General features: G+C 47.6%; 2 protein-coding genes across 2 annotated transcripts in view; one reads left to right on the forward strand and one right to left on the reverse strand.

Moving 5' to 3' along the window:
- Positions 1-16,130: 16,130 nt before the first annotated feature.
- LOC146335730 (uncharacterized) lies at positions 16,131-44,191 on the forward strand. Its single transcript, XM_084820552.1, has 6 exons — positions 16,131-16,289; positions 20,103-20,242; positions 25,199-25,294; positions 28,158-28,197; positions 39,658-39,804; positions 44,102-44,191. The coding sequence occupies exons 2-6, from the start codon at positions 20,217-20,219 to the stop codon at positions 44,156-44,158; spliced, it is 366 nt and encodes a 121-aa protein (XP_084676678.1). The 5' UTR covers positions 16,131-16,289; positions 20,103-20,216; the 3' UTR covers positions 44,159-44,191.
- Positions 44,192-69,993: 25,802 nt separating this feature from the next.
- The window catches only part of LOC146335731 (uncharacterized), a 12,187-nt gene continuing 10,091 nt past the window's right edge, over positions 69,994-72,089 (reverse strand). The window contains exon 3 of the mRNA XM_084821504.1: positions 69,994-70,406. Within this exon, the coding sequence (XP_084677630.1) occupies positions 70,036-70,406 (371 nt within the window). The 3' untranslated portion in view covers positions 69,994-70,035. The remainder of the gene's footprint in view (positions 70,407-72,089) is intronic.

The following is a 72,089-nucleotide window of genomic DNA, read 5'->3' on the forward strand; positions in this document are numbered from 1 at the left end:
GGATGGGAGACAAAACACTAAATGTAAATTATGTAAATTCTTACAACACCTCTTAAGTAATTATTTGAGCATTTTTCTGCATGATAGGGGGAGGAAGCATCCATCTGTGAGTGGACAGCAGAACAAAAGGCTCCTGACAATCCATGAAACACAGACGAAGTAGAGTTTACACATTCTATACATCCCTAGATAGGAATATTGGACCCTGAAGCGCCTCTGACAGTTGCAGTAGACAGCAATGGACCAGATAGACCAAAAACAGGCTTGTGCAATGTCGTGTTCCTGCCTATTACTCTTGAGGCCTTTCCCACAGCATGCAACACCTTCCCACACACACACAGTAACACTGCTACCAGGACCTTTACACTCAGATCTAACCCTTTACTCTGTCCTTGAGCTATGGGTAGGGATGTATGGACTGTGTAAAATCCACTCCGTCCATGTTTCATGGATTCTCGGGTGCCTCTTGTTCCGTCGCCTGCTCACAGACAGATGCGGATGATTTTTCTTTTCATCATGCAGAAAAATCTGCAAATCTTTACGTATTTACGTAAGCATTTACATAATTTACCTCAGTATGTAACATTTACTGTATTTCCCCCCATTCCATTCATTCTTTCCTCAGCAGAAACCTATAGGGGTGTACGAAACCCCACTTACCTTGCTCCGCTGGGGTCCGCAGTTGGGGGGAGGTGATCCGTTCCTCCCCCTGGAATCCTCGATGGAGGGGGAGGAGATCCGTTCCTCCCACCCAGAATCCTGCCCGGCCGACTCTGCTCCGCAGCTAGTCTGCAGAGCCGGCAGCCAGGCCAACCTGCAGTGGGGCCTCCAGCAGCTGCCGGCCTGCTACAGATGCAAATGGCATCCTGCGTAGGGGAGGCCATTTGCGTCCCTACGCTAGCCCGTGAGAGGCTACGTAAATACTTACATTGCCTATCATGGCTAAAGCAGGGACGCAAATGGCAGTGGCTATGGCGGCCGCCATTTACGTGGCTGCCTTTTGACATGATAGGCTATGTAAATACTTATGTAGCCTATCACGGCATTCCTGGGGAGGCGAATGGTGGTGGCCGCTGCTGCCACCATTCAGGGAGCACCCACCGGCGAACAGCACCAGGTAGGCTCTGTTTCCTGTGCGTTTTGCGGGGGGGCGGGGCTTCACTCCACCATGGATTCTGGGGGGCCGAATGCACTGGCATTCGGCCTCACTGGGATCCATGGCGGAATTCTCCGCCATCCCTAATTTTTCTACAAATTTATATGCATTAATTTGGGGAACGTAAAAAAATCGTCTGAAAGTCCATGGGCTCTGTGCAGCCTGAGGGGGTTGCTCCGCGGTGGATTTGACAGGTTGGATTCTTAGAAATCTGAGCTCATTTTAATCTATCTTCTTCAAATAATTGGAAGGTTGTCACAGAGAGGAAGGCCAGGATCTCTTCTTGATCATCCCAGAGTGCAGGACATGGAATAATAGGGATGTACGAAAGTCACTTACCTTTTCAAAGGGTGACATTTGCGGTGGGGGGAGGCGCTCTGTCCCTCCCCCCAAAATTCTCTCTGGGCAGCTCCACTCCACGGTGATTCCGAGGAGCTGCCGGCCAGGGCCACCCGCAGCTGGACATCTGGCCACTGGGCAACCTGCAGGGACGCAAATGGCAGCTGCCGTAGCCACCGCCATTTGCGTCCCTGTATTTTGCCGTGATAGGCTACATAAATATTTACATAGCCTATTATGGCAAAAGAGATGGGCAAAAATGGTGGCCACTAAATATTTACGTAGGCTATCATGGCCAAAAAAAAAAAAAAAATTTGCCATGATAGGCTACGTAAATACTTACGCAGCCTATCATGGCTTCCGCAAGGATGCAAATGGCGTCCCTGCATTAGCCGTGATAGGCTACGTTAAGTATTTATGTAGCCTATCACAGCTATAGTGAAGAAGCGAATGGCGGCTGCAGACATGGCCACCATTCGCAAAGCAGCACGAAAGGCAGCAGGTAGGTGTCCCGCTTCATGCGCCTTTTGCAGGGCTGGGGGCCTTTGTTCCACCACAGATTTTGGGGGGCGAATGCACTGGCATTCGGCCTCACTGAGATCCGTGGCGGAATTGTCTGACATCCCTATGGAATAACAGGCTCAAGCGACAGGAAGCCAGATTCCGGCTGAACATCAGGAAACACTTCCAACTGTTAGAGCAGTATGACAATGGAACCAATTCCCTAGGGAGGTGCTGGGCTCTCCCACACTGAGGCGTTCAAGACGAGGCTAGACAGCCATCTGTCTGGGATGCTCTGACTTGGATTCCTCCATTGAGCAGGGGGTTGGACTCGATGGTCTTGTAGGCTCCTTCCAACCCTACTATCCTATGATTCTATGAATTTGTCCAGCATCCCTAGCTACAAGGACACACTTGCTTCATTTTATAACCCGCATAATTCTCTTCATTACTTTACCCTTACGTGGCCAAGTGGAGAAGGCACAGGATTTTATAAAACAAAGAAATCTTTATTAATTGTAGCATGAAGATGTTCAACAGGAAATCAGTAACTTTTAAAGCTTCTATCTACGTATATCCTCGCAAGCACATAAATCCTAGTCACTCTCTCTAACTCTTCAGACTCTCTTCGCAATTGATCTCTTCACAGACCCAACACAAATCCCATCACTCCACCTCTCTCTCTGATCCATTCCCTAATTCCCTGTCCCACAAGCACAGCACCAGCATATATAGCACACATACTTCACCCTCCCCCCTTCACTCACTCAGCCTATCATCTCACATATGCAAATCCACCATTCCCCCTGTCACTCATTCCACTTTCACTCTAGGTATACTCGTCATAAAACACAGAATCATAACAGAAATACATATCTATAACTACATGATAGATGTATATGTGACATCACATACACCTCCTATGCTGGTATGTGTGTGTGTTTTAAATAGGGGGTTGAATATGGATGGGGGAGAAATTCATTCAATTCACATTTCAATAGGACCTTCCTTAATTTCACACTTCCAAACCAATATGTGAACCAGAATTCAGTTATCCTTCGAAATTTGCACTGTTACCAAGGGAGAGGGTCTTTTCAGTGGTGGCCACTCATTTATGGAAGGATCTCCCTGACAAAGCCACCTGGTGCCAACATTGTCGTCTTTCTGACAGGAGGGTAAAACTGCCCTCTTTTCGCAGGCATTTGGCAGCATATAATTAATCTTTTGATCCGGTCCTGGGTGGTCTCTGACTGATAGTTTTAAATTGTTTTAGATATATGTTGCTCTTGTGTGTGCTATCTGTTTATGTCCTTACTGAACGGTTTTATATTTTATATATTGTATTTAAATGGTTTTTAATTTTTGTGAATCGCCCAAAGAGCTTTGGCTATGGGGCAGTATAGAAATATGACATGAAATGAAATGAAATGAAATGTTGCAACTAGAGATGTACGAAAGTCACTTACCTTTTCGCAGCTTGGCTTCGCGGTAGGGGGGAGGCGCTTCGCTTTTCCCCCGAAGTTCAGGCGAAGGGGGAGAGGCTTCCCGACTCGCCCGGGCCAAAATTCAGGCCGGGGAGAAGTGCCCCGTCTCCCCGGCCGCAAAACAAAAAGTAAAAAAAAAAAAAAGACCCCGTGATAGGCTACGTGATGATTTACGTAGCCTATCATGGCTAGATTTCCAAAGTCAGCCGTGATAGGCTATGTAAATTGTCACGTAGCCTATCACGGGTAACTTTGGAAAAAAAAAAAGCACGTACGCAAATGGCGGCGGCCCATGGGCGCCGCCATTTGCGTTCCTTATTTTGGCATGTCTAGTCTACATAAAGATTTACATAGACTACGGTGAAAACAAGGGCATGCTAAATAAGGGCACGCTACGTAAGAAGGGCACGCTACGTAAAGATTCACCATAGCCGCTGCCGTTTGCGTCCCTGCAGTCAGCCGTGACAGGCTACATAAATCTTTATGTAGCCTATCACGGCTGATTAAAAAAACAAACAAACGTGCATACGCAAATGGCGGCGGCCATGGCCGCCGCCATTTGCGTTCCTTATTTTGGCACGTCTTAGTCTACGTAAACATTTACGTAGACTAAGACGGTGAAAATAAGGGGAACGCAAATAGAGTAGATGCTACGCTATTTGCGTTCCCCTTATTTTCGCCATCTTAGTCTACGTAAATGTTTACGTAGACTAAGATGTGCCAAAATAAGGGACGCAAATGGCGGCGGCCATGGCCGCCGCCATTTGCGTATGCGCGTTTGTTTGTTTTTTTAATCAGCCGTGATAGGCTACGTAAGGATTTATGTAGCCTATCATGGCTGACTGCAGGGACGCAAACGGCAGCGGCTATGGTTAATCGCTGCAGAGCACAGCCGGCCGGCCAGGATTCCGGGGGGGGGAGAAACGGAGCGCCTCCCCCCCCGGCGAGGATTCCGGGGGGAGGGACGGAACGCCTCCCCCCGCACCATCAGCATAATCCCCGAAAGGTAAGTATCTTTCGTACATCCCTACTTAGACGCTCGACACAGACGCAAAGAGCGACGAGCGATGGAGGGCGCGGAAAGGAGGCGTAGCACCCGTTTGGCACACAAGCAATGACCACCTCCCATGGACCCAAGGGAAAGAGGGAGGATCTCTCCCTAGCCCACAAGTTCTGGGTCTTCAAGTGACTCTCTTTCAAAGGAGGATCAACTGACTACTTGAAGCTTAGGCCACCCTGCTGTTCCTTGCTTTAGTTGCTGGTGATTAGCATCTGAAAGAGTCATTAAGTTGTAAAAGGATTAAAGCTTTGAAAAGAAATCCTTTCATCTGTGTCTTGAGTTGGCTATTGGAATCTACTGGGAGAGGCTACCAGAGCGCACCTGACAATGGCCATCTAGCCACTGACTAGTGGCCATAGGATTGCACCCTTATCCCTTTAGATGTGTTAGCATTTTACATTGTGATTTTATGGGGGTTTTATGGTTTGTACTAGGTTGTTACAAGTTTTGTGTCTTTAATCCTTTGGGTGAGTCACCTTGGAAGGTGGTAACCCTAAAGGCAACCTATACGTACTGAAATAAATTAAGGAAGAAATAAGAGTCAGACCTAAGGTGAGGAAGCTTCCTGACTTCCTAAACACTGGAGTGTTATGTAGGTTGAGCGCTGAATGACACCAAAATGGCTGCCTTGTTGCTTTAGCTTTCAATCATTGTGATGTGTAGGTGGAAAAGACAGGTGAAAAGCAAGCTTAACACTTAACAGAGACAAATAGGACCACAGAGGGCATTTTCTTGGGGCCAAATACAATCTTTGGCAAATAAATCTTGTGTCTCTATAGGGAACTGACTGCCTATATACATAAGCTTTGGTTTCTTTCCCTATCAGCTAAGAAGGCCCACCTGAGATTAAAGACAGAAGGAACCAGGTGGCAGAATCAATGACCCTCTGAACTTCCACTTTCAGTCTTCATGGACGAGTCCCTCTTCACCGGATGTGATTTTAAATAAACATGAAGGGACAGACAGTCCACTGATGTGGGTATCCAAGCAACACAGACTCACACACACAAGTCGATATTTGTTGCTGTGTAAAAACAAGTAGAAGTTGGAGCTGTTATGTATTTTTAATTTACATTTTTATTGATGTTTTCGTTTTGATGAAAAACAACATAAACAGAGCAAGAACGGCCACCTTCACAGGGAAAATCTACTCATGAAGAGGCAATATCACGAGCACAAATGAAGCACCCCAGAAACTTAAGAAATTATTGTTCAATGCCATAGATTTTTGATTACAGTCATAGCCCAGTTCTAAACTTGGCAGGGTTTATGTACATGGGTCTTGTATCAACAGCAACGTTGCTATTCACTTCGATGTTGGAGATCACTCCTTGCGCACAGTGCGGGTGAATGCATGGAACACAACTCGGACAAGGATATGAATAGGGTGTGTGCGGATGCTCAGGAAATTCTGTGCATCTGAATTTCTCCCTAGAATTCAGGGGCTCCGGAGTGGCACCAGTGTGTTTGCGACTCGCCATTCCCCCATTTTAACTTCCAGATTTGGCTCAGACATCTGGGCATGTGCAGTTTGATGCAGTTTCTGGACTACATCATCCCCCCCACCCTTGTAGGTCAGCTGATAAGCATGTGTTTGGTTTCTGTTTTGATCCAGGAAGTGCAAATTAGGTGTGTTAGCATTAGAATGCAAATTGAACTAATTTCTCTCCCATCCCAACTCAAACCATGTTTGTGAGGATGGGCAACGAGAGCTCTGTGTGTTCGCCATCCTGCTGTGTTAACAGTGATACTAGTCAAGATGCTAGGGGAGATTATTATTTTTTAAAAAAAGATCAGCAGTCAGCAGCACAGAGATGTGGAAATGCTGCTTAAACTGCCTATTCGTATGTTTTTAACTCTGGAACGACAATACTTCTGTCGCTTCTTTTTGTTCTAAGTGCCCAATTAAGCTCACTGTTTACACCTTGCTGCCGAAGTCCCAGCTCTCAGACGGCGAGTGCAAAAAGCCAGTAATGAGGCTTCAAGCTGAAAGGCAAGGGGAAAGGGAACATGTTATGAGAAACAGCGAGCAAATGTTCTTTGCACTGGGAGATGGGAGGAAGCAAGAGATTGAAAGGAATGTGATGCTGAAAGCTTTCTTTGGAATTCCAACATGGAAGGGGGATTTTCTGGCTTCAGGGCATCATTTTTTATGCATAAGATCATAAGAAGAGCCCTGCAGGATCAGACCAAGGGTCCATCTAGTCCAGCATTCTGTTCACACAGTGGCCAACCAGCTGCCCATGGGAAACCTACAAGCAGGGAATGAGCACAACAGCACCCTCATAGCCTATGATACATAGGCTCAGTGCCTCTGGTTCTGGAGGTAGTACATAGCCATTAAGACTAGTCACCATGGATAGCCTTCTCCTCCAGGAATTTGACTAACCCCCTTTTAAGGTGATCCAAATTGGTGGCCATCACTACGTCTTGTGGTAGCAAATTCCATAGTTTAACTCTGCGCTGTGTGAAGAAGCCCTTCCTTTTCTCTTTTCTGAATCTCCCACCAATCAGCTTCATGGGATGGCCTCTTTGGGTCCTGGAATTTTGAGAGAGGGAGAAAAATGTCTCCCTATCCACATTCTCCACCCCATGCATAATTTTGTAGACCTCAGTCATATCTCCCCTTACCCACCGTTTTTCAAATTTGAGCAATCTCCCCTATTGTTACCATCTCTCATAGGGGAGATGTTCCAGCCCCTTCATCATTTTAGTTGCCCTTTTCTGCACTTTTTCCAGCTCTACTGTATCTTTTTTTTTTTAGGTGTGGTGAGCAGAACTGTACACAGTATTCCAAGTGTGGCCATACCATACATTTGTATAGGGGCAGTATGATCTTGGCAGTTTTATGCTCAATTTTTTTCTTCTTATTATGCCTAACATGGAGTTTCTCTTCGTTACAGCGGCCACAGACTGGGTTGGCGTCTTCATTGAGCTGTCTACCACAGCCCCAAGATCTCTTTCCTGGTCAGTTACCATCAGCTCAGATCCCATCAGGCTATACTTAAGTTGGGATTTTTTCCCCAATGTGCATCACTTCGCACTTACATTGAACCACATTTGCCATTTAGATGCCCATTCCCCCAGTATGGAGAGATCCTTTTGGAACTCTTCACAATCCCTTTTTTGTTTTAACCACCCCAAATAATTTGGTGTCATTCACAAACGTTGCCACTTCACTGCTCACTCCTAATTCCAGATCATTTATAAACAGGTTGAAAAGCTTTGCTCCTAGTATAGATCCCTGTGGGACCCCACTACTTACTTCCCTCCAATGGAAGAATGTACCATTTCTTCCTACTCTCTGCTTTCTGTTCTTTAACCACTCACTGATCCATAAGAGGACATGTCCTCTTATTCCATGACTGCAAAGTTTGCTCAGGAGTCTTTGGTGAGGGGGACTTCATCAAAAGCCTTTTGGAAGTCGAGGTAAACAATATCTACTGGATCACCTCTGTCTACGTGTTTACTGATACTCTCCAAGAACTGTAAAAGATTGGTGAAACAGGACTTACCTTTGCGGAAGCCATGTTGATTCTTTTTCAGCAGGGATTATCCTTCTATATGATTACTAATTTTATTTTAAATAATGCCTTCAATGAATTTACCCAGAACAGATGTTAAGGTAAAGGGCCTGTAATTTCCAAGATCCCCCCGGATCTCTTTTTGTAAATCGGTGTTACAATGGCTATCTCTGGTATACAGGCTGATCTTAGGGACATGTTGCATATTTTTGTTAGAAGATCAGCAATTTCATATTTAAGTTCTTTGAGAACTCTAGGATGGATGCTCTCTGGGCCCAGTGATTTATTTGCTTTCAATTTATAACTAAGGTCGAGAACTTCATCTTTTGTCACCACTATTTTCTAGGGATGGCGGAGAATTTCTCCCCGAAACTTCGGGGGGCCGAGCGCCAACGTGTTCGGCCCCCCGAACAAGTTTCGGGGAGAAATTCTCCACCCCCCGCCCCCCGCATACCCCCCCGGGACGGGACTTACCTTTCCCGAATCTCCCTCCCGGCGGCCGGTCCTGGCGGCGGTTCGTCGGGTCTTCGTCAGGGGCGGGGGCGACAGCTGGTCTTTCGACCGGCTGCCGCTGCTGCCATTCCAATAAAAGTAAAAAAAAAAACACCCCCGTGATAGGCTACGTGATGATTAACGTAGACTATCACGGCTAGATCTGCAAAGTCAGCCGTGATAGGCTACGTAAATCGTCACATAGCCTATCACGGGTGACTTAAAAAAAAAAAAAGCGCGTACGGCTAATGGCGGCCCCCATAGGGAGCTGCCATTCCCGTTCCTTGTTTGGTCTCTGTAGTCTACGTAAAGATTACGTAGACTACGGCAAAAATAAGGGCAACGTTATTTGTGTTGCCCTTATTTTCGCCGTAGTCTATGTAAAGATTTACGTAGACTACAGCGACCAAATAAGGAACGCGAATGGCGGCTCCCTATGGGGGCCGCCATTTGCGTATGCGCTTTTTTTTTAAAAAAAAAATCACCCATGATAGGCTACGTGATAATTTACATAGCCTATCATGGCTGACTTTGCAGATCTAGCCGTGATAGGCTACATTAATCGTCACGTAGCCTATCACGGGGGCGGTTTTTTTTTTTTACTTTTTATTTCGCGGCCGGGCGAGGCGAGGCGCCTCCTCCCTGGCCTGAATTTCAGCCGGGCGAGGCAGGAAGCCTCCCCCCCTGGCCTGAACTTCGGGGGGAGAGCAGCGAAGCGCCTCCCCCCCACAGCGAAAAGCTGCGAGACCAGGTAAGTGGCTTTCGTGCACTCCTACTATTTGCCTCAGTTCTTCAGACTCCCTTCCTGAAAACATCCGTTCAGGCACATGTATCTGTCCTATATCTTCTGTAGTGAAGACAGATGAAACGAATCCATTCAGCTTCTCTGCAATCTCCTTGTCCTCCTTCAGTACTCCTTTAACTCCATTGTCACCCAATGGTCCAACTGCTTCCCTAGCTGGTTTTCTCCTTCTGATATATTCAAGGAATTCTGTATTGTTGCCCTTGATGTTGTTAGTAATATGCTCTTCAAAATGCTTTTTTTGCATCTCTTATTGTCTGCTTGCATTGCCTTTGTGCAAGCTTGTGCTCCCCTTTGTTTTCCTCACTTGGACAAGATATCCATTTTCTGAACGAAGCTCTCTTTTCTCTATCAGCTCCCTTAACACTGCTTGTTAACCATGCTGGCAACCTCTTGGACTTGGTGCTACCTTTCCTAACCTGTGGTATACATTTTAGCTGGGCTTCTATTATTGTGGCTTTGAGTAATCTCCAAGCATTCTGAAGGGATGTAATCTGCTTGACTCCCCCTTTCAACATCCTTTTCATCAGTCCCCTCATTTTACAGAAGTTTCCTCTTTTGAAGTCAAATGTGACTTTGTTGGTCTTCCTGGATAATTTTCCACTTACATATACATTAAATCCGATAGCACTGTGATCACTGGTTCTAATGGGTTCAACAGCATTTACATCTCATACTAGGTCCTGGGCAACACCACTTAGGATTAAATCCAAGGTTGCCTGCCCTCTGATGGGTTCCATGACCAACTGTTCTAAGGCACAATTGTTTAGGGAATCGAGAAATTAATATTATGGCTGGAACATGCATTTATTCAATCAATATGGAGGTAATTGAAGTCTCCCATTATTACAACACTTCCTTCTTTGGAGGCCTCCCTGATTTTGTTTTCCATCTCAAGGTCACTTTGAGCATTCAGTCTGGGGGATGATAGCATGTTCCTAGGACTAAATTAGTTTTGGATCCTGTTATTGTCACCCACCATGCTTCTGTGGAAGAGCCTACTCCTTTTACGTGTTCTAGTCCGCTCAGAACTATGCCCTCTTTGGCGTACAGGGCAACACCTCCCCCAGTATGCCTTTCCCTGTCCTTCCTATAGAGATTATACCCAGAGATGACTGTATTCCACTGGTTCTCTCCACTCCACCAGGTTTCTGTAATGCCCACTTTATCCAGATTTTCCTTCAAAAGCAAGCACTCCAACTCCCATTTTGGCTTAGAGGCTTCTAGTATTTGCATGAGAACTCCTATACGTGGTATCCCTCCCCAAATGCCTCTAGCATATGCATCTTTTGCTATGGAATGTTGCCCCCTTTGATTGGCTATTATGTCCTACCATGTGCTCCTGGCCTATTCCCTCCCTGTCGACATTTGGGCAATCAAAAACGTTTTCATCTTCATCGCTTTGGGATGATTTAACCTGAACAGGATGCTTCCCAGCTCCTGTCAGCTTTTGCCCAGGATTTAGTTTAAAAGCTGCTCTGCCATGCTTTTTATGTTTAGCATAGGGATGGGGGAGAATTTTTTGGGCCCACCCAGGCATGAAAAATGGCCCCTTGCTTCTCCAAAACTGAATTTAACCCTTGGGGTTGAAAGACGGGTGTCACCCCCACAGTATATGTATGATTTATATGAGCCACATCATGTATTTGGTATTCTTAAGAGGGGAAGAAAACTAGACTGGTTCGGCAGTGGCTGCGGCGGCCGGTCTTCCGACTGGCTGCCACTGCCGCCATTTCCAGTAAAAAAAAAAAAAAAAAAAACTAAAAAAAGTGATAGGCTACATAAAGATTTACGTAGCCTATCACGGCTAGATTTAAAAAAAAACACCGTAATAGGCTACGTAAATGTTTACGTAGCCTATCATGGCTGAGTAAAAAAAAAAAAAACCCACGTGTACGGTATTTGCGTTCTATGCTATTTGCGTTCCCCTTATTTTCACCGTAGTCTACGTAAATGTCTACATAGACTAGACGTGCCAAAATAAGGAACGCAAATGGCGGCGCCCATGGGCGCCGCCATTTGCGTACGCACAGGTTTTTTTTTTACTCAGCCGTGATAGGCTACGTAAACATTTACGTAGCCTATCACGGCTGACTGCAGGGACGCAAACGGCGGTGGCTATGGCCGCCGCCATTTGCATCCCGGCCGGCCAGGATTCAGGGGTGGAGGGATGGAGCGCCTCCCCCCCACCAGAATTTCAGGGGGAGGGACGGAGTGCCTCCCCCCCACCATGAACAAAATTTCATTCAAGGTAAGTGACTTTCGTACATCCCTATTCCTGACTGAAAAATCCCCATGGGAAGAATTGCCTCATAATTAGAGATATATGGACTGTGTGGAATCCACTCTGTCTGTGTTTCATGGATTGTGAGGTTCCTTTTGTTCCATTGTCTGCCCACAGATGGATGTATTTTTTTTTTTTGGTCATGTGGAAAAATATGCAAATAATTATGTAAGTATTTACTTAAGTATGTACATAATTTACACTCAGTACGTAATATTTAGCGTGTTGTCCCCCATTCCATTCAACATTTCCTCAGCAGAAACTTACATATTTTCCTATAAATTTATATGCATAAATTTTGGGAAAGTAAAATAAATCATCCGGGCATCCACAGACTCCACGCTGCCTGAGGGGGTCTCTCCGCAGTGGATTCTGCATGTTGGAATTTTGGAAATCTGAGCTCATTTTAGTCTCTAATTTCTCCAGCATCCCTACTCATGATGTCTTCCTCATGATGGCTTTAAATGAAGTGAAGGAAGCAGAGAAGCTATGGGCTGCCAGAGGGATTATTGTACAATGACAGACAGGACACTCATGCACACTCCTCAGCCACCTCATAAGTAAAGTCAGCACAGGAACCCCAAACCCAACCCATGAGAATTTCTCCAAAATTTCCCATCCTTTGAACTTCTGTTCAAAAGCAACTCCTTTCCTTCCAAATTGAATGAGAATGGTCCAAAAAAATGTGGAAGAAATTTTCAGCACAACAGTAGAAACACACACACACACACATAGAAATCCTGCCTCTGCCCATGATGCCATTTCTCCATATTGCAAGGTACTGAGATGTTCTTTAATCAGGGGGCTATGTGAGGTTGATTAGGTTTGATTGCATGTTCCACAGGTATTATCGATCCGACAGAGTGACTGATGCGCCTCGTCCTTGTCAGTGCCTCATCTTTGATGTAATTGCATGAATTATCTGCCAGGGCCTCACACAACTTGTCCTCAAATAAATTAACAATAATTTTAACCGAGAGGAGGGGGAGGACACCACCCAGGCACACAGAGAGAAATACAATGCCATTTGACAGAGCTTGAATTATTTCTAAGAGGTTCTGCACATCCTCCTTGGAAATGCAGGAAGTGTGTAACCATAAATCAGGGCACTGAGACAGATGGAGACCTTTAAAGGTACAAGAGTAAACCATTCCTCCCTTTAACAAGCTTTCTCGAAGGCCAAGCTTTGCAAAAGCTACGTCATTCTCCTGGGTAGGAGTAGAGCCTTCAGCAAAACCCTTCCTTGGCCACTCTCCTAGGGTGGATTTTCAAAAAACAAAGATGTCCAGCCCAGCTACATCAGACTGAAGGCCCACCAAGTATAGCATCAGGTTTCTGAAATGCTTCTAGAAAGTTCACTAGCAGGGTCTGAAAGCAATAGCTTCCTGCTATTACCCCCAGCACCTAGCATTTGTGGCATATTGCCTCTGAATAAGGGGTTCCACTTAGCCATTATCACTGCTAATAGCCATTGGTAAATCACCTTGTCAAGGTTCTACTTATGACCTGGACCCCCTGAGCAACTCCTTAAGGATCTCTTGCCTCCTTAAGAGTCCCACCTTCCTTCTTTTTAACGTCCCTTTCCAAGTAACATGGGGTTTAGGCTATAGACATAGGTTGACTGACACTCTAGGCACAGGCTTTAACCACAACGGTGTACTAGTAGATTTAAAGCAAACAAATTACAACTCAAGGTATTTACACAGTAGAGCTGAGTGATACAAAAGCCACTAAAATAAAATAAATTTTGCAAAATGCAAGTTCCTTTACCCTAGCTGTCAGTAGACTTTTCTAGGCTGCTCCTTCCTGCTCACTGTTCAGACTCTGCTCTCACTTCAGGCTCTGGCTGTCTTCTTGACTCTTGCTCTGGCTACAGCCTGGTCTCTGTCTCTGTCTCTCTCTCTCTCTTACTGGATCTCTCCCTCTCTTTATATACCCTCCTCCCCCAAAACCAAAAGTACTGTTTCAACCCTGAAGAAATAAAACTGACACTCGACTGGAGAAATGGAACTACTACTCTCAGGGTTACCCCCTCCCAATAGAAAACTCCAGGCCTCTAAGCCTAACCCTTTTTCCCTTCGCTTCTGTAGGCCTCAAAGCTTCACATACTTCTACAGATAGACGTTTGTTACATTTGCATTTGTATGCAAAGTTACCAAATTCGTATTTCCTGAAACTATGCATGAAAATACCTATAATTTTTTACATGTGTACTTAAACACACACACACACACACACACACACACTGATGAAAACAAGACAGGAGGGGTGGGGTGGAAACATAATGTAGAAAAATGGGAACATGAGCAGAATCAAGCATGGTAGCTATTCTCACCTCTTGTGGCACTGAACTCCATGTATGTTATGCTACTTCAGCCTAGGGATGTACAAAAGTCACTTACCTTTGATGAAATTTGCTTCGCAGTGGGGGGAGGTGCCCCGTCCCTCCCCCCTGAAATTCTGGGCGGGGGGGAGGCACACATCCCTCCCGCCACAAATCCCGGCCAGCCAGGAACACAAATGGCGGCGGCCGTAGCTGCTGCCGTTTGTGTCCCTGCAGTCAGCCGTGATAGGCTACGTAAATGTTTACATAGGCTATCACGGCTGAGTGGGGGAAAAAAAACACCGCGCATACGCAAATGGCAGTGCCCATGGGCGCCGCAATTTGCGTTCCTTATTTTGGCACGTGTAGTCTATGTAAATATTTACGTAGACTATGGTGAAAATAAGGGGAACGCAAATAGTGTATTTGCGTTCCCCTTATTTTCGCCGTAGACTACATAAAAGTTTACATAGACTACACGTGCCAAAATAAGGAACGCAAATGGCGGCGCCCATGGGCGCCGCCATTTGTGTACGCGCGGTGTTTTTTTTCTTTCACTCAGCCATGATAGGCTACGTAAACATTTACGTAGCCTATCATGGTATTTTTTGAAAATCTAGCCATGATAGGCTACGTAAATCTTTACGTAGCCTATCCCGTTTGTTTGTTTGTTTTTACTGGAAATGGCAGCGGCGGCAGCGCCAGAGCCGCTGCCACCAGGGAGATTAGCCAAAGGTAAGTCCCATCCCGAGGGGGGCGGGGGGGGCAGACCGTTCCGCCACCGATTTCGGGGGGCCGAATGCACTGGCATTCGGCCTCCCTGAGATTCGTGGCGAAATTCTCTGACATCCCTACTTCAGCCATGTTCAGAAAAAAAGGGCTCATGCATTCTATCACTACCTGAGCAGGGCTAGTGATTTTGCTTAATATACACACCTTTTGCAAGCAATTACCCTAATTTTATTTATTTATTTATTTATTTATTTATTAAATTTATTAATCGCCCATCTGGCTGGTCACCCAGCCATTCTGGGTGATGTACAATAATAGAAACAGTTTAAAACAATACAATTCTACATTAAAAACATCATATTTCTAACGATACCCTACCCCACCCCAAATGCCTGCCTGAACAACCACGTTTTTAATGCATGGTGGAAGCTCATTAAAGAGGGGGCATGGAGGAGGTCCCTAGGGAGGGAGTTCCACAGAGTGGGGGCCACCACAGAGAAGGTCCTCTCCCTAGTCCTTGCCAGCCTATCTGTCCTGGCTGGTGGGACAGAGAGAAGGCCAACCAAGGCTGATCTTGCTGAGCGGCCTGTCTGGTGTTGCTGGAGGCACTCCTTGAGATAGGCTGGGCTGGAACTATATAGGGTTTTTAAGGTCAAAACCAAGACCTTGAATTTGGCCCGGAAAACAACTGGTAACCAGTCCAACTCCTTCAGCACCAGAGTGATGTGATCATGCCGGCGGCTGCCTTTAATCAGGCGAGTTGCCGTGTTCTGTACCAGCTACAGCTTCCAAACCTTCTTCAAGTGTAACCCTACGGAGAGCACATTACAGTAGTCTAAATGAGAGGAGACCAGGGCATGTACTACTGATGGCAGCAGATGGTCGGGAAGGTAGGGGCTCAGCCGCCCTGTCAGATGGAGTTGGTACAGTGCTGTCCAGCTCGCAGCTGACACCTGAGCCTCCATAGACAGCTGGGAGTCTAAAATGACCCCCAGGTGGCAGACCTGGTCTTTCAAGGGTGACCATACCTAGGGATGTATGAAAATTCCACCACGGATCTCGGGGAGGCCAAATGCCAGTGCATTCAGCCCCCTGAAATCGGTGGCGGAACGGCCTGCCCCCCTGCCCCCCCGGGACGATACTTACCTTGGGTGGACCTTCCTGGCGGCAGCGGTTCCAGCGGCGGCTCCAGCAGTGGTTTGGCAGCGGCTGCGGCGGCCAGTCTTCTGACCGGCTGCCACCGTCGCCATTTCCAATTTCAAAAAGAAAAACGTGATAGGCTACATAAAGATTTACGTAGCCTATCATGGCTAGGTTTAAAAAACAATCGTGATAGGCTACATAAATGTTTACGTAGCCTATCACGGTTGTTTTTTTAAACCTAGCCGTGATAGGCTGCGTAAATCTTTACGTGGCCTTAGCCTATTTTACGTGGCCTTAGCCTAAAAAAAACTGGAACAGAATCCCTGCGGAGCACTGCCGGCCGGCCAGTTTTCCAGGGGGGGAGGAACGGAGCACCTCCCCCCCCGGCGAGGATTCCAGGGGGAGGGACGGAATGCCTCCCCCGCAACCATAAACATAATCCAGGAAAGGTAAGTGTCATTTGTACATCCCTAACAATACCCCATTCAACACCAGGTCAACCTCCCCCAGCCTCCTCTTGTCTCCCACCAAAAGTACCTCGGTCTTGTCAGGGTTCTTCTTGTCAGAGAATTTCTCGCCGAAACTTCGGGGGGCCGAGTGCCAACGTATTCGGCCCCCCGAAGTAGTTTCGGGGAGAAATTCTCCGCACCCCCCCGCACCCCCCCCCGGGATGGGACTTACCTTTCCCGAATGTCGCTCCCAGTGGCAGGTCGCAGTGGCGGTTCGGCAGGGCTTCGACAGGGGCGGGGCCGGCAGCCGGTCTTTCGACCAGCTGCCGCCGCTGCCATTCCAAGAAAAGTAAAAAAAAAAAACGCCCCTGTGATAGGCTACTAGGGGTGGACGAAAGTCACTTACCTGTCGTCGAAGCTTGTTCGCAGTGGGGGGGAGGCGCTTTGCTGCTCCCCCCGTGAAGTTCAAGCCGGGGGGGGAGGCTTCCCGTCTCGCCCCGGCCGAAAGTCAGGCCGGGGAGGAGGCTTCCCGCCTCGCCCGGCCGCGAAGTCCAAAGTTAAAAAAAAAACAAAAACGCCCCTGTGATAGGCTACGTGACGATTAATGTAGCCTATCACGGCTAGATCTGCAAATCTAGCCGTGATAGGCTATGTTAATCGTCACGTAGCCTATCACGGGTGACTTAAAAAAAAAAAAGCGCGTACGCTAATGGCGGCCCCCATAGGTAGCCGCCATTCGCGTTCCTTATTTGGTCGCTGTAGTCTACGTAAAGACTTACGTAGACTACGGTGAAAATAAGGGCAACGCAAATAGTTATCTCCCCTTTTCCCTCCCACTTTTCTCATAGCTATGGAGAGATCTCTTCCTCCATCTTGCTTATCAATGGGACCTTCTCAAACTGGGGAGAGGTAACAAGTGGGGTGCCGCAGGGCTCAGTCCTGGGCCCAGTGCTCTTCAACATTTATGTTAATTAGGGAAGTACGAAAGTCACTTACCATTTCACGGATTCATTCGCGGTTGGGGGGAGGCACTCTGCCCCTCCCCCCAGAATCCTCGATGGGGGGAGGCACTCTGGTCGCCCCCTCTGGAATCCTGCATGGGCTACTCCGCTCTGCGGCAATTCCACACAGCCGCCGGCTGGCTCCGCCTGCGGCCGGACATCCGCGTTCTGTATCTTTCGCCGTTTTAGCCTACGTAAATATTTATGTAGGCTATTGCAGAAAAATAAAGGGGAATGCAAATGACATAGTGAGCGCTATTTGCTGTCTTAGTCTACGTAAATGTTTACATAGACTAAGATGTGCCAAAATAAGGAACGCAAACGGAACACGCATTGTTGTTGTTGTTTTTTAAGTCAGCTGTGATAGGCTACATAAACATTTACGTAGCCTATCACGGCTGACTGCAGGGACGCAAACGGCGGCGGAGCACAGCCGGCCGGCCTGGATTCCAGGGGGGGAATGGAGCACCTCCCCCCCCTGCGAGGATTCTGGGGGGAGGGACGGAACGCCTCCCCCCAACCATAAACATAATCCGCAGAAGGTAAGTGCCTTTCGTACATTCCTAGCCGATAGGGATGCGTACGCAAATGTGTGTCCGTGCGTATGCAAATGGCAGCGCCCATGGGCGCCACCATTTGCATTCCTGATTTTGGCACGTCTAATCTATGTAAACATTTATGTAGACTACGGCAAATATAAGGGGAATACAAATAGCGTAGACGCTATGCTATTTGCGTTCCCCTTATTTTTGCCGTAGTCTACATAAATGTTTACGTAGATTAGACGTGCCAAAATAAGGAACGCAAAAGGCGGCGCGTATGGGCGCCGCCATTTGCGTAAGCGCAGTTTTTTGGTTTTTGTTTTTAATCAGCTCTGATAGGCTACGTAAACATTTACATAGCCTATCACGGCTGTCTGCAGGGACGCAAACGGCGGCAGCTATGGCCACCGCCATTTGCGGCCGGCCGGCCAGGACTCGGGGGTGGAGGGATGGAGCGCCTCCCCCCCAGCCAGAATTTCAGGGGGGGGATGTAGCGCCTCCCCCCCACCACGAATCAAATTTAGTTCAAGGTAAGTGACAGCGACCAAATAAGGAACGCGAATGGCGGCTCCCTATAGGGCTTTTTTTTTTTAAGTCACCCGTGATAGGCTATGTGACGATTAACGTAGCCTATCACGGCTGACTTTGCAGATCTAGCCATGATAGGCTACGTTAATCGTCACGTAGCCTATCACGGGGGCGTTTTTTTTTTTTTAAAAAAAACTTTTTATTTCACGGCCGGGCGAGGCGAGGCGCCTCCTCCCTGGCCTGAATTTTGGCCGGGCGAGGTGGGAAGCCTCCCCCCTGGCCTGAATTTCAGCCGGGCGAGGCGGGAACCCTCCCCCCCCGGCCTGAACTTCGGGGGGAGCAGCGAAGCACCTCCCCCCCACCGCGACGCAAGCTGCGAGACCAGGTAAGTGGCTTTCATGCACTCCTAGAAAAAACTGAGACACACGGAAACTGGGCTGCAGATTGAGATGTACGAATCCCACTCACCTGTCCATTCTGGGGCATTGCGGTGGGGAGGTGGTGCTCCATCCCTCCCCTCAGAATCCTCCCTGCCTGGCTCCGCTCCGCGGCAACTCTGCAGAGCTGCTGGCCAGGGCTGGCCGTAGCAGGAATTCCAGTAGCAGGGCTGGGAAGAAACAAGAGCCATGCCTTAGACTTTAGAGAGCTGCTGCCCATCAGAATAGACAGTGGGCAAGATTAGGGATGGATGGACTCACCTCTGTCTGGGTGGGCTGGGGGCTCGATGAGCTGCCACCCGGAACCACTCGACAAGCCTCCGTGCCTGTCCTTCCCGCAACACTGCATGAGCCACCCCTGAGTGCTTGCAGCTGCCCATACTCTGTGCAAGTTGCCCCCCCATCCCATCATGGGTCAGCTACCATGGGGGCAGCAGCTTGACAGGAAGAGGACAACAAGGGCTTCTCTCTCATCATCCTCCTCCTGTCAAGACACTCCCTTCTCAGTAGCTGGTTTCGGAGCAGGAGAAAGAAAACCTGAAGGTCCAGCCATTGTGCGCAGGATTTAATTTAGGGAAAACAGCAAGTTGCCAGTTCCATGTATAATGATGACTCGTACAGTGTATGGGTGGGTGCAGGCGCTCGTGGATGGGACTGATAAGTCCTGGAGGCTCACACAGCTTGGCAGGCAGGGGCTTGGTGAGTCACATCCAGGGGCCTGAGGGGGGGGGTAGTCCATCGGACTCCACCCCCTACACGGGCACTTGCACCATCCATAGGCAAGATGTACCAATGTCCAAACCAGTGTAAAGCATTTCCATATGGACTAGGGATGTATGAGAAATTTGCTTCAGTTCGCTTTTGATCAGGATTTACCCAGTTTGCACCTTTTGGATGACAGTCTGCATACATGCCGGGGGGGGGGAGGCAGGGGTTCATACCTATGAAAAATGCACACTTTAATCAATGGGAGAAGAATGCATACCTTTTAAAGATGGGCACAACCGATGCATATATTTTTTGGGGAAAAATACTTGAAAGTATGCATGGGTTTCCATGTGAAAACAAAAATGAAGCTTGCAATCTGAGATGGACTCAAACCAGAATGAGCCTCGAGATGAAATTCAGAGACATTCAGTGAGCTCGGTTTTTACCATTTCACACAGCCTTAATAAGGACATGTCGACAGTAAAACTCAAGTCCAAGTTTAACACTATCACCACCGGGTCACTTACACCACGTCACGTCGTTTCGCGAAATGATGGGTTTTCAAACAATATATCTATCTATATATTATTTCCGTAGGGGCACCAGATGGATAATTGCAGCCCCTGAGTGCCTAATCTTCTCTCCGGGACACCAACAGGTTTCTGAGCCAACAAAACTTAATTGAACTTTCCATTCCAGCTGAGAAAGGTTATGGATCTGCTGAGTGCAAGCGGAAGGTAGGTTGGAAAGGTCAGAAGCACCATTCTTTTTTGTAATGGATTGACCAGAGGCATGTTTTTATCTTCCTCGTCACCGCTGGATTGTAAAACTTAATTAGCAAAGTAACTCTTCTCCCCCTGTCTGAAGGCATGTGTGTGCAATGATTACACATAGATCATGTTTTATGGACGTGTCATGTTTGCATCTGAGGCCAGCAGCTGGTGTGAGGGACTTCTCTCCTGCTTATTGCCATGACAAAGCTGTGCGAGGCCAAACGGATGAACGAGAGGTGTTGGTGCCAGAGATGGAAGAAGCTGATCTATCACCCAATGAAGCAAGTGAGGCTTCCTCTGCTTTATGTTCAGGCTGGCCTGCCTTGGCTTGCCCAACAATTTGTGGCTGAATCAGGGCCACAACAAGGGCAGCGGGAAATCTGGCATTCAAGAGCCTATGTGGTACAGCACAGGACCTGTACCCCGGAGGCCAAATCTGTCCCATCTAGGGACCAACTCTTTCTCTCTTGAATTCCCCAGATGGCAACAGGTCCTTTCCCTGGCCCCATGGCCTCTTCCCCAGCCTCCAGTCATCTGGGGACTTTTGTGCAAGTTTCTCCCCATTCTACAAGGTTGAAATTGCTCTCTTAAAACTTCGTTCTTGGCAGTAAGAGCTTTATGGACCAGGACTTGGGTTCCAGTCTCCACTCAGCCAGGAAGCTCACTGGGTGACTATGATCCAGTCACTGTTTCTCAGACGGGTGGATTACTTAGCCTGTTCTGGGTGGAGGCATCCTCGGGGGGGGGAGGCGATCCGTCCCTCCCCCTGGAATCCTCCCCAGCCGGCTCCACTCCACGGTGAGTCCATGGAGCTGCCAGCCAGGCCCACCTGCAGCCGGACTTGCGTCTTCTGCTGGGCTGTGGCAGCAAATGGTGTCTAGTGTAGCGGGCGCCATTTGCATCCCTGCATTAGCCGTGATAGGCTATGGATATGTTTACATAGCCTATCACGGCTCTTTCCGTGATAGGCTATGTAAATATATACATAGCCTATCACGGCTAATGCAGGGATGCAAATGGCGTAGTGGCCGCCATTTGCGTCCCTGCTCTTTGCCATGATAGGCTACGTAAATACTTACATAGCCTATGACGGCTAATCCAGGGAGGCAAATGGTGGCCACAGACTGGGGCAGCCATTCGCTGCTGCAGACCGGGGCAGAGGACGGACTGGACCAGCCAACACCAGGTAGGGTCCGTCCTGGGAAAATTTTGCAGGGTGGCAGGGGGGAGTGCTCCATTCCACCATGGACTCCAGGGGGCTGGATTCTAAAGAATCCGGCCTCATTGGAGTCCGTGGCGAAATTCTCTAACATCCCTATCTCAGACTCACCTACCTGAAAGAGCCATTTTGAGGATAAAATTGGTAGCCAGGACCAGGATGTACACTGCTTCGAGCTGTGATAAACATAAATTCTACAAATGCTCAACATACTTTGTCCTAGTGGGGGCTCAGAACCTAAGACAATCCCTGATGGATCAAACCAAAGAAAAGAACCATCTAATCCAGCAATCTGTTTTCAATTATGACCAATGTATCAAAATTTGTCTAAAAAACACAGCAAAAAAAGCTGCAAACTGTAATTGGTAGATGAATCAACTAAAGATTTAGTTGATTCATCTATCTGATGATTAATTAGGAAGAAAAATGTTATGTGAGGTTTATTTATATCCCACTTTATTTATTTATTGAAGCAATTTATACCCCAATCTTCAAAGAAATTGAAGGACAGTGTCATGCTCCTTTTGGAGGAATCCTCTTTGGAGGATGACCTAGAACTCCCAGAGCTGAACATCTCAGAGGAATAGCCTGCTTCCAGGATCCTGGGCCCTCAGCAGAGACAGCATCCAAACTGCCCCCTTAAGACACAGAGAATCCCCTTTCTGATTCAGATGTTGTCTACTCGGAGGGAGGGCAGGCACCTAAAAGCGCAGGCTGGATTGGCCACTAGGTGAAGAAGTGCCCTTCTCAGGAATAAGACTCCTCATGAGTGAAGGGTTACTCATGAGTAAGATAGGGGTGCACGAAACCCACTTACCTGGTCTCGCAGCTTTTCGCGGTGGAGGGGAGGCGCTTCACTGCTCTCCCCCCGAAGTTCAGGCCGGCGGGGGAGGCTTCCTGCCTCGCCCGGCCGAAATTCAGGCTGGGGGGGAGGCTTCCCGCCTCGCCCGGCCAAAATTCAGGCCGGGGAGGAGGCGCCTCACCTCGCCCGGCCGCGAACTAAAAAGTTAAAAAAAAAACGCCCCCGTGATAGGCTACGTGATGATTAACGTAGCCTATCACGGCTAGATCTGCAAAGTCAGCCATGATAGGCTACGTAAATCATCACGTAGCCTATCACGGGTGACTTAAAAAAAAAAAGCGCGTACGCTAATGGCGGCCCCCACAGGGAGCCGCCATTCACGTTCCTTATTTGGTTGCTGTAGTCTACGTAAAGATTTACGTAGACTACGGTGAAAATAAGGGCAACGCAAATAGCGTTGCCCTTATTTTCACCCTAGTCTACGTAATCTTTACGTAGACTACAGCGACCAAATAAGGAACGGGAATGGCGGCTCCCTATGGGGGCCACCATTATCCGTACGTGCTTTTTTTTTTTTTAAGTCACCCGTGATAGGCTACGTGACGATTTACGTAGCCTATCATGGCTGACTTTGCAAATCTAGCCATGATAGGCTACGTTAATCGTCACGTAGCCTATCACGGGGGCATTTTTTTTTTTTTAGTTTTATTGGAATGGCGGTGGCGGCAGCCGGTCGAAAGATCGGCTGCCGCCCCCGCCCCTGATGAAGACCCGACGAACCGCCGCCGGGACCCGCCGCCAGGAGGGACATTTGGGAAAGGTAAGTCCCGTCCCGGGGGGGGGTGCGGGGGGTGGGGGGGCGGAGAATTTCTCCCCAAAACTTGTTCAGGGGGCCAAACACGTTGGCGCTCGGCCCCCCCGAAGTTTCGGGGAGAAATTCTCCGCCAACCCTAGAGTAAGACTCTCCTTGTGAATAGGCCCTTCCCTCAGGTGACTATGGTGGCCAGCAGCTGTGCCTCGGTGGGGCTCTGAATGCCCAGCCTTTGAAACTTTCAGTCTCAGGCAGGGAGTTTCAGGCTCCTGTGTGTGGAAGCAGGGCTGCCTTTTGCTGGTGTCTAGCCTTGGTCTTAACACCATTTGGAGTAGGGCAAACAGTGGACATTTACATGTTTAACTAAACCGGTTTCCCCTTGTGTACAATTACGGATGCTGGAGAAATTTGAGATGGACTAAAATGAGCTCAGATTTCTTAGAATCTGACTGATGGAATCCACTGCAGAGCGACCCCCTCAGGCTTCACAGAGTCCGTGGACTGTTGGATGACTTTTTTTCTTTTCTTTTCCCCAAATGTGCGCATATAAATCGGTAGAAAAATACGTAAGTTTCTGCTGAGGAAATGTTGAATGGAATGGGGGACAAGACACTAAATGTTGCAGGCTGAGGTAAATTATGTAAATATTTATGTAAATATCTATGGTATTATTTATGTACTTCTTTCCGTATTTTTCCACATGATGAAAAAAGATAGTCACATCCGTCGGTGGGCGGAAGATGGAATGAAAGGAGGAGTCACCATCGTCCTCGCTGCCACCGCCGTCTCCACCTTCACTGTGGCTGCCTGTCAACACTGCCCAAAATGATGACTGCCTGCGACAAGAGCCAGTGCACGACCAGGGCTCAGGAGCTGGTGGCAGCTGGTGGCGGTGGTGATGACAGCAGGAGTGGCAGAGGGGTGGCGGAGGTGGCAATGGTGGTGGCAGCAATGACAACGGTGACTCCTCCTCATGATGGCTGCCAGCGCATGTCCCGAGGGCCCAGGTAGAGAGCTGTGGGTTTGTGCAGCACAGTGGGGGTGTTGGGAGGTGAAGTGGGATTCAGCCCTCTGAATCCTTCTTTGGTTCTGGGACAGAGGCAGATCCCTCCCCCCAAATCAGCCTGAAGCAAATTGGGCCTGGCTCGGAAGCCCTGAAGCGGCTTCCGAGTCAGTTCAGGGGGTCCATGCACAGCCCTAATTAAAACAAACCCAGGACGTTAAACTCTGGTTGGATCATAGAATCATAGAATAGTAGGGTTGGAAGGGGCCTACAAGGCCATCGAGTCCAACCCCCTGCTCAATGCAGTAATCCAAGTCAGAGCATCCTAGGGATGTATGTAAGTGACTTACCTTTTGCGAATTACATTGATGGTGTCGGGGGGGAGGCATTCCATCCCTCCCCCCAGAATCCTGGCCGGGGGGGGAGGCACTCTGTTCCTCCCCCTGGAATCCTCAAACAGCCGGCTGTGCTTTCCGGCAGCTCCGCGGAGCAGCTGGCCAGGCCCGGCCAGGCCAGAGCCGTCCGCAGCTGGATTTCTGGCCACGGAGGGCTCTGGGTAAAACAACAACAACAACAACCGTGCACGCAAATGGCGGCGGCTACAGCCGCTGCCATTTGCGTTCCTTCTTTTTGGCCATCTTAATCTACGTAAATATTTATGTAGTCTATGACGGCGAAAATAAAGGGGAACGCAAATAGCGTAGTGGGCGCTATTTGCGTCCCTATTTCATTCACCGTTTTAGCCTTTGTAAATCTTTACGTAGACTAAAACGGCAAATCAATAGGGGACGCAAATAGCGCCCGCTACAATATTTGCATTCCCCTTTATTTTCGCCGTCATAGTCTACGTAAATATTTACGTAGATTAAGATGGTAAAAATAAGGAACGCAAATGGCAGCGGCCGTAGCCGCCACCATTTGCGTACGCGTTTTTTTTTTTTAAACTCACCCCCAACCATGATAGGCTATGTAAATCTTTACGTAGCCTATCACATCTTTTCTTTCTTTTTTTTTAAACCTAGCCATGATAGGCTACGTAAATCTTTACGTAGCCTATCACGTCTTTTTTTTATTTTTCCCACAAGCCTGGAAATGGTCAGAAGACAGGCTGCCGAAGCTGCCACCAAAGCCGCTGCTGGAGCTGCTGCCGGAGCCGCCGCCGCCTGGAAGATCCACCCCAGGTAAGTCTCGTCCCAGCGGGCTTCCACGGGGGGTGGGGGGGTGGCAGGCCATTCCACCACAGATTTCAGGGGGCCGAATGCACTGGCATTTGGCCTCACCAAGATCCGTGGTGGAATTCTCTGACATCCCTAGAGCATCCCCGACAAGTGGCTGTCCAGCCTCGTCTTAAATGCCTCCAGTGTGGGAGAGCCCACCACTGCCCTAGGGAATGGGTTCCATGGTCATATTGCTCTAACAGTCAGGAGGTTTCTCCTGATGTTCAGCCGGAATCTGGCTTCCTGTAACTTGAGCCCATTCTTCCATGTCCTGCACTCTGGGATGATTGAGAAGAGATCCTGTCCTCCCTGTCTGTGACAACCTTCCAAGTACTTGAACAGTGCTATCCTATCTCCCCTCAGTCTTCTCTTCTCAAGGCTAAACATGCCCAGCTTGTTTCACTCTATCCTTGCATGTGAGGGAAAAGGAGAGCAGGAGGTGCAGCACGGCTTGTTCATGATCATCAAAACCAGGCTTTCCCAACCTGATGCCTTTCAGATGTTCTGGACTGCTGCTCCCATCCTCCATGAGCATTGGACATGCTGGCTGGTGGGAGTTGTAGTTCAAAGGGACTCATTAACAGATGTGTGCCCCAACTGGGTAAAGTGTGTTCGTACACAGTGTTTTTGTTTGTTTGTTATTGCATCCCAAACCTGGAAATATATGGGTTTATGACAATAAATTGCATCCATTTCTACGTACATTGGGTTCCAGGAGGACCCAATTAGGTATATTCACTAAAATAGTAGTAGTAGTAGTAGTAGTAGTAATAATAATAATAATAATAATAATAATAATAATAGTAATAATAACAACAACAGCAACAACAACAACAACAACACTAATAATAATAACGACAACTCAATACTGGAATTTTTTTACCCATGCTTAGCTGGCAGGGTTTGTTTGCAAGGCAGACACTGCTTTGCTATGCCTATTTGGAAGCACTTTCAGTGTCTCTGTGATGGACAGGATGAAAGGCACTGGAGACCAACATTGTGACTGCAAAGTGAAGATAAAGACATTGGAGACAAGGCACAGGCTGATGTGCAGCACATGAAAGAGCCCAAAAGTCAATCAAAGAGTGATTAATCCATGGCACTATTAACTTAACACCTCTGGCCTGCCAGATCCGTTTGGCCAACTGGAAAAGCAGCAGTCAGAGCAAAACAAGGAATCTTAACCTTTCGACTGCAGCAATAATCCCTACACCAAGCTCAGTTGATTCAGGTCACTGGAAGAGAGTTGGTTGAAAGAGCATGTTGCAAAGCAAAGACTGAGCTACAGGGACTGAGAAGCTAAAGATCACCCCCCTAGGGATAGTGGAGAATTTCTCCACGAATCTCCGGGAGGCCAAATGCCAACACATTCGGCCCCCCAAAATTGCTGGGGAAATTCTCCGCTACCCCCCCCCGCCCCCCAGGATGGGACTTACCTCCTTCGAATATCCTTCTTGGCGGCGGGTCCTGGCAGCGTTTCGGTGGCGTTTCGGCAGGGGCGGCGGCTGGTCTTCCGACCAGCTGCCACCGCCGCCATTACAAAGTAATGAAAAAAAAAACCAACACGTGACAGGCTACGTAACGATTTACGTAGCCTATCATGGTGTCAAGGGCTCCTTGGAGGGCTCTCTCAGTCTAATCCAGTAGCTAAGTCCAGACACAGACAAAGGGATTCCTTTCAAAGCTTTATTCTTCTTTTATAACTTAACAACTATACCGTTTGCAACTAGATCTGAGCAGCACAGTACCTATGCCCTAAGTTGGAACAGTTGGTCCCCGTTTGAAAGGGAATTACTGGCAGACCCCTGAACATAAAGACTAGGGAGAGTCCCTCCCCTTTTCCCTTGGAGCCTCTGGGCGCAGCCATTGTTTGCGCGCAAACCTGGCACTTCGCCTCCTTTCTGCGCCCTCCATCTGGCGCCGCTCTCTGCGTCTGCGTCGCGCATCCACCAAGTCTGCTATCTGTGCTTGGTCACTCCCTGGACTGCTAACTAAACTAGGAATGCTGGTGGGAGGAATCTCCGTCAGCTGTTGGTCCTGGGAAAGAGGAGCACGCTCCTCTCCCAGGAGCGACTGCTCTTCCTCAGAATCAGAACTACTCTGGGATTCTATGGGCTTAGTGTCCACCCTGACACACGGCTAGATTTCCAAAGTCAGCCGTGATAGGCTATGTAAATCATTACGTAGCCTATCACGGGTGATTTTGAAAAAAAAAAAGCGCGTACGCACATGGCGGCGCCCATGGGCGCCGCCATTTGCATTCCTTATTTGGGCCCGGGTAGTCTACATAAAGATTTACGTAGACTACGGCGAAAATAAGGACAACACTATTTGCGTTGCCCTTATTTTTGCTGTAGACTACGTAAATCTTTACGTAGACTACCCCTGCCCAAACAAGGAATGCAAATGGCGGTGCCCATGGGCGCCGCCATTTGCATACGCGCTTTTTGTTTTTTTTTCAAAGTCACCCGTGATAGGCTACGTAATGATTTATGTAGCCTATCACGGCTGACTTTGGAAATCTAGCCGTGATAGGCTACGTAAATCGTTACGTAGCCTATCACGTGTGTGTGTGTGTTTTGAAATTTACTTTTGTATTTCGCGGCCAGGGAGATGGGGCGTTCCTCCCCGGCCTGAATTTCGGAGGCGAGGAATGGGGCGCCTCCCCCCCTGCCTGAATTTTGGCCGGGCAGGGTGGGGCACCTCCCCCCTCGGCCTGAACTTCGGGGGGAGAACCGAAGCGCCTCCCCCCACCGCGAAGCAAGCTACAGGACCAGGTAAGGAACTTTCGTCCATCCTTACACCCTCTCGTCTCTTTTCATTCCAGCATGCATCTGTTTTATGGATGGGCTGAGGTTGCAGGAGAGGTGAGTTTTTTGGGTGCGGAAAACGAGATTTAGGGTATTCAAAATGTACTCTAAAAGATACCCCTACGCACTCACCCACCCACGAAAAAGCCATGTCCTCTCCATTGCCTTTGAACAGCCTCTTCTTTTGACAGCAGTAGATTTGGTATGATAGGGGAGCGGGGAGACAGAAACATCCTCTTCTGGCTGGTTAGGTAGTCTAGCTAATCAGGGATCCTGTAGCTAGCATGACTGACATCACGGTGCCACATAGCCAATCAAATTTGGCTATGGAAAATGGAACAAGAACACAAAGCTAAATCAGAGTGAGAGCAACACTTCCTGTTCAGACTCTGCAAGAAATAATATTCCCTCTAGGGCTGTGCAGGGACCCCCCCGATCTGGCTCGGAAGCCATTTCGTGGCTTCAGAGATGGGCCTGATTCAGCTCGGGCAGATTCGGGGGGGCCCTGACCTGACTTGGTCCTGAACCTAGGGATGTATGAAAGTCCCTTACCTTTTTGTGGATTCTGTTCATGGGGGGGAGGCGTTCCGTCCCTCCCTCTGGAATCCTCGATGGGGAGGGAGGCGATCCGGTCCTCCCCCCCCGAAATCCTCGATGGCCGGCTGTGCTCCGCGGCGGCTCCACGGAGCAGCCGGCCAGGCTCAGGCCAGGGCCATCCGCAGCCAGATTTCCGGCCGCGGAGGGCTCTGGGTAAAAAAAAAAAAATGCATATGCAAATGGCGGCGGTTACAGCCGCCGCCATTTGCGTTCCTTATTTTTCGCCTTCTTCGTCTACATAAATATTTACTTAGACTAAGATGGAGACAAGAAAGGGGAACGCAAATGGTGTACTGGGCGCTATTTGCATTCCCCTTTCTTGTCTTCGTCTTAGTCTACGTAAATATTTACATAGACTAAGACGGCAAAAAATAAGGAATGCAAATGGCAGCGGCTGTAGCCGCCGCCATTTGCGTATGCGTTTTTTTTTTCTTTTTTTACCCAGACATGGTAGGCTATGTAAGTCTTTATGTAGCCTATCTCGTCTATGGGGGAAAAAAAAGAAAAAAACACAGACTACAAATGGCGGTGGCAGCAGCCGGTCGGAAGACCAGCCGCTGCCGCCTAAGCCGCCGCTGGATCCGCCACCGCCTGAAACATCCAGCACAGGTAAGTCTCGTCCCGGGGGGGATCCACAGGGGGTGGGGGGGTGGCAGGCTGTTCCGCGATGGATTTCGGGGGGCAGAATGCACTGGCATTCGGCCTCACCAAGATCCATCGCGGAATTCTCTGACATCCCTACCTGAACCTGAAGTGGGATTCAGATGTTGAACGCCGCTTCAGGTCCCTACCTGACACCCCCACGCAAACCCCTTTACCTTGCATCCACCGGCATCCTCACTGCCTTCTACACCACTATCACCACCATCCTCGCCTCCACCACCATCCTCGCTGCCACCCTCACTGCCTTCTCTGCCGCCATCCTCACCACTGCCAACTCCTGAAGCCTGGACCCATGCAGCAATGATAACTTCAGGGAGTCGCCATTTTGAAAATGGCAACCTCCTGGAACTTCTGAAACACGCACACACACATACACTCCCATGCACATTTTCGTGTTTTAGCCTGTTGAGGGAAATGCAAATTTTTAGTCTAGTTTTATTTTTTTAATTGTTCATAATTTTTTGTACCACTGACTGTGCACAAAATCCCAGAAAGTAAAACAAACAAACAAAGGCACACACGTCTGCAAAATTCACATGACTTGGAACACACTGGTCCACTTCGGAATCCATGGGTAGGGAGGGGTGGGCTGCCCCCCATTAGGATTCTCAGGGTGTCTGCCCAGCCCCTGCCCCCAGACGCATGCACCTGGATCCGCCCTCGAGCTCCCCGCCACTCACCGAGCTGCCTGCATTCACCCACGCGGCCTCATCGAGTGCCACGATCACCATTTTTTGGAAAAAAATGGCGATCACAAAAATGCACATACTTCCACAAATGCAAAATGAGTCCGGGTGAGCACGGTGGCTGAAGTTTTTGCTTGCCTGTAATCTTGCATATATGGGCCGTTCATGGCCCAATTTTGCATATACATGAATATGTTCATTTTTGCAATCACCATTTTTTTTTTCAAAGAATGACCATCATGGAGCTCAACGAGGCTGCCCGGGGGAGTGCACATGGCTCAGTGAGTGGGAGCAGGGGGCAAGCATGGTCAGAGGCTTGGTGAGTGTGGCTAGGAGGTGTGTGTGGGGGGGTATTCCAACAGATTCCTGGATGGAATCGGGTGCCCGCGCCATCCCTATCCATGGGTTGGGTTCACAGAAATCTGATCTCAACTGAACCTGTTGCGGATTTCTCTGACATCCCTACTCAAAGCCCTTTGCCTGGATCAGGAGGAAGGAACCTCACTAACCCAAGGGACAAATCCAATTTCAGAGAAGGTCTTGGGGGCCTGATTCCAGTGGTGAGCAGGGCCCAAAGCACAAAAAATGCCAGCTGGTATTGTAGGGTAAAGCTCTTACTGCTAGTGAAAAACTCTTAGGAGAGGGATTTCAGACTTATAGAATGGCAGGGGGAATACACAAAAGCCAGGAAAACACCAATCAACCATCTGTGAAACTCCAGGGTGCTTTACCAGGACCCCAGGAGGGCCAAACTTGCTTCCCTGGCCTGAGGTTCCCCACCTCTGGAATATATCATTATTCTTGAGTTGGGATGGACAGACTCACCTCCATCTGGGTTGGCTGGGAGTTCAATGAGCTGCTGTCCCTGCTGGTGCACCCCAGACCTGCTTCTTGAGCCACCATGCTCACACGGACCCATGCACCGAGCAGCCACGTGCCCGAATGAGCGGGTCCAGCAGCCATGTGGCCTTTCAGCAAGTCGCCATTTTACCTAAACATGTTGACTCATTATTTCCCAATAACTTAATATTGCAGAAATGGCAGCCAATGGGGGAAGCCCCTGTCTTCCTCCTCCCACCCAGTTGCTGCTGTGGCAGCCAAGATGGGGGGAGGAGAAGGGAGTGCTGGAGCTTGCAAGGAGGGTAGAGCTCCTGCCTCCTGCCTGTACAGCCTTTACGGGCTCCTTCCTTGCAAGGAAGGAGCCTGTGAAGGCTGTACATGATGCTGGGAGAGGAGTTGAGCAACAGCCATGCTCTCTCCCCTCCTTCAAGGAGGGAGAGCACACAAGACTCCTTCCTTCTGCCTGCCCAACCTTCACAGGCTGCTTTCTTGCAAGGAAGGAGCCCATGAAGGATGTACAGGCAGTTGGGGCAGGAGTCAGTTGCTTACCATGCTCTCCTCACCCCTCCTTGCAAGGAAGGAGCCTGTGAAGGCTGTACAGGAGGCTGGTGTCAAGATTCCCTTCGCCCCCACTTTACTTCAATGCCCAAACATACAGAGACAAGAGGCTCCAGTCTACAGCTTTTAATCCATTACTTCACAGGGTCATACAGATGCAAATTCTCAGAGACTCTCCATTTACAAAGGAATGCCTTCAGGGGATTCAAATGGGATTTATGAGAGTTGCCCGCCATTTAAAGAGGGAGGCAGTCTTGCTAGCCTAACTTAAGGGGGGGGGAGGTTTCTCTCTTCTCGTGAGGCCTCTGAGCGCAGCTTTTCACACAAGGCCAATCAGGTAGACCATCTAAGTTCCACCCCTACCTCCTCTCTCTTTGCTCTGTGTCTACATCTGGTATCTATTAGGTCATCCTTCCCAAACCCTGCCTCCTCCTGTTCACTGCTTCTCATGGGGGTGGGGGTAAGGAGGGACCCTCATGCTCAGCCATCTGGATGTTTGTAACCTGAGAAGCAGGCCTACTCATATCTGGAATAGTCTGGGAAAACCCCTCCCCCATGTCTGATGGTTCTCCTTCAGAATCTGAACTGCTATCCCACTCCCTGAGCTCAGAAACATTCCTGACAGCTGGGACAGGAGTTGAGCACCAACCATGCTCTCTCCCCTCCTTCAAGGAGGGAGAACACATTGGTCTCTTTCCTCCTTCTTGTCCAGCCTGCACAGGCCCCTTCCTTGCAAAGAGCTGTGGCAGGAGTTGCCTGCCAACCGCACACTCACCCCTCCTTGCAAGAGACGCCTGCCTTCTGCCTGTCAAGCCTCCTTGCCTCCACTCTGGGTACCACAGTGGCAGTGGCGCTGCTGGTGCAGGAGGAGGACGACAGGGGCTTTTCTCTCTGGATGCCATTTCTGCAATATTAAATTTCTGGAAAATAATGACTAGCCATGTCTACATAAAAGGGCAACTCGCGGGGAGGCCATGCGGCTGTCAGCTGATCGCGGACAGGTCCAGTAAGTCCTGGCGGCTCATGGAGCTTGGTTAGCCGGAGCGGCAGCTCAGTGAGCCAAGTTCAAGGGGCCAAAGGGAAGGGGAGTCTATTGGACTCCACCCTCCGAGTTGAGTGCCCACAACATCCCTGTTCTCAACAACACACCTTTGTTCAGAAGCCAGTTCAGGACAACAGGCGACTGCAGAATTTTTAGCAATGTTGCAAATCCTGCTCTTTGGAGTTGCTTGAGATTTTCCCTGAGTTTTGGATAGGGAAGGCGCAAGCACCCGTTTTGTTCCGCAAATCTGTCGGACTGCTGGTGCCCAAATCCTCCAAACTGTTCCGGCCGAGCTCCCCCACCACCGCTTGCTGGTCCTTCAGGCTGTAGTGGACCCCTTCCTGTCCATGCTCGGTAAACAGCCTACAACTTACCCAGACCTGTTCGTCTCTGTCCCAATTGCCATGTTTTTAAAAAACATGGTAATCGGCAGCAAAATATGCAAAATAGTGCTTTGAAACTTGGGTACATGGTTGGTCCACAGCACTTTTTGCATGTAAGTCTGTGGAACAAGTTCACTGATGAGCTCCCCTTGGCACCAACATTATTATCTTTTTGGTGCCATGTTAAGCCCTATCTCTTTTCCCAGGCATTTGGCAGCACACAACGAGTTATAATCAGTCCTGGATGTATCCATAGTTATGGGTGATAGTCCAATTTGTTTTTAGTCATATGTTGTTTCTGTATATTGTCTGTGAGCTTTTATGTGTTTTTTTGTAAATGGCTTCTGAACTTTTTATATTGTATTTAATGTTTTAACTTGTGTAAACTGCCCAGAGAGCTTCGGCTATGGGGAGGTATAGAAAGGCAATAAAATAAATACATAAATACATAAGCACATTTTTCATGAAATTGCAAGCATCAATGGTCTTAGACCATTTCGTGTAAATTGCACCACTTATGGCTGCCATTTTGTGCAAAATGGTGATTTCTATAAAAGGCTTACCCATTATTCGACACAAAATGGTGGCTTGTGGAGAAGCGGGATGCTGAGAGCTCTCGCTAGATACCCGTGGACTGTCCAGTAGCTCAGGCACAAAAATAAGCACTTGTATGAATCTGTGTTTGGACACCCAGAAAAGATGGAAACCAGTTCCAGAAGGAAAGCGGCTGACACCAAATGTATTACTAATTTAATTTTTGTTCTTGGACAGTCTAATGCCCATAGCAGCATCAGGAACAAATGAAAGCTTCTAGCATGAGATTGTCGGGTGTGTGTGTTTTTTTACTTTTGCCTCTTGAAACAAGGAAATAGTTTGAGGCTATGTTTTAATTAAAATGAATATCTGTGCTATCGTAATGTTATTGCCAGTTAAGTGTAGCGAGGTGATTTAGCGTTCTATAACACAATTATGCGCCAGTAATGAAGCTCCGTAGAATTATCCTCAGAATTTAGAATGCAGAAGGGAGCCGTAGTTCTCATTTGTATCCATGTTACAGCCTTTTATTGTTGCAGTATTTTCTATTTTCCTCCAAGATTAACTCAATCGTATTTAAGTCTCTAGTTACATTACAGGGAAATCCAGTAAGGAAGGCTGCTGGAAATGTTCTCTTCCCTTTGCAAAGCGCTGAAATGTTATTTGCTAAACAGTAAAATGTAACTCCACCTCTGCTGTGGCTAATACCACCATTAATACTGATCACCCATCATAAAGAATAAAGGGCTGAGCCAAAATGCAAACAGCCCTCCCCCTTTTTGGCAGTTCTGTGTGCCTGGTGGAGGGTAAAAATTAGGACAACTGGATCCCTGTTAGAACACACATAAACCCTGGATTTTTTTTACCCATAAGGTGCCAGAGTGTGGATAGGAAGCATTGCCCTCACTCTGTTTTGGCTTCAAATGTCATCATCAAATAATGAAATGTCATTGGCTAGGTTGCATCATCATGATGAAGCCAAAGTGGAGTGAGGGCAATACTTCCTGCTCTTACTCTGGCCTTCTATGAGTAAAAAGTAAAATACAAATAAAATAGTAACAGCATGACTGCTGCTGCTACAGGGACCACAGACAGGTGGTGAATGGCAGGAAAAAAAGTTTGATTGTAAGATATTTCCCCCACACACCCGATTCTTTTGAGGAGAAAGAAAGAAAGAAAGAAAGAAAGAAAGAAAAGTAAAGTAAAGTAAAGTTCACCAGTGAACTTTCAGCTCAGCTCTTGAACACATAGAAAAGCATTTATCTGGGGGTGGGGTGGGTGTCAAGGGAAGAGACTACACATTCCTATGTTCTGGAGCACAGAGAAATACCCTTGTCCAGCTTTGGCATTTTCTAGGGCTGTGCACCTCTTCGGCCCAAGGCCCGAACCCGGAGTCGAAGCGGGCTGCTTTGGGTCACTTTGAGCCCTTTCCAAGGCAAAGCGGAGGGGGCACAAAGCAAGCTGGAATGGGTTGGGGGCTCTCTAAAGCACTCGTTGTGCTTTGGAGCTGCAGCACCCCTATCTAGAGGTGTACAAAACCCCACTTACCTTGCTCCGCTGGGGTCCACGGTGGGGGGAGGTGATCCAGTCCTCCCCTCAGAATCCTCGTTGGGGGGAGGTGATCCGTTCCTCCCCCCTGGAATCCTCCCTGGCCGGCTCTGCTCCATGGTGTGTCTGCGGAGCCGCCAGCAAGGCCAATCCGCAGGTGGGCTGCTGCGGACACAAATGGTGTCCTGCCGGGGGCGTCATTTGCGTCGCTGCTGTAGCCATGATAGGCTACGTAAATATTTACGTAGCCTTTCATGGCTACAGCAGTGATGTAAATGGCATTTGTTGTTGTTGTTGTTCAGTCGTTCAGTCATGTCCGACTCTTCGTGACCCCATGGACCATAGCACGCCAAGCCTTCCTGTCCTGCGCTCTCTCCCGGAGCGTGCTCAAGTTCATATTCATTGCATCGGTGATGCTATCTAGCCATCCCATCCTCTGCCATCCCCTTCTCCTTTTGCCTTCAGTCTTTCCCAGCATCAGGGTCTTTTCCAGAGAGTTTTCTCTTCGCATTAGGTGGCCACAATATTTGAGCTTCAGCTTCAGTATCTGTCCTTCCAATGAGCACTCAGGGTTGATTTCCTTTAGGATGGACTGATTTGACCTCCTTGCAGTCCAGGGGACTCGTAAGAGTCTTCTCCAGCACCACAGTTCGAAGGCATCAATTCTTCGGCGCTCAGCCTTCCTTATAGTCCAGCTCTCACAGCCATACATTACTACTGGGAAAACCATAGCTTTGATTAGACGGACCTTTGTCGGCAAGGTGATGTCTCTGCTTCTGACTATGCTGTCTAGGTTTGCCATAGCTTTCCTCCCAAGGAGCAAGCGTCTTTTAACTTCATGGCTACAGTCACCGTCTGCGGTGATCTTGGAGCCCAAGAAAATAAAATCTGTCACAGCTTCCATTTCTTCCCCTTCTATATGCCAGGAAATGCTGGGACCAGATGCCATGATCTTCATTTTTTTAATGTTGAGTTTCAAACCAGCTTTTGCACTCTCCTCTTTCACCCTCAACAAGATGCTCTTGAGATCCTCTTCGCTTTCTGCCATTAGGGTGGTATCGTCTGCATATCTGAGGTTGTTCATAATTCTCCCAGCAATCTTAATTCCGACCTGTGATTCATCCAACCCAGCGTTTCTCATGATGTACTGTGCATATAAGTTAAATAAGCAGGGTGACAATATGCATCCTTGTCGTACTCCTTTCCCAATTTGGAACCAATCGGTTGTTCCATGTCTGGTTCTTACTGTTGCTTCTTGATCCTCGTACAGGTTTCTCAGGAGACAGGTAAGGTGGTCTGGTATTCCCATCACTTTAAGAATTTGCCACAGTTTGTTGTGATCCACACAATCAAAGGCTTTAGCATAGTCAATGAAGCAGAAATAGACATTTTTCCGGAATTCTCTTGCTTTCTCCATGATCCAGCGAACGTTGGCAATTTGATCTCTAGTTCCTCTGCCTCTTCGAAACCCAGCTTGTACTTCTGGTAGTTCTCAGTTCGCATACTGCTGAAGCCTAGCTTGTAGGATTTTGAGCATCACCTTGCTGGCATGTGAAATGAGCGCAATTGTGCGGTAGTTTGAACACTCTTTGGCATTGCCCTTCTTTGGAATTGGAATGTAAACTGACCTTTTCCAGTCTTGCGGCCACTGTTGAGTGTTCCAAATTTATTGGCATATTGAATGCAGCACTTTAACAGCATCATCTTTTAGGATTTTCAATAGCTCAGCTGGAATACTGTCATCTCCACTAGCTTTGTTGTTACTAATGCTTCCTAAGGCCCACTTGACTTGACTCTCGAGGATGTCCGGCTCAAGTTCAGTGACCGCACTATCATGGCTATCCGGGACATTAAGATCTTTCCTGTATAGTTCTTCTGTGATACGTTCCATGGGGTTTTCTTGGCAAGAATACTGTAGTGGGTTGCCATTTCCCTCTCCAGGGGACCACATTTTGTCAGAACTCTCCACCATGACCTGTCTGTCTTGGGTGGCCCTGCACGGCATAGCTTATGGCTTCACTGAGTTACGCAAGCCCCTTTGCCACAACAAGGCAGTGATCCATGAAGGGGGTAAATGGCATAATGGATGCCATTTGTATCCCTGCTTTAGCCGTGATAGGCTACATAAATATTTACGTAGCCTATCATGGCTAAAGCGGGGACGCAAATGGCATCACCTACGGAGGATGCCATTCGCAGCCGCACATTGGAGCAGCGGCCAGGAGTGGCTGGATCTGGACCGCCGTAAGCAGGTAGGATCCAGTCCACAGGGACTTCGCGGGGTGGTGGGGAGGATTGCTCCGTTCTGCCATGGACCCCAGGGGGGTGGTTTCTAAAGAATCCGGCCTCACTAGAGTGCATGGCAGATTTCTCCGCCATCCCTACCCCTGGCCTAACCACGCTGATGCCTCCTGGTCCTTACCTGAGCCACCACCACCACCTCCACTGACACCTGCATCACCACCCCCATCATCACTGCCCCCACCTTCTCCTCCACCTCCATCATTGATGCCGCAGCTGCTAAGGCCCGGACGAGTGTCGACTCTTATCGCAGGGAGATGCCATTTTTCAAATGGCAACTTCCAGGAACTTCTAGGAAGTTGCCATTTTAAAAGTGTCGACTCCCTGCAATAAGAGTCAATGCACGTCCAGGCCTCAGGACCTGGCAGCAGCAATGGTGCAGGAGGTGGTGGTGAGGAGAAGGCAACAGTGGAGGCGGCAGCAGAGGTGGTGGAGAAGGTAGCAGTAACAGAGGAGGAGGCGATGGAGGCAAGGTAAAGAGGTGGGGTTTTGTGTGGGGGCATTGGGGGGGACCTGAAGCAGGGTTCGGCATCCAAATCCCACTTCAGATTCGGGGTCGAGTCAGGTCAGTGCCCTCCCGAGTCAGCCCGAGCTGAATTGGGCTTGCCTCCAAAGCCATGAAGCAGCTTCCGAGTCAGATCGGGTGGTCCCTGCCCAGCCCTAATATTTTCTTTGTCAAGGCTTGTGCAACAGCCCTGACAAAGGTCCCTGTTTTGATTTGACAAAGCGCCGCCACAGACCAGCCAGCCAGGGAAGTGAGTGTGCATTTAGCTGGCTCCACTGAAGCATGTGACCTCAAGGTCCCCTGTTCAATCCTTTTCATTTCCACATAGGGCTGGGAAAGTCCCCAGGCTGAAACCCCAGAGAGCCACAGCCAGTCAGTGCAGAGGAGCTGCCCTCAATGTGGTAGCTTCCAAATGTCTCAGACCACAACTCCCAGCATTCCTGATCATTGGCCATGCTGGATGGGGCTGGTGGGAGTTGTGGTCCCAAACATCTGGAGGCCACTGGGTTGGGGAAGACCTGGGCAGACAGTACTGAACTAGATGGACCAACTCTAACGACAGGACTATGTCTCAGAAAACATCTTATTTCCTGTGTTCGACTATTATCGTCATGGATGTGCACATCAGCAAAATGTGAGCTCACCAAAATTATCCGAATTCCATCTTGAAGCACATTCCAATGCAAGTCCATATCAGATTGTGAGCTTTCCTTTCCCCCCCCCTTTCACATGAAAATTTGTGAATATTTTCCTGTGCATTTTCCCAAATGTACACATCAATTCTGCACATGTTTGAAATGTACGCATTCTTCTCCCATTGATTCAAGCGAAGCTATGTGCCCATTTTTTCACACATTTTTTTCAAATGGACACATGCTGCCACACCTATCCTTTGGGGTCTGTAAATCATACTGCAAGCTTGGAAATGTTGGTGTTTGGTCCGGAAGGGGTGAACTTGGTAAATCCTGATTGAAAATGGACTGAAATGACTTTCTCTTAAATCCCTACTACCATGCCACAATACTGGCCATGCAAGACTGATATGTTCTACCTGGCAAGGCTCCTCAACCATGCATGCTCAGGTCAGGGAGTTGTTCACCTTGGCCTCTGGACTTTGAATAGTGAGACCTGAGTTACTGCTCTCCACTCTGGCATTTCAGCCTTTGCCTGGAAGCTAAATGGAATAGGGATGGCGGAGAATTCCGCCATGGATTTCAGTGAGTGCCAGTGCATTCGCTCCCCCGAAACCTGTGGCGGAACGGCCTTCCAGCCCCTGCCCCCCCACGGAATCCCACCTGGGATGAAGCTTACCTGGGGTGGGTGTTGCGGCAGCAGCGGCTCAGGCGGTGGCTGCGGCGGCTGCGGCGGCTGGTCTCTCAGCCAGCTGCTGTGGACTCAAATGGCAGCCACCACACCATTTGCGTAGCTGCCTTTGCCGTGATAGGCTACGTAAATACTTATGTAGCCTATCATGGCAAGCAAAAAAAAAAAAGTTTACGCCAATGGCGGCAGCTACAGCAGCCGCCATTTGCGTTCCCTTTGTTTGTTTGTTTGTTTTAGCCTACGTAAATATTTACATAAGCTATTACAATGAAAAAAGGGAATGCAAATAGTGTAGTGGGCGCTATTGGTGTTCCCCTTTTTTTTGCCATAATGGCTTACGTAAATATTTACGTAGGCTAAAACGGCGAAGGGGGGAAGGAACGCGAATAGTGCCCACTACACTATTTGCATTCCCCTTTTATTCGCCATAATAGCTTACATAAATATTTACGTAGGCTAAAACAGCAAAGAAAAGGGAACACAAATGGCAGCCACTGTAGCCGCCGCCATTTGCGTACGTGGTTGTTTTTTTTCCAGAAGGCTGCCCAGTGGCTGGATGTCTGGCTGTGGGTGGCCCGGCCGGCAGCTCCACAGAGTCTCCACGGAGTGGAGCCAGCTGGATTAGGATTTTGGAGGGAGGTGAGGAGCGCCTCCCCCCCACCGCGAAGCAAGCTACGGGACGAGGTAAGTCCCTTTCATCCATCCCTACAGAGGAGAACAATGAAGATTATCAGGGGACTGGAAACAAAGCCCTATGAAGAGAGACTGAAAGAACTGGGCATGTTTAGCCTTGAGAAAAGAAGACTGAGGGGGGATAGGATAGCACTCTTTACGGGAAAGGTTGTCATAGAGAGGAAGGACAAGATCTCTTCTTGATCATCCCAGAATACAGGACATAGAATAATGGGCTGAAGTGACAGGAAGCCAGATTCTGGCTGAACATCAGGAAACACTTCCTGAATGTTAGAGCTAGGGATGTACGAAAGTGACTTACCTTTCCGCGGATTATGTTGATGCTGGGGGGGATGCGTTCCGTCCATCCCCCCGGAATTCTGGCCAGGGGGGAGGCACTCTGTTTCCCCCCCCCAGAATCCTGGCTGGCCAGCTGTGCTCGGCAGCGATTCTGCAGAGCCACTGGCCGCCTCTGCCAGCAGCCGGACATCTGGCCGCTGGCTAGCAGGGATGCAAATGGCGGCGGCCGTAGCCGCCGCCGTTTGCGTCCCTGCAGTCAGCCGTGATAGGCTACGTAAATGTTTACGTAGCCTATCACAGGTGATTTAAAACAAAAACGTGTGTACGCTAACGGCAGCGGCCATGGCCGCCACCATTTCCGTTCCTTATTTTGGCATGTCTTAGTCTACGTAAACATTTACGTAGACTAAGACGGCGAAAATAAGGGGAACGCAAATAGCGTAGCATCTACGCTATTTGCCTTCCCCTTATTTTCGCCGTCTTAGTCTACGTAAATGTTTACGTAGACTAAGATGTGCCAAAATAAGGAACGCAAATTGAGGCGGCCATGGCCGCCGCCATTTGCGTACGCGCGTTTGTTCTTTTAAGTCAGCTGTGATAGGCTACATAAATCTTTATGTAACCTATCACGTTTTTTTGTTTTGTTTTGTTTTTTAACTGGAAATGGCGGCGGCAGTGGCCAGTCAGAAGACTGACCACCGCTGCCGCCGGAGCCGCCGCGCCGCTGGAGCCGCCGCCGGAGCTGCCACCATCAGGAAAATCCACCCAAGGTAAGTCCCATCCCATGGGGGGCAGGGGGGGCAGGGGGGGCGGGGGGGCAGGGGGGGCGGGGGGGCGGGCCGTTCCACCACTGATTTCGGGGGGCCGAATGCGCTGGCATTCGGCCTCCCCGAGGTCCATGGTGGAACTTTCATACATCCCTAGTTAGAGCAATACAACAATAGAACCAATTTCCATGGGAGGCGGTGGGCTCTCCCATACTGGAGGCATTCAAGACGAGGCTGAACAGCCATCTGTGAGGGATGCTCTGACTTGGATTCCTCCATTGAGAAGGCAGTTGGACTCAATGGTCTTAGAGGCCCCTTCCAACCCCACTATTCTATGAAAGCACTCAAGGCCCTGGGCCTGGATGGATGCCTCTGTCACTTTCTGTTGCTCCCACATCCCCCCCCCTTCAAAAACAGAACAAAGCTCAAGTTCTTTCCATTTCAAATATGGGGGGAAATGTGAATTTTGATTAGTTGTTATCAAAAATGAACTGATACGAAATTCTCGGACAGATTCATCCATCTCTGTTTCCCCTCTCTTATGCAAACCCATGTCCGCCTCTTTGGTGATCCAGTTCTGCTTTTTGGCAAAATGTAAATCGTCACCTTCTTCCTAGTGATCAACGCTTTAATCTGGACCTTTTGTATGAGTTCATCTGCATTCTTTATTGATTAGCTATTAACAACAACAACAACAACAACAGCAGCAGCAGCAGCAGCAACAACAACTAGACTGAGGGTCGGTTGACTTGAAGGGTTAACTTTTAGTTTATGCGCCAGTTTCTGAATTTCACATCAGTATCTTCATAGTCATTTCTGCATTTACTTTCTTCTTTGTACAGATTTTTTTTTTAAACAAACAACACAGAGGAAAACCTATTTGCTTCTGGCAGAGTTGCTGTGTAGGTGGAATTGTCACATATTAAATTTGCTTTCAGTCAATGGGAAAAAATAACCTCTAAAAATAATGAAAAGCAACTTTAGAAAAAACCTCCACGTTTGAAGCATTCTTTCTTAATAATAAAGCTTTAGCGTTGCAAATCAAGTTGACTTCTGCCTTGAACGAGAAGAGGAAAAAAGGGGCAATAAGTTTTTGAACTTCTTGAGGTAAATTGAAGGAGTGGGAAGAGGTGGTGGGGGGAGCCACAGCCAAATGAAAGTTATGATGTAGTAAAAAGGGATGAGCACTCCCATATTCTTCGCCCACTACCACAGAATCATAGAATCCTAGAAGAGTAGGGTTGGAAGGGGCCTACAAGGCCATCGAGTCCAACCACCTGCTCAATGCAGGAATCCAAGTCAGAGCATCCCTGACAGATGGCTGTCCAGCCTTGTCTTGAATGCCTCCAGTATGGGAGAGCCCACCACCATCCAAAGGAATTGGTTCCATTGTTGTCTTGCTCTAACAGTCAGGAATTTTTTTCCTGATGTTCAGCCAGAATCTGGCTTCCTGTCACTTGAGCCCATCATTCCGTGTCCTGCATCCTGGAGTGATCGAGAAGAGAGTTCCAGAAGTTACCAACTGAGTTCCAGAACTGTACTTCCTCTGAGCATAGGGCTTCCATTTATCTGCCATGGCTTTTGATAGAGCTGCCCCAGGGACACTGAAACCTAGCTAAGCCAGTGGCCATCAACACATCTTGTGGCTGTGAGAGTTCCATAACTGAATTGTGAATTGATGGAAGAAGTAATTTCTTTTGCCTGTCCTAAGTGACTGCCCATCAGTTGCATTGGGTGACTAATGCCCTATTCAGGTGTTCAGGAACTGTATAGGTTAAATACATGAGAAGGGGTAGTGTGCCAGTCCTGCCTTCTGCATCATCATTTCTCTCTCCCTCTCCATGGAGAGGGTGACTCTATGAAGGGGAGAGTTTCTTGTATCCAGGGAGGTGATTTTGGATGCTGATTTGTCCAGTGCTCCATGGATACAGTGGGCTCTCTCCTTCAGAAAGTTGTTTTCCACATGTAGAGGGTGACAGAAATGTGTGAGCAGGAGCAGGGCCTAGAATGCTCCTCCCCCTCACCTATTTAACCTCCAGAATTCCTAAATGTCTGAATAGGGCTTCAGAGTGCTAGTGTAAGGGGAGATAGGTAAATGTGTATCTATATCCACTTTTCCCACACAGTCCATAGTTTTATAAACTTCTCTCACAGGGGTACAAACTCTATCAGATGATACCAGTTGATTTCAGCTCCACCCAACACAGGCACTGGTCAGGGGTGATGGAAGTTGCATCCCAACAACATCTGGAGGGACACAGTTTTTCCACTCCTGCTTTATTGTGTGCTATATTAGTTGCCTTACCCCCTAACCCCCCCCCCCACACACACACACATAGCAACTCAACAGCTCTTAGTCATTCCTCATTGGGAAGGTGCTCTTAACCCTTGAATCTTTGGAGTTCTCCTTCTCAGAGCCAAGTTGAAATTTCTTGGAAGACTTTTTCTGAGAATGTGTCTGAGATTTTCTGTTCTTTTTTTCCCTCACCCCCCCTCTAGTAAAAGGAGGCTACTTTGCAGAATTTTCTCCAGATATTATCCACTATCCCCCCCCGGCAGTCCCCCCCACACACACACACACAAATGCACAGTGCCCTGTAACAATGCTAGATATGAGGCATCATGGCAGATGTAAAATGGCCAAATTGGCTCTCTCTCAGTCACCCCACAGTAATGTCAAGGGATTTTCACCAGCCACTGCTGCCCAGACATCAAGTTTCCACTGTTTCCACAATTTGCATGTCAGTTCTGCCATACACAGATAGATAGATAGATAGATAGATAGATAGATAGATAGATAGGATGGGGGGAAGGCTGGCTGGCTATGAAATGTACAGCTTTTAAACCTGCTTTGGGATCTCAGCAGAACAGGAGCTGATGGGGTTGGATTTTTATTCCTTTGTAAAAACGAGGCAGAAAATGAGAAACGACAATGTTATGATGCCTTGAAGCTTCCAGGCAAACAGCTTTCAAATATTTTTAATTTCTCCCGTTTAGCTTAATTTAAATTTTACTTAGAGGTAATTGGGATGAATTAATAGACTGACAATTATACAGAAATCTATCCATTAAATGTCTGGGAAATTGTGTAATATGGGAGCAATTTCACGGGTAGAAAACAACACAAATGTTGTTGTTGTTGCTGCTGTTGTTGTTGTTATTAATAATGATATTTGGTTAATAAATTAATGCTATTATTAATAGATTAATGAGATTTTATTCTTTCCTATCCATTATTTCAGAGCAAGCTACAGTCATTTTATGCTGCTGAACATCATAGTGGAAAGGTTGAGCCTTAATAAAGGGTGACTTCTGAAACAAGTGCACACTGGACATTGTCTGCTAGCTTTTTCATTGTGGCTAGTTGTATGTTTCCAGCTACTACGATCATGGATGAAATTGGGCAGGCCATAGTTCAGTGTCAGAGGACCTGCTTTGCATGCAAAAGGTCCCAAGTTCAATCCCTGGCATCTCCATGTAGGGCTCGGAAGAAATCCAGCCTGAAATCCTGGAAAGAAACTGCCAGTGGAGGATGGTGGCTCTGATTTCAGTTGGACTGTGAATCCATTCTGGGTTTCAGCCAGAACTCTAAAGGAGCTATCCAAGGTGGCTGGTTTTGACTGAAACCCAGAATTGATTCACAGTCCCACTGAAATCAGGGCCACCAGCCTTCCACCAGAGTCAGTGTCGATAATAGTGGGCTGGATGGAACCAATGCAGTCCCTCAGGATAAGACAGCTTTCTATGTTCCTGTATCCTGGGCTGAAAGACTGATGGGGATGGATGGATGCTGGGAACCAGCAGTCAGAGGTTGGTACTAACGAGGCCAGGGGTTGGTAGCCATAAATGAGGCCCAGAAGTCAACTTATAAGCTAGGATTCTGATTCTAGAGCCTGTTAAAGACCATTGTTGGCCAGACAATGTCTTAGCTTGCACAGGAAGCATTTCTAGTTCTTCCTGATGAAGGAAAGAAATGGGCAGACTGAGTGGGCGGAATCATTAAGGGTCCCAAGAAACCTTATATTGCCCCCAGCTATAGCCTTGCTGGCTCACTAAATGAGGTAGGAGTTCCCAGTTCCATTGGGTCCCAGTCCTGGTCTCTACAGATCCCAAAATGTGGGTTTTGTGTGACATGCAAAGATGCCAAATTCCTGTGAGTTTTAGTGGCTGTTGAGAAACAGTAGGGATGTACGAAAGTCACTTACCTTTTAGCAGCTTTGATTTGCAAGTGGGGAAGAGGCGCTCCGTCTCTCCCCCCGGAATCCTCCCTGGCCAGCTCTACTCCATGGCAGAGGGGATTATGCGGGGTGGCAGGGGGTGGGAGGCTGTTCTGCCACGGGTTTCGGGGGCCAAATGCCAGTGCATTCGGCCTCGCTGAAATCGGTGGCAGAATTCTCCGCCATCCCTAGTTCCATCACTTGTTAGCACTTTCTCCAGCACAAAAAGTCTCTTGCCTTCAAGCTTTTTGGCTAAGACTTTGAATACAGATAGCTTTTTATGCATTATTAACTTAATTGTCCCCAACATACATTCTGGAATTCTCATTAATATGTTCTTCATAAAAAAGAAAGAAAAAAAGGAAAGAAAGAACCACCTTTATCCTTGAGCAGTCAACCAACTTTTCAGCTTCATAAAAATGGACTACTCTTAATGAAACAAACCAATTCCTTCTAGATCATAAGGTAAATTTTTAGCCAGCAGTTTCCTGCTCAAATCAAGCACAATGCATTATTTGTTGATGGTGGGGTTTGTTAGCCTGCAAAGTGACTACTATTTTACATTCAAGACCATTCTCTGCTAGTGGAAATGTGTGCCAATTTTCCCTGTGCTCAGAATGTGTGGATGTAAGGAAGTACTTAAAGAAGCATTCAAATAATATTTTAGGATGTGGCATTAAAATGTTAGTTGCCCACCCACCCTCCTACCTACCCACGCATGCTATACAGTATTTTACATGTAAAGACAACAACTTTTATGATAATATAAGGATCTGCAGCAAGTCAGATAGTGAATATAAGTGGTAGGGATGTACGAAAGTGCAGAGCAGCTGGCCAGGCCCGGCCAGGCCAGAACCGTCCGCAGCCGGATTTCCAGCCGCGGAGGGCTCTGGGTAAAACAAACAAACAAAACCGCGTACACAAATGGTGGCGGCTACAGCTGCCGCCTTTTGCGTTCCTTCGTTCTGGCCCTCTTAATCTACGTATATATTTACGTAGACTATGATGGCGAAAATAAAGGGGAACGCAAATAGCGTAGCAGGCGCTATTTGCGTCCCTTTTTGATTCCCCGTTTTAGCCTACATAAATATTTACATAGATTAAGATGGTTAAAAGAAGGAATGCAAATGGCAGCGGACGTAGCCGCCACCATTTGCGTATGCGGGTTGTTGTTGTTGTTTTTTTACCCATCCAGCTGTGATAGACTACGTAAAGATTTAAGTAGCCTATCACGTCTTTTTTTTTTTTTTTTACACAAGGCAAGCCTGGAAATGGCGGCAGCAGCAGCCCGTCGGAAGAGCAGCTGCTGCCGAAGCCACCGCCGGAGCCACCGCCGGAGCCACTGCAACCCGGAAGATCCACCCCAGATGAGTCTCATCCCAGGGGGGATCTGCGGGAGGTGGGGGGGTGGCAGGCCGTTCCGCCACAGTTTTCGGGGGGCCGAATGCGCTGGCATTCGGCCTCACCGAGATCCGTGGCGGAATTCTCTGACATCCCTAATAAATGGTCCTGGGAGTAGTATGGAAAAAAGAGACATACGGGGGGGGGGGAAATGGCGGCCCTATCCTAATCTTCCACCCCTCTTCCACCACTCCCAACCTTCAGAGTTTCAACCCCTCACTTGCCCTCCACCCCTAAACACTGAAATTTATGCCGGTGGAATTTTCTGATCAGCTGTAACTAATGCATAGCTGAAGTGGAGGAAAATGCAGGGCAGAATTGTTCATTTCTTTCCATCCTATTTATGAATAAATGTTCACATCTTTTGGCAAGTTCTTACAAAAAACCAAGCTGAACAAATCTAAACGGAACAACATTCTCACTGTTGTTGTTTTTAATAAAATGAACATATCACAACAGAATTGGGGACTGAGCCATTGGATTATAAATATGCTAAGGGTTTATGATCTGCACTGGCTGCGAGTCCATTTCTAGGCCTTATTCAAAGTGCTGGTATTCACCTACAAAGTTCTAAATGGCTTGGGCCAAGTCACCTAAAGGATTATCTCCTCTCTTATTTGTCATTATATTTATATCCCACTCTTTTTCAACTTGCTAGGAATCCCAGGTGGCATACACAATCCTCCTCCTCTCCATTTCATCCTCACAACCACCCTGTGAGGTAGGTCAGGCTGAGAGTCAGTGATGGGCCCAAAGTCACCCAATGAGCTTCATGGCCGAGTGGAGAATAGAACCTGGATCTTCTGTAACCACTGCATGACACTGATTCTCTCTAAATAAACATATATACCTGAGCCAACCTTAAGGTCACCATCAGAGGCCTTCCTTTAGGTGCTCCCATCATATAAATGGAGGCAGGTGGTCTTTTCACTGGCAGCACCCCAGTTGTAGAATGCCCGCTCAAGAAAGGCTCAACTAGAGCCGAGGTTGTGGTATTTTTGGCATCAGCTGAAGACCTTTTTTTAAAAAAAAACTCCTTGGCTTTTCAGTCTTTTAGTCTTTAGTTGCTCTTGTTTATTTGTTGGTTTGTTTCTAATGTCTTCATTAGGGATGGCGGAGAAATCTGCCATGGACTCCAATGAGGCCAGATTCTTTAGAATCTCGCCCCACAGAGTCTGTGGCAGAATGGACTGCTCCCCACCACCACCCACAGGGTCTGTGGCAGAATGGACTATTCCCCACCACCACCTGCAAAGTCCAGTCGAGATGGACCCTACCTGGCACTGGCTGTTCAGGGTCCATCATCTTCAGTCCACAGCCATCTGCTGCCAGGCTCCGGACACAACTGGTGTCTGGTGTAGCAGATGCCATTTGCATCCCTGCCCTTGGCCATGATAGGCTACATAAATATTTACGTAGCCAATCACGAAAAGAGCAGGGATGCAAATGGTGGCTGCTATGCCATTTGCGTCCCTGCTCTTTGCCGTGATAGGCTACATAAATATTTACATAGCCTATCACGGACAAGGGCAGGGATGCAAATGGCATCTGCTATGCCGGACACCATTTGCGTGGCAGCGGATGGAAGTCTGGCTGAGGACGGGGCCTGGCCGGTGGCTCCGCAGACTCACCGTGGAGCGGAGCCGGCCAGGGAGGATTCCGGGGAGAGGGATGGATTGCCTCCCCCCCCCCCACAGTCCCCTTCAGCAGACTGGTAAGTGGATTTCATACACCTGTAGTATTCATATGTTTTGAGATCCTTGCACTCCTGTTGGCTTTTAGTTTGGTTTTTTCTCTTGTTTTATTCAGTTTGAATTGTTAATGTTTTTTTATATTATGTTTTATTATACTATTGTGTTTTATATTTTTCAATTCTATTTTCTGAGCCACCTAAATAGGGATGGCGGAGAATTTCTCCCCGAAACTTCGGGGGGCCGAGCGCCAACGTGTTTGGCCCCCCGAACAAGTTTCAGGGAGAAATCCTCCGAACCCCCCCACCCCCGCACCCCCCCCCGGGACGGGACTTACCTTCACCGAATGTCCCTCCCGGTGGCGGGTCCGGCCGGCAGTTCGGCGGGTGTTCGAGCGGGGCGGGAGCGGCAGCCGGTCTTTCGACCGGCTGCCGCCGCCGCCATTGCAATCAAAGAAAAAAAAATGCCCCCTGATAGGCTACGTGACGATTCATGTAGCCTATCACGGCTAGATTTGCAAAGTCAGCCGTGATAGGCTACGTCAATCGTCACGTAGCCTATCACGGGTGACTTAAAAAAAAAAAAAAGCGCGTACGGATAATGGCGGCCCCCATAGGGAGCCGCCATTCCCGTTCCTTATTTGGTCGCTGTAGTCTACGTAAATGTTTACGTAGACTACGGCAAAATAAGGGCAACGCTATTTGCGTTGCCCTTATTTTCGCCGTAGTCTACATAAACATTTATGTAGACTACAGCGACTAAATAAGGAACGCGAATGGCGGCTCCCTATGGGGGCCACCATTAGCGTACGCGCTTTTTTTTTTTTTTAAGTCACCCGTGATAGGCTACGTGACGATTGACGTAGCCTATCACGGCTGACTTTGCAGATCTAGCCGTGATAGGCTATGTGAATCGTCACGTAGCCTATCAGGGGGCGTTTTGTTTTTTTTAAAAAAAACTTTCGCGTTCGCGGCCAGGCAAGGCGGGAAACCTCCTCCCCGGCCTGAATTTCAGCCGGGGTGAGGCGGGAAGCCTACCCCCCAGCCTGAACTTCGCGGGGGGAGCAGCGAAGCGCCTCCCCCCCACCACGAACGTCCTTCGACGACAGGTAAGGGACTTTCATCCACCCCTACACCTAAACAGCTTCAGCTACTATGAAAAAGGAATAAATAAATGAATACATTGCCTAAGGGCTTAGGGCTCCAAGTAAATGTGTGATTGAGGTGAAATTTGAGCCAGGGAACTTCTAACCTCAGAACCTACACTCATAGCTACCACTTTACCTCAGCTCTCCTTGGATTTCATTTTCATAGAATTATAGAATTGGAAGGGGCCTTGGATATCACCTAGTCTAGACCCCTGCCTAGTGCAGGATGAAACTACAAACCCTGCTTAAATCCCCCAAGTAAAGGAGAGACCACCACCTCCTTTTCCAGGTACTTGTGGATGAGACTGGAGGACAGCCTGCAGGGGAAGAATCACAGGGGAACCTGCATGAGAGTGAGCAAGAGGCTAAAGGTCAGTCAAACAGAGGCGATGAAACCCAGGCCTACAAGAAGAAGAAGAGTGGTAGTAGTGGGAGACTCCTTGCTGCGTGGGATCGAGACCCAAGTATGTTGCGAAGACCCATGGACTCGCCAGGTATGTTCTCTCCCGGGAGGACAGATTAGAGATGTGACTGAAAGGTTGCCTACACTCATAAAGCCCACTGACAGGTATCCCTTTCTTCTCATCCATGTGGGAACAGATGATACTGCCAAGCGGAGCTACGAAGAGATCACGTCAGACTTTGAAGCTTTGGGAAGGAAACTCAAGAACTTTGGGGCCCAGATAGTTTTCTCATCCATCCTTCCAGTAGTTAGAAGAGGGATAGAAAGGGAACGAAAAATACTCCGGGTGAATGACTGGCTACGAAAGTGGTGCTGACGAGAGAGATTTGGATTCTGGGACCACGGGCTATACTTCCTGGAAGATGGGCTGTTGGCAAGGGATGGGTTGCACCTCACAAAGGAAGGGAAGAATGTGTTTGGCCACAGCATGAAGAACTTCGTCAGGAGGGCTTTAAACTGAATCCCACGGGGAAGAGAGATGTAATGTTGGGGGTAACAATGGACATAGGCGCATGCACTGCAGTGGAGAGAACAGCTCTGATAGCGCCCAATAATAGTCTTCAGACACATGTAGGAAGAAAGCCAGACTATGAAGCACATGGTCTTCGATGTCTATATACTAATGCCCACAGTATGGGAAACAAACAGAACGAACTTGAACTCTTAATACAAGAGGGAAATTATGACCTGATAGGTATAAATGAGACTTGGTGGGATGACTCTCATGAATGGAATACAGCAATTGAAGGATATAACTTGTTCAAAAAGAACAGGAGGAACAGAAAGGGAGGTGGGGTTGCACTGTATGTGAAAAATACATATCTCTGCACAGAAATACAGGAGGAGGAGCTTGGTAGCCCCATCGAGAGCATCTGGTTTGAAATAAATGGAGCAAAGAATAAAAGGAACCTGGTGGTCGGAGTCTACTACCGGCCACCCAATCAAGGAGAAGACAAGGATGAAACTTTTGAAAAGCAAATAGCCAATGTTTTAAGGAAGCATGATGTAGTAGTAATGGGGGACTTCAATTTCCCCGATATTTGTTGGGAGACAAATTCTGCAAAACATGGCCCCTCCAGGAAATTCCTGACTTGTGTGGCGGATAACTTCCTCCTACAGAAAGTAGAGGAAGGAACTAGAGGATCGGCTATCCTTGACTTGGTCCTAACCAACAGAGATGACTTAGTGGATAAAGTAGCAGTTACAGGAACTCTGGGGGAAAGCGACCATGTTATACTTGAGTTCTTGGTTCTAAGGGAAGCAAAAGCCGAGTGTAGTCAAATGCGTACCCTGGATTTTAGGAAAGCTGATTTTCATAAACTCAGAACAATGATCAGTAAGGTCCCATGGCAAGCGATGCTAGCGAGAAAAGGAGTCCAAGATGGATGGGAGCTTTTAAAAAAGGAAATTCTCAAGGCACAATCACAAGCAATTCCAACAAGAAAAAAAGGTGGAAGACAACAGAAGAAGCCAATGTGGCTTCACAAAAAGATTAGGGATGACCTGAAAACAAAAAAGGACACATATAGGAAGTGGAAAGAAGGCCAAGTAACAAAGGAAGAGTACAGGCAGATAGCACAGAATTGCAGGGATGGTGTCAGGAAGGCTAAAGCTGAGAATGAGCTGAGGTTAGCAAGGGATGTTAAAAACAACAAAAAGGCTTTCTTCAGCTACGTGCATAGTAAAAGGCAGAGGAAAGAAATGGTGGTTCAGCTATTAAATAAGGATGGCAAAATGATAACAGATGACAAAGAAAAGGCAGAGGTGCTCAATTCCTACTTTGGCTCAGTCTTCTCCCAAAAGAAGGTCTATGACCCCCCTGGCAAAGGCGAAGTACAGGCTGAAGGGGCAGGATTGCAGCTTGAGATCGACAGGCATATCTCAAGGAACTCATATCTCAGGCATATGGTCAAGGAACACCTCATTACTTTGAATGAGTTCAAATCTCCAGGGCCAGAAGAACTGCATCCTAGAGTCATAAAGGAGCTGGCAGAAGAACTCTCAGAACCGCTGTCTATTGTCTTTGAGAAATCATGGAGGACGGGGGAAGTGCCAGATGACTGGAGGAGGGCTAACGTTGTCCCTATCTTCAAAAAGGGTAAAAAGGAGGAACCTGGGAACTACAGACCAGTCAGTCTGACATCAATCCCTGGGAAAATTCTGGAGCAGATGATCAAGCAATCCATCTGGAAGCACCTTGACAATAATGCCGTGGTTACTTGAAGCCAACATGGATTTGTCAAAAGCAAGTCCTGCCAGACAAATCTGATCTCATTTTTTGATCAAGTAACCTCCCTTGTAGACCATGGGAATGCTGTACACATCATATACCTCGACTTCAGCAAAGCTTTCGACAAAGTGCCCCATGATATCCTGATGAGCAAACTAGCTCAAAGTGGGCTAGATGAAACAACAATCCGGTGGATCCACAGTTGGCTACAGAATCGGACTCAAAGAGTGCTTCTCAATGGACCTTCTCAAACTGGGGAGAGGTAACGAGTGGGGTACCGCAGGGCTCAGTCCTGGGCCCAGTGCTCTTCAACATTTTTATGAATGACTTGGAGGAGGAGGTGCAGGGAATGCTGATCAAATTTGCAGATGACACAACATTGGGCAGGATAGCTAATACTTTGGAAGACAGAAACAAAATTCAAAGTGATCTGGATAGACTGGAGCGCTGGGCAGAAAACAACAGAATGACATTTAATAGGGACAAATGCCAAGTTCTGCACCTAGGAAAAAGAAACCAAATGCACAATTACAAGATGGGGAATACGTGGCTCAACCACACTACAAGTGAGAAGGATCTTGGAATTGTTGTCGATCACAAGCTGAATATGAGCCAACAATGTGATGTGGCGGCAAATGCTATTTTGGGCTGCATTCATAGAAGCATCGCTTCCAAATCCCGGGAAGTACTAGTTCCCCTCTACTCAGCACTGGTTAGGCCTCATCTGGAGAACGGTGTCCAGTTCTGGGCACCACCCTTTAAGAAGGATGCAGACAAACTGGAGAGGGTTCAGAGGAGGGCAACAAAGATGATCAGGGGACTGGAAACAAAGCCCTATGAAGAGAGACTGAAAGAACTGGGCATGTTTAGCCTTGAGAAGAGAAGACTGAGGGGAGATATGATAGCACTCTTCAAGTACTTGAAAGGTTGTCACAGAGACAAAGGCCAGGATCTCTTCTTGATCATCCCAGAGTGCAGGACACGGAATAATGGGCTCAAGTTACAGGAAGCCAGATTCCAGCTGAACATCAGGACAAACTTCCTGACTGTAAGAGCAATATGACAATGGAACCAATTACCTGGGGAGGTGGTGGGCTCTCCCACACTGGAGGCCTTCAAGACGAAGCTGGACAGCCATTTGTCAGGGATGCTCTGACTTGGATTCCTGCATTGAGCAGGGGGTTGGACTCGATGGCCTTGTAGGCCCCTTCCAACCCTACTATTCTATGATTCTATGATTCTAAGTAGACTGTTCCATTGCCAAATGGCTCTTACTGATAAGATGTGTCTCCATACTTTAACCAAAATCTAATGGCTACCAATTTGGATCACTTTCAAAGGAGACTGGACAAGTTCATGGAGGATAGAGCTATCAATTGCTTTCTTATGCTTTCCTGCAACTTCTACTTACTGGTCTTATCCTTGCTCTCCAGAGCAGCACAGACTAAGTCTGTTCCATCACATTTTGTGTGGCCAGATCTGTGTTTGCCATTTTACATTCTGAAACCTGCTCCATTTCTTTTTTTTTTTTTAGTGTGTGTGTGTGTGTGTGTGTGTTTCAGTCTTCAGTAGCTTGCAGATACAGGGAAATATGTATGATGGGACCATTTTCCTCCTTGCGATTGGAATAAACAATATGGCTGGGTGGGTGCAATATTAATCAATATCTAATTTCATAGTTGGGCAACTGTTTTTAATGACTTCGTGTGCTTTTGATACATCGTTGCAAACAAAGAGCTTCGGATCATTCCCATAAGCACTTGTCAAGGAAAGGGCAAATTCATTTACTTGTCATCATGTAGAAGCCAAAAGGCTCATTAGGCTAATTAAGAAGAGGCTCATTGGGGCTTCTGCTCATTCAAAAGTGGCAGAATTTCCATCCTTCAAGGGTCATAATGGGAGTCTCCTATAGTTATTAGAGTTAGGAGACTCAAATGGGTTAGTAAAGAAATTCAACATATCTCTGCACCACATAGCATCCCTAATGCAAATCACAATTCATGAACATCCACTGGTCACAAAATAATTCCTGAGCTTCACATAGCACACCTTGTGGCCAACGAATGCCCATGAATTGTGGTTTGTATTAGTGACACAATGCAGTAGTGATAGGTGATCTTTCCCTGGTTCACTTCATGATTAGATCAGGGGTTTTTAAGGTTTCAACACCATTACCATGACACCACTTTCTGCAATGTGTCACTTACTTCAAGTTCTCACTCCTCTCAATGGGTCCCTCCCTTGTCTCAGTGGATCTGTCCTGTTTAAGCCAGGCAATGGGCTAAGGAGCTAACTCACAAGCTACAAGATCAATGCTGAGCAGTGAGGGTCTGATGAGGCCATAGAAGGCCTAATGTCTCTGTCTTGCTCTCTGGAGATGTTCAAGGGCAGGATCCTGGAGCATGCTTGGAACTTGCCTCCACCTCCTAAGTAGCCCCAGTGGATGGGAGGCCTCAAGTTGCTAGTAAGCACTGCATTGCCAGAACTGAGCTTAAGACAGTGTTAGCTGGAATAGATAGATAGATGATAGATAGATAGATAGATAGATAGATAGATAGATAGATAGATGATAGCTAGCTAGATGACAGATAGATAGATGACAGGCAGGCAGGCAGGCAGATGATAGATAGATAGATGGTAGATAGATGAGAGAGAGAGAGAGAGAGAGAGATGATAGATTGAAAGATAGATAGATAGATAGATAGATAGATAGATAGATAGATAGATGATAGCTAGCTAGATGACAGATAGATAGATGACAGGCAGGCAGGCAGGTAGATGATAGATAGATAGATGGTAGATAGATTAGAGAGAGAGAGAGAGAGAGAGAGAGAGAGAGAGATGATAGATAGATAGATAGATAGATAGATAGATAGATAGATAGATAGTCATGTGAAAAAGAAAGTATACCCTCTTTGAGTTCTATGGTTTTATGTATCAGGACATAATAAAAATCATCTGGTCCTTAGCAGATCTTAAAATTAGGTAAATACAACCTCAGGTGAACAACATCACCTGACATATTACACCGTGTCATTATTTATTTTACAGAAATAAAGCCAAAATGGAGAACCATGTGTGAAAAATGAGGTACACCCTTACTGCTTCCATAGGTATGAAGAGGCTAAGTAGCAGCCAGTTGCTGCTAATCAAATGCCCTTGATTAATTGATCATCAGCAAGTGTGACCACCCCATAAAAGCCGAAGTCTCAGGAGTTTGCTGGTCTCAAGCATTCAGGTGTGTGTTAACACAATGCCAAAGAGTAAAGACATCAGCAATGATCTTAGAGAAGCAATTGTTGCTGCCCATCAATCTGGGAAGGGTTAGAAGGCCATTTCCAAACAATTTAAAGTCTAGGGATGTCAGAGAATTCTGCCACGGATCTCGGTGAGGCTGAATGCCAGTGCATTCGGCCCCCCGAAATCTGTGGAGGAATGGCCTGCCCCCCCACCCCCCCGCGGATCCCCCCCAGGACGAGACTTACCTGGGGTGGATCTTCCGGGTGGCAGTGGCTCCGGCAGCGGCAGCGGCTGCAGAAGCTGGTCTTCCGACCAGCTGCCGCCACCGCCATTTGCAGTCTTGTCGCTTTGTGTGTGTTTTTTTTTACAAGTCGTGATAGGCTATGTAAAGATTTATGTAGCCTATCACATCTGGGTTTTTTTAAAAAAAACACAAACGCGTATGCAAATGGCGGCGGCTACAGCTGCCGCCATTTGCGTTCCTTATTTTTGGCCATCTTAGTCTACGTAAATATTTTTCATAGACTAAGATGGAGAAAATAAGGGGGAACGCAAATAGCATAGCGGACGCTATTTGCGTTCCCCCTTATTTTTGCCATCTTAGTCTATATAAATATTTACGTAGACTAAGATGGCCAAAAATAAGGAACGCAAATGGCGGCAGCCGTAGCCGCCGCCATTTGTGTACGCGCGTTTTTTGGGAGGGTTTTTTAAGCCAGACGAGATAGGCTACGTAAGTCTTTACATAGCCTATCACGGCTGACTACAGGGACACAAACGGCGGCGGCTACGGCCGCCGCCATTTGCGTCCCTGCTAGCCAGCAGCCGGCAGCTCTGTGGAATCCCTGTGGAGTGGAGCCGGCCAGCCAGGATTCTGGGGGGAGGGACAGAGTGCCTCCCCCGCCCAGCGGAACCCGGCGGAGCCAGGTAAGGGGACTTTTGTACATCCCTATTAAAGTCCATCATTCTACAGTGAGGAAGATTATTCATAAGTGGAAAACATTCAAGACAGTTGCCAATCTTCCCAGGAGTGGATGTCCCAGCAAATTCACCCCAAGGGCAGACCGTGCAATGCTCAGAGAAATTGCGAAACATCCAAGAGTTACATCTCAGACTCTACAGGCCTCAGTTAGCATGTTAAATGTTAAAGTTCATGGCAGTACAATTCAAAAAAGACTGAACAAGTATGGTTTGTTTGGAAGGGTTGCCAGGAGAAAGCCTCTTCTCTCTAAAAAGAACATGGCAGCATGGCTTAGGTTTGCAAAGTTGCATCTGAATAAATCACAAGACTTCTGGAACAATGTCCTTTGGACAGATGAGACCAAAGTGGAGATGTTTGGCCGTAATGGACAGTGCCACGTTTGGCGAAAACCAAACACAGCATATCAGCACAAGCATCTCATACCAACTGTCAAGCACGGTGGTGGAGGGGTGATGATTAGGGCTTGTTTTGCAGCCACAGGACCTGGGCACCTTGCAGTCATTGAGTCGACCATGACCTCCTCTGTATACCAAAGTATTCTAGAGTCAAATCTGAGGCCATCTGTCCAACAGCTAAAGCTTGGCCGAAATTGGGTCATGCAACAGGACAATGATCCCAAGCATACCAGCAAATCTACAACAGAATGGCTGAAAAAGAGAAGAATCAAGGTGTTGCAATGGCCCAGACAAAGTCCAGACCTCAACCCAATTGAAATGCTGTGGCAGGACCTTAGGAGAGCTGTGCATAAACAAATGCCTACAAACTTCAATGAACTGAAGCAATGTTGTAAAGAAGAGCGGGCCAAAATTCCTCCACAATGATGTGAGAGACTGATAAAGTCATACGATTACTTCAAGTTATTGCTGCTAAAGGTGGTTCTACACGCTATTGAATCATAAGGTGTATTTAGTTTTTCACTCATGGCTTCTCCATTTTGGCTTTATTTCTGTAAAATAAATAATGACACGGTGTAATATATCAGGTGCTGTTGTTCACCTGAGGTTGTATTTACCTAATTTTGAGACCTGCTAAGGACCAGGTGATTTTTATTATGTCCTGATAAGTAAAACCATAGAACTCAAAGAGGGGGTACTTCCTTTTTCACATGATGATAGATAGATAGATAGATAGATAGATAGATAGATAGATAGATAGATTGATAGATTGATAGATGATAGAGAGAGAGAGAGTTAGACAGATGATAGATAGATAGCCTCTCCAATGGCTTCATGTTGATGAGAATTGACACAGCAAGGGACCCTCCATCAGCTCTGCTAGGATTAGCTAGCATTTCACTGTTCCCCTGCCAGAAGTAACTCTATCATTGGCCATTCTGTTCAGCAACAACAAAAGGAGAGACAACAAGGTCCCCTCCATCTGCCCGGCTGGGAAGAACTGCCACTTGGCTCCTTTCCTATAAGAACTGCTTCCATGAGTAGCCATTCCACCTTTTGTAATTTCATTATGCAGCCAGTGTTGTGTACTGGCATGAGTGTTGGACTGGGAACCAGGAGATCCAGGCAGGTTCTAGTCCCCACTCAGCCATGGAAGCTCACTGGGTGACTTTGAGCCAGTCACAGAGTCTCCACCCAACCTACCCCACAGGGTTGTTGTTGTGAGGATAAAATGGAGGAGGAGGAAGATAATGTAAGCCACCTTGGGTTCCTTGCAAGAGGAAAAAAGGTGGGATATAAATGCAATAAATAAATAAATAAATAAATAAAGCTGTATGGAAGAGTTGTTCCTTGAATTTGCTTATTTTCCTCTTCATTCCCCATTTCTTTGTTCCTCTTTCCAATCTCATCTCTTAGATTATTATAAAAATCATTATTATAAAATATAAAAATCCTTGAGTGGTTTGGCAGAAAGGTAGTCTGCAACTGTGATAGATAAATAAATAAATAAATAGAATTAGGATTTTGTATACAGCCTGTGGACTAATGGGCTAACAGCCAGTACATGTTTACTCTGAAGTGAGTCACACTGAGTTCAAGGAGGATTACTTCTAAGTAGGTGTGAATAGAATTGCCACCCACACTTTTCTGGCAGATATGGTCATTGCAATATGCATTGCAGGTTAACAACCACTTAAGTTTAAAATAATAATTCTGTTCCCATCTAGTTGATGCCTTTCTTTATTTTTAAATTATTATTATAATTTCACACACACACACACACACTGAAGATTTAAAAAGATGGAAACACTTAATAAAGCATATCCCCTGACAAAATCAATATAGTAACATTTCACTAGATATGTTTTATCCAAACCTTCTATTTCAAAAGGCTAAGAATAAATTTCAATTGTCCATAAAGAGTTTCTAATTCACTTTCTTTCTCTAAATCATATTCAATGTGGTTTACCATCAGCAATGCAGTCTCCATCCTCTTCTTAACGAATCCCCAGAAGATAAAAATATCCCCTTTCTATTTAGAAAGATCAGTGACAGTGTCATAATACTACAAAACCATAAATATACAATTGCAATTAAACACACACACACACACACACACATACACACCAGCAGCAGCAACAGCTAACTGTTTTTGAACAACAACTGCAGATTGGAACAAATGAGTCCTCAAGGTTTTTTTTAAAGCCATCCATGATGAAGTCATATGTATGTCTCTAGGAAGGAGCTTCAAAGGTGTGGGAACACCACTGAGGAAGCCTGTGACATTCCTGCTCTGGGTCATTCTCCCTCCAGTTTCCACCCATTGAAACTGGGGGGAACCTCAGCTTAGGCCAGTTGTCCTCACCGAATCCCAAAGTGTCAGCTCTTTTAGTTTGTGTCAGGGAGACACCCAACAAGTCACCTGGTTTCCTTTAACCCCAACCCCCAGGCAGTGGACCAGTACCGATCCATGGCCTGTTAGGAACCAGTCCTCAGGGGTCTGTGGGGGGGGGGAAGCAATCTGTCTCTCCCCCCAGAATCCTCACCGGCCCCAGACGGCTCCGCTCCGCAGTGAGTCGCGGAGCTGCCGGTCAGCTCCAGCCGTTGGGACGCAAATGGCGCATTTGAGTCCCTGTGCTTCAAGTAATAGGCTATGTAAATCTTTCAATGTGATCAAACAGGGATGTAATCAAACAGAGATGCAAATAGTGTAGCGGGCACCATTTGCGTCTGTGTTCTTTGCAGTAATAGGTTTACGTAGCCTATTACTTGAAGAACAGGGATGCAAATGGCATCGGCTATGCCAGATGCCATTTGTGTCTGCAGTCCATGCGCAGTATCCGCAGTCCAGACACAGCTACCCCCCCCCTGCAATCCCCCCGGGATGGACCCGGACCAGCCACCGCCAGGTAGTTTCTGTCCTTAGGAATGTCAGAGAATTCCGCCACGGATCTTGGGGAGGCTGAATGCCAGCGCATTCGCCCCCCGGAAATCGGTGGCGGAACAGTCTGCTACCCCCCCCCGCCACCCCCCGGGATGAGACTTACCTGGGATGGATCTTTCCTGGCGGCGGCGGCTCTGGCGGCAGCTGCGGCGGCCAGTCTTCCGACTGGCTGCCGCCACTGCCATTTCCAGGTTAAAAAAAAAAAACATGATAGGCTATGTAAAGATTTATGTAGCCTATCATGGCTAGATTTAAAAAAAACACCGTGATAGGCTACATAAATGTTTACGTAGCCTATCACGGCTGACTTAAAAAAAAAACCACACACACGCGTATGCAAATGGCGGCAGCCATGGCCGCCACCATTTGTGTTCCTTATTTTGGCATGTCTTAGTCTACGTAAACATTTACATAGACTAAGATGGCGAAAATAAGGGGAATGCAAATAGCGTAGCGTCTACGCTATTTGCGTTCCCCTTATTTTCGCCATCTTAGTCTACGTAAATGTTATGTAGACTAAGACGTGCCAAAATAAAGAATGCAAATGGCGGTGCCCATGGGCGCTGCCATTTGCGTACGCGCGTTTTGTTTTGTTTTTTAAATCAGCCGTGATAGGCTATGAAAACATTTATGTAGCCTATTATGGCTGACTGCAGTGACACAAATGGCGGCGGCTACATTTGCGTCCCTGCTAGCCAGAGGCCAGATGTCTGGCTGCTGGCAGAGCCAGCCTGCGGCTCCACAGAATCCCCGCGGAGCAGAGCCGGCCGGCCAGGATTCCGGGGGGGAGGAATGGAGCACCTCCCCCTCCGGCAAGGATTCCAGGGGGAGGGACGGAACGCCTACCCCCGCACCATCAGCATAATCCGCGGAAAGGTAAGTCACTTTTGTACATCCCTATCTGTCCTGGGGGGATTTAAGGGGCTGACGGGGGGGATTGTAGTCCACGAAACCGGTCCCTGGTGCCAAAAAGTTTGGGGACCACTGCTTTAACCAATACAGGAGTAGTAACAGGAAAATAGACTTTTTTCTTTGGTAGCATTAATGAATGGAGGGAGCAATCCTATTGCCACTGGACAGTTGCTAGGTGGCCATAGGATAACTTGTTTTCCGGGAACCGACCCCATGCTCCAAAGTCAGTTCCCAGAGAAGCGACCCCCCCCCTTCCACGCTGCCTTGCAGGAAGCACTGACAGCCCCGTGCTCCATGCTTGCAAGAGGAGTGCAGAGCAGCTGAAATGGGGCGTGCCAAGGGGCGTGCCAGGTCGGGAAAGGCAGAAATGCTGATGCGACGCATCCAATGTGTCATGCAGCAGCATCCTCCCCTGCTCAGCCTTCCCGCGGCTAGCTGAAAATGCAGGGCAGGAGAAGCACAGAGGGAATGATCCCCTCCATGCTTCTCCTGCCCTGTATTGGATGAGTGGTCACCTCTGAGTTTGGAGCCAGCTGCCTATCTGCATAGGACTGCGCCCGAAACAAGACATGGAATTATTTTAGTATAAAATAAAACAACCAAAATGTTATTAAATGGAAGAAGAGTTATATAGGTTGTTCTTTGATGATCCTATACTAAGGCCTAACCTACCTACCTACAGTACCTACCTATCACTTCTAAGCCTTTCTGTCCAAATCCCCACTCACTAGATGTACATTCACTGAATCCCTAAACTCTATCTAATTATTAAATGTGTTGTTTTCTCCATTTAAACTCCTTAGAACTCTCCTACTCACAAGCCCTCCCACCTTTCACACACACATCAAGGTTCCATTGCTTCTAACTTGGCTGGATAACACTTTAGACAAGCATTTACATTATCATGTGTATGTCTGAAAGCATTATCCCTAATGGCCACCAGCTAGGGATGGATGAGTCCATCTCCATCCAGGGTGGGGGAGCTCTACAAACTGTCAAGGGCTGGTGCAGGGAAGAAGGGCGCCCCTAGCCTCTTGCCCTGGCCTCCAGCGGGTGGGTGGGCAGAGGATAGGTGCCTCCTTCTTCTCCCCACCACACCCAACCTGCTACACAGAGGGACGAGCTGGTCATTTTCCATAAGGCTCTTACACATAGGGACAACGACCAGCTTGTCCCGCTGTAGCAAGGATGGGGAAGGAGGAGAGGAGCTGCCTTCTTCCCCTCTCAGTGATAGATGGCTGGATTGCTGAGGGACTGGACATCCACGCTCTTGCCCGACTCAGCATGCCACAAGTCAGGCAAGAGCTCAGATCATGAACTGGCATCTGGGGGGCTGAACCGGCAACTTCTCACCAGGCTTCGAGATCCAACCAGATGTTCGCACCATCCCTACCACCAGCATAATGGCTCTTGCTTGTGGGCCACAGGGTTGGGCATTTGGCACTGATCTGAATGTTTGGGTAGGCTCATAAAGGTGTATTCCTTCAGATAAAGGGGTCTCAACCCACGTAGGGCTTTAAAGACCACAATCGCCGCCTTGAATTGAGCCCGGAAACCAAACCAATGGACTGCCAATGTAAGCGACACAGAATGGCCGTAACATGACCCACTTAACTCCCACAAGCATTCCAGCTTCTGTATTCTGTACCAGTTGCAGTCCTCAAATTGTCTTGTGTGCCCCTTAGGGATAGATGGACTGCGTAAAATCCACTCCATCTCTGTTTCATGGATTGTCAGGCACCTTTTGTTCTATCACCTGCTCACAGACAAATGTGATCCCCCCCCATCATGTGGACAAATACACAACTAATTACGTAAGAGGTTTTGTAACAGTTTACATAATTTACTTCAGCATGTAACATTTAGCATATGGTCCCCCATTCCATTCCACTTTTCCTCAGCAGAAATGTGCATATTTCTCAGCAGAAATATGCATAAATTTCAGGAAAGTACATACATACATATATATATATATATATATATATATATATATATATGAAAGTCCACAGACTCCACATGGCCTGAGGGGGTAGCTCCACAGCAGATTCCATAGGTTGGATCTTCATAAATCTGAGCTCAATTTATTCTGTCTTAAATTTCTCTGGCATTCCTAGTGCCCTCTCCCCAACCCCCAACTCTTTAAAATAGTTGTACTTCTGCATTTTGGGGGGTTTCCCCAAGTCTGCTCTTATGAGTGGATGGTGCCATTTTGGCTACAGAAGAATTTCTACTTGGAGGATGAGTTTGATATTAATATATAGCAGGGGTGGGGAACCTCGGGCCTCAAATCTGGTGCTCTGTGGATCTGAATCTGGCCTTCCAGGGATCCCAATCCATGCCTCCAAGGTTCCCCAGAAAGCCCCACCCCTTTCTCCTTGCCCAACCCCAATTCCCTCAACCACCAATCATTTGATGGTTTCCCTGTTTTGTACAGTTCTTTCCCCTTCTAAAAGGTTGACATTAGTGCTATGCTGAAAATTTCTCCCACATGTTTTGTTCAACCAGTCTCATTCAAGTTGATAGAAGTGAAATTGCTTTTGAAAAGAAATTCAGTGGTGAAGAAACTTTGGAGAAATTCTAAAGAGTTGGGTTTGGGTTTCTTGGGCTTACCCTGCTTAGGAGGTGGCTGAGGAATTTATGTATGTATGTATTTATTTATTTATTTGCAATATTTATATACCACTCCACATCAGAAGATCTCAGATCAGTGAACAACAATGGTAAAAGAATAGAATACCAGGTTAAAACATCTTAATTTTTTCTAAAAAGACAAATTCCAGTACGGTAGAATTTAATAAACCTGCTGGTCACGCAAGGAAGGCCTCTCAAAATAACAATGTCTTCTGGACAGAAGGAAGACAACATTGGTGCCTGCCTGACCTCCAAAGGTAGGGAATTCCACGGAATTGGGGCCACCACATTGAAGGATCTTTTCCTGGTGGACTCCATGTTACTACTCCTGTCTTTCATTGTGCAATCATCTCTTTGGCAGCCTGTAGCCTCCTCAGCTCCAACTTCAATTGGAGCCCAGTTTAAGGCACCATGAGGTAATTCCTCCCATAAGGCTTTTTTTTCAGATCGTGATGTGCAGGCAGGCTGGGATGGGAGGCTAGCTGAGATTATAAAGGTAAAGGTGTCCCCAACCAGTCATGTCTGACTCTAGGGTGTGGTGCTCATCTCCATTTCTAAGCTGAAGAGCCAGTGCTGTCCGAAGATGCTTCTGTGGTCATGTGGCTGGCATGACTGAACACCAAGGTGCACGGAATGCTGTTACCTTTCCCGCTGAAGCGGTACCTATTTATTTACTTGCAATTTCTTGCTTTCAAACTGCTAGGTTGGCAGAAGCTGGGACTGAAGACGGGAGCTCCCTCCATCACGCGGCACTCAGGTCTCGAACTGCTGTCCTGCCGACCTTCCAGTCTGCAGTTCAGCGTCTTAACTACTAAGCCACCACAGCCCTTAGCTGAGATTAGGTAAGTGCAAAAACACCACCCAAAGAAATGCAACATACATTATAGAGTGTCCTGGGAATGAGGCAGAACAATGGAAGCCCCTTTCATGGGGAAATAAAACTTTCCAGAAATTGGAGGGCAGTTTTTGGCAAAACACTCACTCCCCCTCATCCCTGGAACTTGACACAATGCTGCCCCCCACACACACACACACACCTCACACCTGCATTGTGGAGGATGCAAAATGGGGGCTAGCCTGCCAACACAATTGATGCAGTTGCAGCTTGAAAATACCCAAACCCTAACCAAAAAAGAAAGAGGTGACAGATTTGCATAAAATCAGAATATGGCAATGCATATGTAAAGATGCAGATTTTGAAATTATTACTATAATTTAAACAGAACTGCAACACTACTCCCCAGCCACAGGGTGGCCTGTGTGGGTGCTGTTCAGTCTGCTATCCGGGTGGTTGCTGCTGTGAGATGACTCCAAGCCCCATGATCTCCCTTCAAAGCTTCTTAATGTTTAAAATGGAAGGTGACTGGGAAGCTCTTCAAAGAGAGGATACCTTCAAATACAGGAATGTCCTCTGTAGAATAGGACACATAGCCACCCTACTAGTTTGTCTATTCTGTAAACCTTGCCCTGCCCAATTTTTACTACCTCTCCAACTTAGAACAAATAATGTTCTTCTTTTGATAGCCTAAAGAAGTCAGCTATGTAGAAGTTTTGGTGATCTGAGCACCAGGTAGCTAATCATCTGAATGAAACCTCTTGAATCATCCGAACTCTCTAATAGAAATACTAGGGAGAATTCTCTGGGTGTTTTAAGGTACCGTGTATGTTTTAATAGAAATACTAGGTGTTTTAATGGAATACTAGGTGTTAATAGAATCATAGAATCATAGGGTTGGAAGGGGCCTACAAGACCATTGAGTCCACCCCGTACTCAGTGCAGGAAGCCTGATTCGCAGGCAGTCTCCCATCGAAGTACTAACCGGGGCTGACCCTGCTTAGCTTCCAAGAACAGACAAGATTGGGCACATTGAGCCCTTTGCTTGATGTCAGAGAATCATAGGGTTGGAAGGGGCCTACCACACCACAGGTCCAACCCCCTGCTCCATGCAGGAAGCCTGATTCCCAGGCAGTCTCCCATCCAAGTACTAACCAGGGCAGACCCTGCTTAGCCTCTGAGATCAGATGAGATCGGGCTAGGGATGGCGGAGAATTTCTCCCCGAAACTTTGGGGGGCCGAGCACCAACGTGTTCGGCCCCCCGAACAAGTTTCAGGGAGAAATCCTCCGCACCCCCCCACCCACCGCACCCCCCCTGGGACAGGACTTACCTTCGCCGAATGTCCCTCCCGGCAGCGGGTCCGGCCGGCGGTTCGGCGGGTGTTCGAGCGGGGTGGGAGTGGCAGCCGGTCTTTCAACCGGCTGCCACCGCCGCCATTCCAATAAAAGAAAAAAAAAACGCCCCCCTGATAGGCTACTTGACGATTAACGTAGCCTATCACGGCTAGATTTGCAAAGTCAGCCGTGATAGGCTACGTCAATCGTCATGTAGCCTATCACGGGTGACTTTAAAAAAAAAAGCGCGTACGGATAATGGCGGCCCCCATAGGGAGCCGCCATTCCCGTTCCTTATTTGGTCGCTGTAGTCTACGTAAACATTTACGTAGACTACAGCGACTAAATAAGGAACGCGAATGGCGGCTCCCTATGGGGGCCGCCATTAGCGTACGTGCTTTTTTTTTTTTTTAAAGTCACCCGTGATAGGCTACATGACGATTGACGTAGCCTATCACGGCTGACTTTGCAGATCTAGCCGTGATAGGCTACGTTAATCATCATATAGCCTATCATGGGGGTGTTTAAAAAAAAAAAAAGAAACAATGGAGTTCGCGGCCGGGCGAGGCAGGAAGCCTCCTCCCCGGCCTGAATTTCAGCCGGGCGAGGCGGGAAGCCTCCCCCCCGGCCTGAATTTTGGCCGGGGCGAGGCGGGAATTCTCTCCCCCCGGCCTGAACTTCACGGGGGGAGCAGCGAAGCGCCTCCCCCCCACCGCGAACAAGCTTCGACGAAAGTTAAGTGCCTTTTGTCCACCCCTAGATCAGGCGCATCCAGCCCTTTGCTCGACGTTATAGAATCATAGGGTCGAAGGGGCCTAGAAGACCATCGAGTCCAACCCCCTGCTCAGTGCAAGAAGCCAGATTCCCAGCCGGTCTCCCATCCAAGTACTAACCAGGGCTGACTCTGCTTAGGGATGGACGAAAGTCCCTTACCTGATCCCGCAGCTTGCTTCACGGTAGGGGGGAGGCGCTCCATCCCTCCCCCTGAAATTCTGGGCAGGGCTGAGGTGCCCCATCCCTCCCCGCCGAAATTCTGGCCGGGGGAGAGGCGCCCTGTCCCTCCGGCCGCGAAACCTCTTCTCCTGCCGGGATGCAAATGGCGGCGGCTGTAACCGCCGCCGTTTGCGTCCCTGCAGTCAGCCGTGATAGGCTACGTAAATGTTTACGTAGCCTATCACAGCTCACTTTGGGGGGGGGAGTTATTTGTGTTGCCCTTATTTTCGCCGTAGTCTATGTAAATGTTTACATAGACTAAACGTGTCCAAATAAGGAATGCAAATGGCGGCGCCCATGGGTGCCGCCATTTGCTTACGCGCTTTTTTTTTTCCCAACGTCAGCCGTGAAAGGCTACGTAAACATTTACATAGCCTATCATGGTGTTTTTTGAAAATCTAGCCGTGATAGGCTACGTAAATCTTTACGTAGCCTATCACGTTTGTTGTTGTTGTTGTTTTTTACTTGGAAATGGCGGTGGCGGCGGCCGGTCGGAAGACCAGCCACTGCCACCACCGAACCGCCGCCGAACCACCGCCGAACCGCCGCCGGGAGCCGCCGCCACCAGGGACATTCAACAAAGGTAAGTCCCATTCCGGGGGGGGGGCGGGGGGCGGACCGTTTCTCCACCAATTTCGGGGGGCCAAATGCGTTGGCATTTGGCCTCCCGGAGATTCATGGAGAAATTCTGCTTTAGCTTCCAAGATCAGACACATCCAGCCCTTTGCTGTTCTCCCAGGTGTTATTACTGGGTGTTAATACTAGGGTTTAATACTAGGTTAATACTAGTAGGTTAATACTAGGTTAACCTAGTACTAGGTTAATACTAGGTTAACCTAGTACTAGTTTAATACTAGGTTAACCTAGTACTAGGTTAACATTTTGCTAGGTTAATAATACTAGGTTATTACTAGCTGTCATTTCTAGGTGTCATTACTAGCTGTCATTTCTAGGTGTCATTACTAGCTGTCATTACTAGGTGTTTTAATAGAAATACTAGGTCATATCCACTGGGTGTTTTAAGGCACCATGAGTGTTTTAGAGTACAACAGTGCATCTGAGTCTGCAAAAGTGCAAGGTGGGTAATAAATTCAAATTAGCTTAAAAAAAGAAAAGCACACAGATTTAAAATTCCTAAAAGCAAAACAAACAAACAAACAAAAGCAGTGGGATAAAACCTTTGCTTTAAAAAAAAAATGTTCTGGAGTTGTGTCACTTTGTTTTGAAAAAAGTAGCCTTTTTTTAGTCTACCATTCTGTTTTATTTACTGCCTTTTACTCTATCTTTTATTGCAATTGTGGTTACTTTAACATGCACTTATTTTTATCCTGCACGCTGCCCAGAGAATGTCTGTTATAGGATGGCACATAAATAGAATAAATAAATACAACAGTGTCGTCCATGACAGTAGGCGAGCCATCAAAACAGACGCCGTGCAAACACGTTCAAATCTCTAACCATGTTTATCGATAAAAATAGCGGCAGGAAGACATCAGCATTGACAGAGCACTAGCAAAAAAGATTAAAACAGGGCTGATATGATCATTCAAAGGCTTTTGTGAAGAGAAAGGTCTTTGCTGTGCAGAAAAAGCTGTAAGAGAGAGAGGGAGACGGAGAGAGAGAGAGAGAGAGAGAGAGAGAGAATGGGTAGAAGGAGAGAAAATGGGATGCCACTACAGACTTTTGGCTGTGGCCCCACCCAGTGACAGCTCCAGGTTTTTGAGGGCCCTTGGGCAACAGACCCTCCATGGACCCCCACCCCCAGTGAGTCTACCTTCTCACTGCCGTTGTCACTGCTCTTGCCCCCCCCTTTCTCATCACTGCTATCACTGGCTTGCTTGATAGGCAGAGATCCAGGGAGGAAGCAGGCCGTGGCATCTGCTGGTCCTCCTTCTCACCACCTCTGTTGTCTTGGCCAGGGTGAGAGGCAGGGGAACAAGTAGGTCAGTACAGTGAAGAAGAAGAAGAAGAAGAAGAAGAAGAAGAAGAAGAAGAAGAAGAAGAAGAAGAAGAAGAAGAAGAAGAAGGAAAAGACAAAGGAGAAGAAGGAGAAGGAGAAGGAGAAGATCAACAAGATCAACAAGATCAACAAGAACAACAGGAAGAACAACAGGAAGAAGAAGAACAAGAACAAGAAGAACTACTACTACTACTCCAGGGGCATCTTGTCGGTCCCTGCTGAGTTGTGGGTCTTCAGCAAGCGCCCAACCACACCTACCCTTGATGCTGGTCCTGTCTGATGCTGGTTAGCTACAGTGGGAAACAGGATGCTGAACTAGACGGGCCTTTGGTCAGATCCAGCACATCTCTTCTTATGTTCTTAAGGCAACAGCATCAGAAAAGGGATTCACCAGCAATCCAGTGCCATCATCTCAGAAGGCCTCCTGAAAAGGACAGTTCTTCAATCCGCCCATGTGGTAGAGGCTCTACAATGATGGGAGTGGGGTGGCATATAGGTGCTCCCAAGGAGGGCATATGGTGTGAGCATCCTCCCAACCAGTGGAGGCTGGTGGGTCCGATGTCAATAGCCAAATGCTCCTGTAAGGAGTCCTGGGTAACAATCTAGCTGTGGGTTCTTAACCAAGGATGTATGGGAATTTCTACCCCTACTACAGATGTATGGGACCTTAATTCCTGTTCACAAATCATGCAAACATCTCCCATTTGCAACCCTGAATGTGAACACAAGGAAGAACACAATTCTCAGGATTTTTGTTGCAATTTCTTGTTCACGGTTGAAAGTGTATGCTTGTGCCTATGTGCGCTTGAGCATCTGTGGACTCATGTGAATGTGCATTTGTGCAAATCCACCCCCCTTCCCCAAATCTGAATTTTCATGTTTCAGCCTATGGGAGAAATGCACATTTTCAGTTGGGGAAAATGGGCATTTGTAAAAACGTGTATTTTTCGGTGGGGGGGATGTACATTTTTTTTAAAAAAAATGCACATTTTTTCCCCATTTAAAAATGTGACTTTTTTCCCGATCTGGAAAAAAAAAAGACGTTCACATCCCATTACACAAATGAGGCAAAACACACTTTGAGGAAGGATTCAGAGAACTTCAGTGAGCTCAAGCATCACATTTGCCCGAACCTGCCTAGCTGCTACTTTCTGGAGCAATTGATCGTTTTAAGGTGGGCAGATGCAAAAGAGGACATTGGTCCAGAACATTTAGTAGTAGAGGGGACTTTAGCAGATGGACTTTGTCATGCAGACTGCACCACATAACACACACAGAGAGCATTGGCCTTCGATCTCAATAAACATTCCCCGTTTAGGTGGTTCTAGCAATCAGCTCATGGCTCGCACATCCCTTGGTGGTCTTGCATTGTGGGATCAGGAGGTGCTGTTGCTGCTGCTTATGCAGAATATTGAAAATAATCATTTCAACAAGGGGATATTTTTAGAGCCAAGATTCAAAGCAGCTGCCAGCCTGACACAATAGACAGCTAATGACTTCACCGAGACCTCGTTGTCTTTCTTTAATGTACCACCTCTCAGCCTGCCCTTTTGTTCTGTTCAAGGAGGGAGCAGCCCGTAATGGGGCTGTTGCAGTCCAACGCATTGTATGCTGACCAATCACGAAAGGCTCGCATCTGTCATTTGTTTGCCAAGTAGCTCACGGCACAATGGAGCATGATGCAATTAGGACTTTTACACATGTTAAGTTCGGGTTCAATCAATCCAAAACAAAAACACACATTTTTCTTTTTTGTTAGCAAATTTATTAACCGTCTCTGTTCCATTTCATAGGAGACACTAGGGGGCAGGTGTGATAAACTTTCCCTGGAGAAAATCAGACAAGACAATGGACAGAAGGGAAGGGGAAATAAAACAGCATATCCTCTTGGACCATGGGCTGGATGCCTCTCTGAGCATGTACAAAGTGTTTCTTTTTTCCTCAAAGGAGCATACTTCCTTCTTCTTCTTCTTCTTCTTCTTCTTCTTCTTCTTCTTCTTCTTCTTCTTCTGCGTCTTCTTCTTCTTCTTCTGCGTCTTCTTCTTCTTCTTCTGCGTCTTCTTCTTCTTCTGCATCTTCTTCTTCTTCTTCTTCTTCTTCTTCTTCTTCTTCTTCTTCTTCTTCTTCTTCTTCTTCTGCATCTTCTTCTTCTTCTTCTTTTTTAAAGTGGCTGTAGGAACAAAGTTCCTGTAAGCATATGCAGGCTGCTTTTCCCCTCTGTCACGAGATCTATGTAAGGGCACAGCGCTCATTAACATGTGTAGAAAAACACCAGTCTCCTCTGAAGAACACCATATTTTGTGTTTTAAAATACATCATATAGAAAATAAGGAAATAGGAATGGCAGTGCTTCAACAGGCCATTAAAATTTATACCAGCTGGTATGCTTGTTCAAGAAGGATGTTGACAACCTAAAAAGCATTTAGAGAGCAGCTTGGAGGATTATCAAAGTATATGAAAAGCAAATCATGAGACGAAGAAATTTAGTGTATTCAGCCGAAAGAAAAGAAGGTTGTAGGAAGTTCTCTTCCAACAGGGAGCTACATTTTTACTTCAAACTTATGAAAGTCTCCAAAAGGATATGCACACAATGAAGCTGTGGGGAGGGGTATAGGACTGCAGCATCTCCTTTCTGAAATGTGATCAAAGGTCAGGCAAGCATTTGTTAGGTACCTATATTGATTGATTGATTGATTGATTGATTGCATTTATACCCCACCTTTTTTCCTCTTGCAAGGAACCCCAGGCAGCTTACATTATCCTCCTCCTCTCCATTTTATCCTCACAACAACAACCCTGTGAGGTGGGTTGGGCTGAGAGTCTGTGACTGGCCCAACCCAGTCTGTGAGCTTCCATGGCCGAGTGGGGACTAGAACCCGGATCTCCCAGCTTCTAGTCCAACGCTCTTGCCACTACACCGTGCTGGCTCTCATGTCAGGGAAACTTCTGATGCTATTAGTTAAGGCCATGTGATGGCACGGGATATTCAGGAACATTCCAACGGCTCCAGAAAAAGTGTCAGGATGCTTGCACCTTGTTTTCTGAGAGGGAAGGGAAAGCTGTCCCCTGGGTAGGAGTAAAACATCACATGCAGTGTGGGGACAGAAGCAGCTTTGTGGGGTGAGATGGGGAGAGGTTCCAAGAGACAAGGAAGAAAGAGAGGTAGGGAACCCAGAAGCAAAATGAAAAGTGTGGACTGGCAACAAGGCCCAAGATGATATGTGGATAAAATATGCAACCCCTGTCCCTGCCTTGAACAGGGCAAAGAGAAAGGGTGGAATTCAGTGAATGAACATTTCCCCATGACTGCATCTGCCCTAAGGGAAAAGTTGCAGCTCCTGAATGCCTGCCCACCAAAGAAAACATGATTATTGGGGCCAGCAGAAGGAAGCGAATATGGGTGCCACTTGGATTGCCAACTGACCATGGAACAGGGGGCTCTGCTTGGTCTTCTTTTGCACCCTTAACAAGCCCTCAATCTTCAGAGAACAGCAGCAGAAGGTTTTCAGCATAGCAAGTCGATAAATGTGATCACCTGCTAATGTCGGCACATCATGCTGCTATTACAGGCCTAGCGGCAATCGCCAGTTGAAAAGCTTAAGTGTCAGCTGTTCTGCCATGTTACACATCTAGAGCTGAGCTGACATTTCTCAGAAGAGATTTTTCTGAGAAAGTTTCAGAGAATTTCCTCTCTTGCAACCCCCCCCCCCAAGTCATTTTGCAGAATATTCTCTGAATGTTCCCTGCCAATTTGTGTGTGTTTGTGCTTTGTGGCGGCTGCCACACCCACACTCCCCCACACACAATGCCCAGAATGATGCATTTAAGGCATTGTGTGAGATGCAAAATGGTG

Source organism: Heloderma suspectum, chromosome 14, assembly GCF_057233095.1.
Source record: "Heloderma suspectum isolate Gila_16-S chromosome 14, 16-S_ref, whole genome shotgun sequence".
Classification (NCBI taxonomy): Eukaryota; Metazoa; Chordata; class Lepidosauria; order Squamata; family Helodermatidae; genus Heloderma; species Heloderma suspectum.

Excerpts from the sequence above, each read along its gene's own strand:
- LOC146335730 (XM_084820552.1), top strand. The coding sequence starts at position 20,217 with ATGGATCTGCTGAGTGCAAGCGGAAG. Across the intron at positions 25,295-28,157 it reads GCCTGGAAGATCCACCCCAG|CATGCATCTGTTTTATGGAT; the intron begins GTAAGTCTCGTC and ends TTTTCATTCCAG. Across the intron at positions 39,805-44,101 it reads GAAGCAAGCTACGGGACGAG|AGCAAGCTACAGTCATTTTA; the intron begins GTAAGTCCCTTT and ends CCATTATTTCAG.